Source organism: Bubalus kerabau, chromosome 21 (genome assembly GCF_029407905.1).
Source record: "Bubalus kerabau isolate K-KA32 ecotype Philippines breed swamp buffalo chromosome 21, PCC_UOA_SB_1v2, whole genome shotgun sequence".
NCBI classification, from domain to species: domain Eukaryota; kingdom Metazoa; phylum Chordata; class Mammalia; order Artiodactyla; family Bovidae; genus Bubalus; species Bubalus kerabau.
This window is the reverse complement of record NC_073644.1, coordinates 3,274,163-3,346,251: the sequence shown is the minus strand read 5'-3', so window position 1 is coordinate 3,346,251 and position 72,089 is coordinate 3,274,163. Positions and strand designations below refer to the sequence as shown.

The following is a 72,089-nucleotide window of genomic DNA, read 5'->3' as shown; positions in this document are numbered from 1 at the left end:
TCCATCACCAACTCCTGGAGTTCACTGACACCCATGTCCGTCGAGTCAGTGATGCCATGCAGGCATCTCACCCTCTGTCTTCCCCTTCTCCTATTGCTCCCAATCCCTCCTAGCATCGGAGTTTTTTCCAATGAGTCAACTCTTCACATGAGGTGGCCAAAGTACTGGAGTTTCAGCTTTAGCATCATTCCTTCAAAAGAAATCCCAGGGCTAATCTGTTTCAGAATGGACTGGTTGGATCTCCTTGCAGTCCAAGGGACTCTCAAGAGTCTTCTCCAACACCACAGTTCAAAAGCATCAATTCTTCGGCACTCAGCCTTCTTCAAAGTCCAACTCTCACATCCATACATGACCACAGGAAAAACCATAGCCTTGACTAGATGGACCTTTGTTGGCAAAATAATGTCTCTGCTATTGAATATGCTATCTAGGTTGGTCATAACTTTCCTTCCAGGGAGTAAGCGTCTTTTAATTTCATGGCTGTAGTCACCATCTGCAGTGATTTTGGAGCCCAGAAAAATAAAGTCTGACACTGTTTCCACTGTTTCCCCATCTATTTCCCATGAAGTGATGGGACCGGATGCCATGATCTTGGTTTTCTGAATGTTGAGCTTTAAGCCAACTTTTTCAGTCTCCACTTTCACTTTCATCAAGAGGCTTTTGAGTTCCTCTTCACTTTCTGCCATAAGGGTGGTGTCATCTGCATATCTGAGGTTATTGATATTTCTCCCAGCAAGCTTGATGCCAGCTTGTGTTTCTTCCAGTCCAGCATTTCTCATGATGTACTCTGCAAAGAAGTTAAATAAACAGGGTGACAATATACAGCCTTGACGTACTCCTTTTCCTGTTTGGAAGTAGTCTGTTGTTCCATGTCCAGTTCTAACTGTTGCTTCCTGACCTGCATACACATTTCTCAAGAGGCAGATCAGGTGGTCTGGTATTCCCATCTTTTTCAGAATTTTCCACAGTTTATTGTGACCCACACAGTCAAAGGCTTTGGCATAGTCAATAAAGCAGAAATAGATGCTTTACTGGAATTCTCTTGCTTTTTCCATGATCCAGCGGATGTTGGCAATTTGATCTCTGGTTCCTCTGCTTTTTCTAAAACCAGCTTGAACATCAGGAAGTTCACGGTTTACATATTGCTGAAGCCTGGCTTGGAGAATTTTGAGCGTTATTTTACTTGCGTGTGAGATGAGTGCAATTGTGCGGTAGTTTGAGCATTCTTTGGCATTGCCTTTCTTTGGGATTGGAATGAAAACTGACCTTTTCCAGTCCTGTGGTCACTGCTGAGTTTTCCAAATTTGCTGGCATATTGAGTGCAGCACTTTCACAGCATTATCTTTCAGGATTTGAAAGAGCTCAACTGGAATTCCATCACCTCCACTAGCTTTGTTCGTAGTGATGATTTCTAAGGCCCACTTGACTTCGCATTCCAGGATGTCTAGCTCTAGGTCAGTGATCACATCATCGTGATTATCTGGGTCGTGAAGATCTTATTTGTACAGTTCTTCTGTGTATTCTTGCCATCTATTCTTAATATCTTCTGCTTCTGTTAGGTCCATACCATTTCTGTCCTTTATTGAGCCCATCTTTGCATGAAATGTTCCTTTGGTATCTCTAATTTTCTTGAAGAGATGTCTAGTCTTTCCCATTCTGTTGTTTTCCTCTATTTCTTTGCATTGATCGCTGAGGAAGGCTTTCTTATCTCTTCTTGCTATTCTTTGGAACTCTGAATTCTGATGCTTATATCTTTCCTTTTCTCCTTTGCTTTTTGTTTCTCTTCTTTTCACAGCTATTTGTAAGGCCTCCCCAGACAGCCATTTTGCTTTTTTGCATTTCTTTTCCATGGGGATGGTCTTGATCCCTGTCTCATGTACAATGTCATGAACCTTTGTCCATAGTTCATCAGGCACTCTATCTATCAGATCTAGGCCCTTAAATGTATTTCTCACTTCCACTGTATAATCATAAGGGATTTGATTTAGGTCATACCTGAATGGTCTAGTGGTTTTCCCTACTTTCTTCAATTTAAGTCTGAATTTGGCAATAAGGAGCTCATGGTCTGAGCCTCAGTCAGCTCCTGGTCTTGTTTTTGTTGACTGTATAGAGCTTCTCCATCTCTGGCTGCAAAGAATATAATCAATCTGATTTCGATGTTGACCATCTGGTGATGTCCATGTATAGAGTCTTCTCTTGTGTTGTTGGAAGAGGGTGTTTGTTATGACCAGTGCATTTTCTTGGCAAAACTCTATTAGTCTTTGCCCTGCTTCGTTCCATATTCCAAGGCCAAACTTGCCTGTTATTCCAGGTGTTTCTTGACTTCCTACTTTTGCATTCCAGTCCCCTATAATGAAAAGGACATCTTTTTTCGGTGTTAGTTCTAAAAGGTCTTGTAGGTCTTCATAGAACCGTTCAGCTTCAGCTTCTTCAGCATTACTGGTTGGGGCATAGACTTGGATTACTGTGACATTGAATGGTTTGCATTGGAAATGAACAGAGATCATTTTGTCATTTTTGAGATTGCATCCAAGTACTGCATTTCAGACTCTCTTGTTGACCATGATGGCCACTCCATTTCTTCTGAGGGATTCCTGCCTGCAGTAGTAGATATAATGGTCATCTGAGTTAAATTCACCCATTCCAGTCCATTTTAGTTCGCTGATTCCTAGAATGTCGATGTTCACTCTTGCCATCTCTTGTTTGACCACTTTCAATTTGCCTTGATTCATGGAACTGACATTCCAGGTTTCCTATGCAATATTGCTCTTTACAGCATCGGACCTTGCTTCTATCACCAGTCACATCCACAGCTGGGTATTCTTTTTGCTTTGGCTCCATCCCTTCATTCTTTCTGGAGTTATTTCTCCACTGATCTCCAGTAGCATATTGGGCACCTATTGACCTGGGGAGTTTCTCTTTCAGTATCCTATCATTTTGCCTTTTCATACTGTTCATGGGGTTCTCAAGGCAAGAATACTGACGTGGTTTGCCATTCCCTTCTCCAGTGGACCACATTCTGTCAGATCTCTCCACCATAACCCGCCTGTCTTGGGTTGCCCCATGGGCATGGCTTAGTTTCAATGAGTTAGACAAGGCTGTGGTCCTAGTAGGATTAGATTGACTAGTTTTCTGTGAGTATGGTTTCAGTGTGTCTGCCCTCTGATGCCCTCTTGCAACACCTACCGTCTTACTTGGGTTTCTCTTACCTTGGGCATGGGGTATCTCTTCACGGCTGCTCCAGCAAAGCGCAGCCATTGCTCCTTACCTTGGACGAGGGGTATCTCCTCACCACCGCCCTGCCTGACTTTCAACGTGGGATAGCTCCTCTAGGCCCTCCTGAGCCTGCACAGCCACAGCTCCTTGGATGTGGGGTTGGACCTTCCGGCCACTGCCCTTGCCCTCGGGCATGGGGTTGCTCCTCCCGGCCGCCGCCCCTGGCCTTGGGCTTAGGGGCATGGGGTATCTCCTCTCGTCGCCGCCCCTGATCTCGGACTCTGGGTATCTCCTCTTGGCCGCACTCCCTGACCTCGGATGCAGGGTAGCTCTTCTCGGCCGTTCCTGCGCCGTTGCAGTCTAGCACTCTTGGCCGCTGCCCCTGACCTCAGACGTGGGGTAACTCCTCTTGGCCCCCACCCTTCTGGCATGGGTTCTCCCAGCTTCTGCCCCTGACCTCGGACGTGGGGTAGCTCCTCTCAGCTGCGCTTAGTGCAGGCGGCTGCGACTGGTGCGCTAAGCGCAGTGCTGGGTCATAAGGCAGTTCTATTTCCAGTTTTTTAAGAAATCTCCACACTGTTCTCCATAGTGGCTGTACTAGTTTGCATTCCCACCAACAGTGTAAGAGGGTTCCCTTTTCTCCATACCCTCTCCATCATTTATTGCTTGTAGACTTTTGGATTGCAGCCATTCTGACTGGCATGCAATGGTACCTCATTGTGGTTTTGATTTGCATTTCTCTGATAATGAGTGATGTTGAGCATCTTTTCATGTGTTTGTTAGCCATCTGTATGTCTTCTTTGGAGAAATGTCTATTTAGTTCTTTGGCCCATTTTTTGATTGGGTCGTTTATTTTTCTAGAATTGAGCTGCAGGAGTTGCTTGTATATTTTTGAGCATAGTTGCTTGTCAGTTGCTTCATTTTCTATATTTTCTCCCATTCTGAAGGCTATCTTTTCACCTTGCTTATAGTTTCCTTTGTTGTGCAGAAGCTTTTAATTTTTTTAAGTATAATCTAAACATGCTGCTTCTGCTGCTGCTAAGTCGCTTCAGTCGTGTCCAACTCTGTGCGACCCCATAGACGGCAGCCCACCAGGTCCCCTCGTCCCTGGGATTCTCCAGGCAAGAACACTTGAGTGGGTTGTCATTTCCTTCTCCAATGCATGAAAGTGAAAAGTGAAAGAGAAGTCTCTCACTCGTGTCCAACTCTTAGCGACCCCATGGACTTCACCCTACCAGGCTCCTCCGTCCATGGGATTTTCCAGGCAAGAGTACTGGAGTGGGGTGCCATTGCCTTCTCCGTAATCTAAACATAGAAATAATCTAATCTATATGGTTGTGTATATCAGGCAGGATTACATTTTCCTCTAAGCAATGTAATATTTAGGGGCTTCCCTGATAGCTCAGTTGGTAAAGAATCCACCTGGAAAGCAGGAAATCCAGGTTCAATTCCTGGGTCAGGAAGATCCACTGGAGAAGGGAAAGACTACCCACTCTAGTATTCTGGCCTGGAGAAGTCCATGACCTGTGTTCTATGGGGTCGCAAAGAGTTGGACACACATGACTGAGCAACTTTCATTTTCACCCTCATAGGTACATGTATCTAATTTGAAATTAGCAATCATATTTATATTTTCTTTCATCTGTTGCCTCATCAGTTTTGCTAGAATTACTTACACATCTGTTTTCTGTTCTATAATCTTTGTGTCTGAATGAAATTCCAAATCTTTTGAGAAAAATATTAAGAGAAATAATTCTATTTTCATGAGGATGAAGTAAAAACTTGAAAAGAGTTCAATGAGGTAATTTCAAATGCTTATATGATTTCAAACTTACAAGGATGAATTATGTAAATCACTTTTTTCTGGTTAACATTTTGATATGTAGTGATAATCAACATTATTTTATATATTCATAAATAAAATATATTCCTCTACAAATCATTGTTTACTTGATATTTACATTAACTAGAGAGTCAGTGGAAAGTAGCAGAAATGTTATATTAACCTTGACTCAAATCAGTAATAAATTATCCATTTTCAGGGCATAAATTTTCATGTTACTTCTCTATCTTGACAAAGGATGACTAATTTTTTTGATTAATTCAGAGACACAATTCCTGTATTCTTATTCTGGAAAAATGGAAATACATATTACTTAATTACTTAAGTCCTCTGATCGTGATTTAAAAATCAGTGTGTGGCATAATCAAGAGGATTATTTAATATGGCAACACTACAGGTATTGACGCTCTTCAATAAATACTGATGTAAAATTCCATATTCTTCTTCTATTATTTACCTTTAGATTGCAATTCATTTTTGGTAACTCCTATAGCTGCTGTAGAGTATAATTTACATTGATGTTACTCATTTTTTAAACTCATGTGCCTCTAGAATGAGTGACTTAAACTGCTTTCTAAAGAAATCTCAATTATGAAGATGTATTGAGTTAAATATACAATGGCAGAAAGCATCTCATGCATGAATATATTGATAGAAAACAAAGTAGAAAGTAGACTTTAGAACAAGAAATATTACTAAGAATAAAGAGGGCATAAAATGATGAAGCTATGGGTTTATCATGGATTAACTTCATATTATTAGTCTAAAACTTAAGGAAGGAAATTTTCCAAGTTGATTTTTCTGTTTTAACTCTGAAGTAGGCAAATCACTCAATTTTTGTTGCTACTGTTGCTACAATTTTTTGTTTTGTTTTGTTTTGCTTTGATTTGTTGTTTGGTCAGGCAATAAAAAAGAGTATGACTTCAGGAAAGTGATATGTTTTCAATTTAAAGAATTGGAGAAATTTCAATTTTAAGGAAATTAGTTCAAAGTATGGAGAATATGCACTTCCCAGGTGGCACTAGTGGTAAAGAACCCACCTGCCAGTGCCAGAAAAGTGAAAGACTTGGGTTCAATCTCAGGGTCTGGAAGATCCCCTGGAGGAAGGCATGGCAACCCTCTCCAGTATTCTTGCCTGGAGAATCCCATGGACAGAGGAGCCTGACGGGCCACAGTCCATGGGGTTTCAAAGAGTTGGACACGACTGAATGACTTGGCATGCATGCATGGAGAATATACCAGGTATACTGAATACCAAGATTTCCAGTACTTGACTCAATCTCATTACTGTATATAGGAAAGCATGTATAATTTTCCTGCTGCTAGGAAGGAGGGCAGAGAATAAAATTGCTTGATTTTCATTTGTTTTTTTCCCTCAGGAAAATGTCCGAATGGTAGATCTTACTCATATAGAGACTGCCCTGTAGTACTTGAGAGATGTTGGGGAAGTCTTTACTTGCCTTTCTTAATATGGATAAAGGAGTTATCTTTTTAGGGTTGTAGCCAAATGAGAGTGATAACATATGATATCTTTGTGCATTCATACCTCTACATATACATCTTCACTTACACCTGCATATATACACTACATGTGCAATTTGATATCTTTATTTTTGTAATTAACTATATTTTTAAAAATGCAAAACCATAATTTTAAATAACATGATAATTTTCTACCCAAGATATGATGCCTCATAGTTTTTAAAAAAGTTCTATTTTTTACTGTTAACTTTCCCAATAGTTAGAATTCTAAACAATGTTACATTGTAGCTTTGGGGATAGTTTTTTCTCAATTTTATCAAAATGTAATTAAATGATTTCTTTTAATAACTAACAAAGAATAAGTCCACCTGCAATGTGGGAGACCTGAGTTCAATCCCTGGGTTGGGACGATCTCCTGGAGAAAGGAATGGCTACCCACTCCTATATTCCTGCCTGGAGAATTCCATGTACAGAGGAGGCTGGCAGGCTATAGCCCATGGGGTCACAAAGAGTTGGACATGATGAGGAGACCCACTTTCACTGTCAAGAAAAAAAAAATCTCATTAAAAAATCATATAGCTTTTATGGTTTTCAAGGCTAAGACTTGGGAAATATGTTACCAGTGGCTTTCCAGAAAAATGTATACCAGAGTTACAGCTTTCTCAGTCCTTATCGACACTGACCACTACTATTGTAATTAATTAAATCCCTTTGTTAATTTGATAGGTAAAAATGATGATGATCTTCAGCATATATTGAAATTCTCTTTTGTATATTCTGCACAATTCCAAATGTAACTGTCCTTATAAGCCACTAATTTCAAAGAGATGGGTCATACTCCCCAACAAAAGGAATTGTACAAATCTTCACCTACTGCAAATTTATGTGACTGATGACAGAATAAAACAATTAGCTTGGATTATATAAGATCATAAAAGCGGTCACCCTACTTTGGCAGACTTATGACATTTCCCAAAGAAAGAGTCAATCTCCACAGGCTCTAAATTAGATCACTGATTATGTTTCAAGGTCCAACAAAATATCGAATTGAATTCATCGGCTCAATTTATTTTGATAAATTAAAGTTTGGAATTACATTGATTTTTGCTCATACTTGAATTTTAATCTTTTAGTGGGATCCACTGGAACATTGAAACATTTTGAATTATTTGATGATTGCGTTTTAAAGAGTGTTCAATAAAAACAAAAAATAAAGCCAAAAAAAAAAAAAAGACAGTGTTTGATGCCTATAATTTTCTGAAGTTAATATAAACATGTTTTCTCCCTTATTCTTTTTTTTTTTTTTTTAGAAGAAACACAAAATTTGTCATTTGGTTTCCCAGACCTGACATATGGTAGAAAGCACTGCTGTGGGAGAGTCCATTGTCACTGAATCATCAGAAGCTCCTGAACTCAGAGTCTTTCTCTTCCTGCTCTTCCTCCTCAAAGATGCTGTCACAGCTTTGGCCTGAGCATCACTGCACCAATTTAAGGCTATACCAGTTTATTCCAGAATCCTAAGATAGCCTGTTAATTGTTTGATAAATTGCTTTGAGCAGGTTAAATAAAATCAGATAGCAAATATATAATACAATTTTACATATAATAACATACCATTTTGTGAGCCACAATATAATAATATATTTCCCTGAGACATTCTTAACGTGTAGAAAAACATATGACATCACTTAATTTTGTGTTTAAACAATTTCTCAGTAGAACTGTAATTACACAGGCAAATATTCCCACTGGGAATGGGGTATCAGTGTGTGTTCCTGGGATCTGATGTGAAATCAGAAAACTAGTCTCAAAAGCCTCAGAGAAATATAAAAGGTCTTGAATTATCCTAGGGAACAGCAGTCTTCCTGAGGGAAGCATAAATTTCTTCTATGAACACAGAAGGCCATTCAAATCAGATTATAAAAAAATATTGCAGTAGGTCAATTTTTCTCTTTAAGTATCAAAATTGACTTTTCCTGTGAAAAATGAACCACTGCTGACACAGTATAGAGAGAAGGTGAATGAAAAAGATACTGATCTGGTAAGTATTCTTACCTTAATCCCAGGGTATTAGAACTTGATGGGATTTTAAGTTCTTTTAAGTTCATAGTCACTTATCCTACATGTAGAAACTGATAATTTGAGAATAAATATTCCTAGAGTAAGACAAATTTTAAATGATCAAGATATGTCTAACAAAAACAATAGCAGCAAAAAAGCCCAAACATTTGACACATTATATTAAAACAATTCTCACTATATTGGATTCTGATTAAGAATCTAAATGTTAACACTGTTCTAATCACTTATTATTTCTTTTTAAAGCATGTACATATCCATTAAGGCTGATTCAATCTGCTTATTATATTATCTATCTTCTCTTAATATTGCATTGATATTAATACTATTAATATTGCATTCATGCCATTAATTATCAGCACCCAAGTAACAGTAATGGAAGAAGCACAAGCTGGAATCAAGATTGCTGGGAGAAATATCAATAACCTCAGATATGCAGATGACATCACCCTTATGGCAGAAAGTGAAGAGGAACTAAAAAGCCTCCTGATGAAAGTGAAAGTGGAGAGTGAAAAAGTTGGCTTAAAGCTCAACATTCAGAAAACGAAGATCATGGCATCTGGTCCCATCACTTCATGGGAAATAGATGGGGAAACAGTGGAAACAGTGTCAGACTTTATTTTTCTGGGCTCCAAAATCACTGTGGATGGTGACTGCAGCCATGAAATTAAGAGACACTTACTCCTTGGAAGAAAAGTTATGAACAACCTAGATAGCATATTCAAAAGCAGAGACATTACTTTGCCAACAAAGGTCCATCTAGTCAAGGCTATGGTTTTTCCTGTGCTCATGTATAGATGTGAGAGTTGGACTGTGAAGAAGGCTGAGTGCCGAAGAATTGATGCTTTTGAACTGTGGTGTTGGAGAAGACTCTTGAGAGTCCCTTGGACTGCAAGGAGATCCAACCGGTCCATTCTGAAGGAGATCAGCCCTGGGATTTCTTTGGAAGGAATGATGCTAAAGCTGAAACTCCAGTACTTTGGCCACCTCATGCGAAGAGTTGACTCATTGGAAAAGACTCTGATGCTGGGAGGGATTGGGGACAGAAGGAGAAGGGGACGACAGAGGATGAGATGGCCAGATGGCATCACAGACTCGATGGATGTGAGTCTGAGTGAACTCTGGGAGTTGGTGATGGACAGGGAGGCCTGGCGTGCTGCGATTCATGGGGTCACAAAGAGTCAGACACGACTGAGTGACTGAACTGAGATGAACTGAACAGTACTGGGATGGGGTTAGAAGAATGTTTTTAAGTGAGTAGAAAAAAATTAAGTAGTGACTAGTATCAATAAAGAGAAATTCCTGCAGGAATAGATGATTTTGCTAAACTCTTCCAAAAATCCCGTTTTCATGCTCACCTGCCAAATACAGAGAAAGATAGTAGTTGGCTCCTAAATGGAGTCTGTTTTTTGTTTCCTGTATTCTTTTCCCTTTCCATTTGTTCTATTTAGCTTTTATATTTCTTTTTTGAAACTTGAAATTTTCTTTCAGACTTGGTGTGTAATAAATTTGAAATATTATTATGCTTAATGTTCCCTATAAAAATTGTTCTCTTCAGGTCCTGTAAATCTGTGAATAGAAATACAAGGTTTGGTAGAAAAACAACCTCAGCAAAGAAGTGTTTGTTTCTCATGGCCAAGACCTCAAGCTTATTTAAACATTGTCCCTAAAGATGAGTGTCTTTAATTGATGTCTCTGCCTACAATGCAGGAGACCCTGGGTTGATCCCTGGTTCGGGAAGATCCCCTGGAGAAGGAAATGGCAACCCACTCCAGTACTCTTGCCTGCAGAATCCTATGGATGGAGGAGCCTGGTAGGCTACAGTCCATAGGGTCTCAAACAGTCAGACACATATATATTTATAATTGTTATATCTTCTTCTTGGATTGAGCCTTTGATCATTATGTAGTGACCATCTTTGTCTCTTTTCACAGCCTTTGTTTTAAAGTCTATTTATAAATATATATGCACCCAACACAGGAGCACCACAATATGTAAGACAAATGCTAACAACTATGAAAGGAGAAATTAACAACAACACAATAATAGTGGGAGACTTTAATACCCCACTCACACCTATGGATAGATCAACTAAACAGAAAATTAACAAGGAAACACAAACTTTAAACGATACAATAGACCAGTTAGACCTAATTGATATTTATAGGACATTTCATCCCCAAACAATGAATTTCACCTGTTTCTCAAGTGCACATGGAACCTTCTCCAGGATAGATCACATCCTGGGCCATAAATCTAGCCTTGGTAAATTCAAAAAAATAAAAATCATTCCAAGCATCTTTTCTGACCACAATGCAGTAAGATTAGATCTCAATTACAAGAGAAAAACTATTAAAAATTCCAACATATGGAGGCTGAACAACACGCTGCTGAATAACCAACAAATCACAGAAGAAATCAAAAAAGAAGTCAAAATTTGCATAGAAATGAATGAAAATGAAAACACAACAACCCAAAACCTGTGGGACACTGTAAAAGCAGTCCTAAGGGGAAAGTTCATAGCAATACAGGCATACCTCAAGAAACAAGAAAAAAGTCAAATAAATAACCTAACTCTACACCTAAAGCAACTAGAAAAGGAAGAAATGAAGAACCCCAGGGTTAGTAGAAGGAAAGAAATCTTAAAAATTAGGGCAGAAGTAAATGCAAAAGAAACAAAAGAGACCATAGCAAAAATCAACAAAGCCAAAAGCTGGTTCTTTGAAAGGATAAATAAAATTGACAAACCATTAGCCAGACTCATCAAGAAACAAAGGGAGAAAAATCAAATCAATAAAATTAGAAATGAAAATGGAGGGATCACAACAGACAACACAGAAATACAAAGGATCATAAGAGACTACTATCAATAATTATATGCCAACAAGATGGACAACGTGGAAGAAATGGACAAATTCTTAGAAAAGTACAACTTTCCAAAACTGGACCAGGAAGAAATACAAAATCTTAACAGACCCATCACAAGCACGGAAATTGAAACTGTAATCAAAAATCTTCCAGCAAACAAAAGCCCAGGTCCAGACGGCTTCACAGCTGAATTCTACCAAAAATTTAGAGAAGAGCTAACACCTATCCTGCTCAAACTCTTCCAGAAAATTGCAGAGGAAGGTAAACTTCCAAACTCATTCTATGAGGCCACCATCACCCTAATACCAAAACCTGACAAAGATGCCACAAAAAAAGAAAACTACAGGCCAATATCACTGATGAACATAGATGCAAAAATCCTTAACAAAATTCTAGCAATCAGAATCCAACAACACATTAAAAAGATCATATACCATGACCAAGTGGGCTTTATCCCAGGGATGCAAGGATTCTTCAATATCCGCAAATCAATCAATGTAATACACCACATTAACAAATTGAAAAATAAAAACCATATGATTATCTCAATAGATGTAGAGAAAGCCTTCGACAAAATTCAACATCCATATATGACAAAAACTCTCCAGAAAGCAGGAACAGAAGGAACATACCTCAACATAATAAAAGCTATATATGACAAACCCATAGCAAACATTATCCTCAATGGTGAAAAATTGAAAGCATTTCCTCTAAAGTCAGGAACAAGACAAGGGTGCCCACTTTCACCATTACTATTCAACATAGTTTTGGCCACAGCAATCAGAGCAGAAAAAGAAATAAAAGGAATCCAAATTGGAAAAGAAGAAGTAAAACTCTCACTGTTTGCAGATGACATGATCCTCTACATAGAAAACCCTAAAGACTCCACCAGAAAATTACTAGAACCAATCAATGATTATAGTAAAGTTGCAGGATATAAAATCAACACAAAGAAATCACTTGCATTCCTATACACTAATAATGAGAAAACAGAAAGAGAAATTAAGGAAACAATTCCATTCACCATTGCAACAGATAGAATAAAATACTTAGGAATATATCTACCTAAAGAAACTAAAGACCTATATATAGAAAACTATAAAACACTGGTGAAAGAAATCAAAGAGGACACTAATAGATGGAGAAATATACCATGTTCATGGATTGGAAGAATCAATATAGTGAAAATGAGTATACTACCCAAAGCAATTTATAGATTCAATGCAATCCCTATCAAGCTACCAATGGTATTCTTCACAGAGCTAGAACAAATAATTTCCCACTTTGTATGGAAATACAAAAAACCTCGAATAGCCAAAGCGATCTTGAGAAAGAAGAATGGAACTGGAGGAATCAACCTACCTGACTTCAGGCTCTACTACAAAGCCATAGTTATCAAGACAGTATGGTACTGCCACAAAGACAGAAATATAGATCAATGGAACAAAATAGAAAGCCCAGAGATAAATCCACGCGCATATGGACACCTTATCTTTGACAAAGGAGGCAAGAATATACAATGGATTAAAGACAATCTCTTTAACAAGTGGTGCTGGGAAAACTGGTCAACCACTTGTAAAAGAATGAAACCAGAACACTTTCTAACACAATACACAAAAATAAACTCAAAATGGATTAAAGATCTAAACGTAAGACCAGAAACTATAAAACTCTTAGAGGAGAATGTAGGCAAAACACTCTCCGACATACATCACAGCAGGATCCTCTATGACCCACCTCCCAGAATATTGGAAATAAAAGCAAAAATAAACAAATGGGACCTAATTAACCTTAAAAGCTTCTGCACATCAAAGGAAACTATTAGCAAGGTGAAAAGGCAGCCTTCAGAATGGGAGAAAATAACAGCAAATGAAGCAACTGACAAACAACTAATCTCAAAAATATACAAGCAACTCCTACAGCTCAACTCCAGAAAAATAAATGACCCAATCAAAAAATGGGCCAAAGAACTAAAGAGACATTTCTCCAAAGAAGACATCCAGATGGCTAACAAACACATGAAAAGATGCTCAACATCACTCATTATCAGAGAAATGCAAATCAAAACCACTATGAGGTACCATTTCACACCAGTCAGAATAGCTGCAATCCAAAAGTCTACAAGCAATAAATGCTGGAGAGGGTGTGGAGAAAAGGGAACCCTCTTACACTGTTGGTGGGAATGCAAACTAGTACAGCCACTATGGAGAACAGTGTGGAGATTCCTTAAAAAACTGGAAATAGAACTGCCTTATGATCCAGCAATCCCACTGCTGGGCATACACACTGAGGAAACCAGAAGGGAAAGAGACATGTGTACCCCAATGTTTATCACAGCACTGTTTATAACAGCCAGGACATGGAAGCAACCTAGATGTCCATCAGCAGATGAATGGATAAGACCGCTGTGGTACATATACACAATGGAGTACTACTCAGCCATTAAAAAGAACACATTTGGATCAGTTCTAATGAGGTGGATGAAACTGGAGCCTATTATACAGAGTGAAGTAAGCCAGAAAGAAAAACACCAATACAGTATACTAACGCATATATATGGAATTTAGAAAGATGGTAACAATAACCCTGTGTACGAGACAGCAAAAGAGATACTGATGTATAGAACAGTCTTATGGACTCTGTTGGAGAGGGAGAGGGTGGGAAGATTTGGGAGAATGGCATTGAAACATGTGTAATATCATGTATGAAACGAGTTGCCAGTCCAGGTTCAATGCATGATACTGGATGCTTGGGGCTGGTGCACTGGGAAGACCCAGAGGGATGGTGTGGGGAGGGAGGAGGGAGGAGGGTTCAGGATGGGGAGCGTATGTGTACCTGTGGCGGATTCGTTTTGATGTTTGGCAAAACTAATACAGTGTTTCAGGTTTAAAAATAAAATAAAATTAAATAAAAAAAAAGAGTCAGACACGACTTCACTTTCACTTTCACCTTTGAATAGTCATTTTTCATTATTACAAAAGAAAGAATAGCTCAGAAAAGATATAATTGTACCTTTTTCTTGCCTTCAGTTCAGTTCAGTTCAGTTCAGTCGCTCAGTCATGTCAGACTCTTTGTGACCCCATGAATCGCAGCACGCCAGGCCTCCCTGTCCATCACTAATTCCTGGAGTTCACCAAGACTCACGTCCATCGAGTCAGTGATGCCATCCAGCCATCTTATCCTCTGTTATCCCCTTCTCCTCCTGACCCCAATCCCTCCCAGCATCAGACTCTTTTCCAATGAGTCAACTCTTTGCATGAGGTGGCCAAAGTACTGGAGTTTCAGCTTTAGCATCATTCCTTCCAAAGAAATCCCAGGGCTGATCTCCTTCAGAATGGACCGGTTGGATCTCCTTGCAGTCCAAGGGACTCTCAAGAGTCTTCTCCAACACCACAGTTCAAAAGCATCAATTCTTCGGCACTCAGCCTTCTTCACAGTCCAACTCTCACATCCATACATGACCACTGGAAAAACCATAGCCTTGCCTAGACGGACCTTTGCTGGCAAAGTAATGTCTCTGCTTTTGAATATGCTATCTAGGTTGTTCATAACTTTTCTTCCAAGGAGTAAGTGTCTCTTAATTTCATGGCTGCAGTCACCATCCACAGTGATTTTGGAGCCCAGAAAAATAAAGTCTGACACTGTTTCCACTGTTTCCCCATCTATTTCCCATGAAGTGATGGGACTGGATGCCATGATCTTGGTTTTCTGAATGTCAAGCTTTAAGCCAACTTTTTCACTCTCCACTTTCACTTTCATCAAGGGGCTTTTTAGTTCCTCTTCACTTTCTGCCATAAGGGTGTTGTCATCTGCATATCTGAGGTTATTGATATTTCTCCCAGCAATTTTGATTCCAGCTTGTGTTTCTTCCAGTCCAGAGTTTCTCATGATGTACTCTGCATATAAATTAAATAAACAAGGTGACAATATACAGCCTTGACGAACTCCTTTTCCTATTTGGAACCAGTCTGTTGTTCCATGTCCAGTTCTAACTGTTACTTCCTGAACTGCATACAAATTTCTCAAGAGGCAGATCAGGTGGTCTGGTATTCGCAACTCTTTTAGAATTTTCCACAGTTTATTGTGATGCACACAGTCAAAGGCTTTGGCATTGTCAAAAAAGCAGAAATAGATGTTTTTCTGGAACTCTCTTGCTTTTTCCATGATCCAGCAGATGTTGGCAATTTGATCTCTGGTTCCTCTGCCTTTCCTAATCCAACTTGAACATCAGTAGGTGACCCTTTTTAAACATCTGTTACAATTTAGCATTAAACATTGAAATATTCCTGAATACTATCACTATATTGCCTAGATGAATTCAGTAACTGTCCAAGCATGAAAATTTCTCTAGTCAGATTCCATAGCTTGGCTTATAATCTAAAAAATAAAAAATGGATGTACTAACTACTATTGATATGTTGCCAACTTTAGAACAGTGAATCAATGAGATGCTAAAGATATTTAACTGTAGAAGAAAACTCATTTAACACATAATTTGATGAGACAGGCACTGTCATTCTCATACTAATGATGATGAAACTTAAACTTAGTGATTACTTGGCCTGCCTAAAGAATTGCAGCTGCTGAGCAGTAGAGTTAGGATTCAGTTGCTAATTCTGTTACTGATTCAGTAACTAATTCTGCATATTTTCTCTTTATATTTTACAAGTAACTCTTAGAAGTTCCTTTGTTCCTCAGAGGTAAAGTTGCTTCCAATGTATAAGAGATAAAGTACTTTGACTCATCTAGCTAGGCAAGGCTTCTACTGAAATAGAAATACTTTAATTTGCCGTGCAAGTAAAAAAATACTGCAAAGTGGAACAGAAGTGAGTTACTCAGATTTTGCTATATGCAATGTGATTAACCATGATCATTCACATTGGTGAAAGATGAGAGAGTAAATGAAAGTAAGAGGTTCAGAGGTTAGAATTCACCCACTGGTTTGATGCTGTGTCATTTAACGTGGAAAATGATAGCTTTAAGGAATAGAAGCAGTAAGTTATCAGTTCATCTGGAAATGCATACATTTTCTGTGCTTACTGTTCATATGCCTAAGGATTACCAGGATGCCCAAGTGGATTTAGAATTAATGTTCTAATTACTTTAGCCGTTTTCATATTTATTTTTTATGACTCTTCAGGTTATTATAAACATCAGTACCCTGTCAAAATTCCAACCTCCAGGAACCCTGCAGAGAATGGAGGTGGAGAACAGCACTGTGAAGACACAGTTCTTGCTCTTGGGATTCAGTGACCACCCGGAACTGCAGAGTGCTCATTTTGCTGTTTTTCTGTCATCTACTCGGTTACCCTGATGGGAAACCTTGGGACGATTTTATTAATCACAGCCAATCCCCTTTTGCACACCCCTATGTACTTTTTTCTCCGCATCTTGTCTTTCGTAGATGTCTGCTGCTCTTCAGTCACTGCCCCCAAATTACTTGTGGACTTAGTTTCTGATAAGAAGACCATTTCTTACAATGGCTGTGCTGCACAGTTATATTTCTTCTGCTGTTTGGTGGACACAGAGTCTTTTCTCTTGACTGTCATGGCTTATGACCAGTACATAGCCATCTGCAACCCCCTGCTTTACACTGTTATTATGTCCAAGAGGATTTGCTGCCAGCTTGCAACTGGAGCATTTCTGGGAGGCACCATGAGCTCAATCGTCCACACCACTAATACATTTCACCTTTCTGTTCCAATGAAATTAACCATTTCTTTTGTGACACCTCCCCTCTCTTCTCTCTGTCCTGCACTGACACCTACATCCATGACGTTGTACTGGTGGTCTTTGCTAGTTTAGTGGAAGCCCTCTGCCTTCTCACAGTTCTCCTCTCCTATATCCTCATCATAGCAGCCATTCTTAAAACAGGTTCTGCCAAGGGAAGAAGAAAAGGATTCTCCACTTGTGCGTCCCATCTGACCGTGGTCTCTATCTACCCATGGTACCCTGATCTTCATTTATTTGTGCCCTGGCACTGGCCATGCAATGGCTATGGATAAAGTGACCTCTGTGTTCTATACATTGATTATACCTATGTTAAATCCCTTAATTTACAGCCTTAGGAACAAATATGTAAAAAATGCCTTCAGGAAAATGATTAGCAGAAAATTTCTTTCTTAAGAAATGATGAAACTGAGGCTGACAGCTTTTCTACCCTGTTTCTTGCCCTTTGTTCTTTAAATCTCTCAAGATTCTGAGAGCTGAAGCTCTAGTACTTTGACATAAGTTCCTATAACCCACCAGTACAACCTTCTGAATGTTTCCCATTATTTTCAGTTGTGCCTAAATTGAGTGTAGGGAGCAGGCCTTGATGATCTTAATCTTCTCTCCAAACTAAGGAAGAGTAGCAATAGGGTCTCTTTGCTGTTTTGCACAAAAGGTCTTTTTCACATCTCTTTTCTCTGTTCCTGAGAGGCCCTAATGAGGTATCATGAGAAGAGCAACTGCTCTATCCATGTCAGTCAAACTTACTTCCCTAAAGACTCCATTTTTTTTTTAAACAGTAGGCTTAATAGACATGCTCAGTCAGGAGAGAGTGTTACTGTATCAAATTAGTTTTGTTTATACTCTTTTTATGTACTTGCATCACCCTGTAAATATTCCATCATAACACATAGAAGTAAGTAGTAAATAAATAAATAAGAATAAATAGGAAACCTCCCTCCATGTCTAAATATTCCATAAAAGCATGACACTTACTATCCTGTTCACCATTTTTTCTACTATGCCACTTACAGTGTTTGACCTGAGAATTCAATTCAAAAATACTTATAGAACAACAAATGAATAAGTGTAGCCAGAACAATTAATATAAAATTGAATCTTTGTAAATTGATCAAAAAATTTCTCTTTTTTTGATTTTATCCTACCATGTTCACTTTAGGTGAAATCTATTTGCATATGTTTTATTTTGCCCTATACAGAAATGAGAGTCAGAGACAGGAATTATTTGTTGTAAAGCTCTTCATTCTGCCTTAATTATGTCAGCATATCCCCTGATCCTCCGAAGGACACCAAAGAGGACTCTGTCTCCTCACTGGGTTCATAGCATTACACTAGTTAATAATGAAAATAAGTAAACAAATAAACTGAAAGGTCCCATAATATAGTTTAAATCATAAACCATATATGTTAAATCATAATATTAACACAAACATAGTTCCCTTTGTAGGGGAGGAACAAAGTATTAGTTATATTAACAGGCTATATATAGTGATTATGTTATCTATGAAAGCATGAAATAAATTGGAATAATATTCTAAACAAAATTTTGACAGTGGCTATCACAATTGTGTAATGCTAAATTATTGTATGCTAGTTAATCCCTGAAATATTTTCCAAAAGCTTAATTAATTGTCTATTCTGTTCTGCCTGTATTCAATTAGCAATTAATCCAGTTGTGAAAACAACACAATTTAAAGTTCTCAGAAGCATTCATTTTATCTTAGGTTGTGGCCATGAAAGGAACATGGAGGCACTCTTTATAATTTTAGGAGGCAAGAGCAATTGCTTATACACGTTTTTATTTAAGTTAGGTCCTGTTCACTTATGTTCAATATGACTTTGGTGCTGATGATTTTATAATCAAGATATCATTTGAAGGAAACAACATATTAAAAAACTTGGAACTTTCAGCAGATTATTTGAATTAGAATTCTAATACAAATTGGAATTTTAGACAAATTTATTTTATTGTTTCTTCAATATTTTCTCTCATGATTTCAAATTATTTATAGTTCATAGAATATAACACATATCAGGAACTCTCAATCACTGTCTAAAGCTCTTCACAACCTAATGAAATTTATTAAGAATATGTGAAAGTATTTATATATGCAAACATTAGGCTTCTCAGGTGGTGCTGAGCCAGAAATTTCTAGACAGTGTAAGACTTTGAAAACTCAATTCCTGTTTTTTTTTTTCTTCAGTTTTTTCTTCTCAAGTAAGCATCTCACTCCTTTTTCCAATTTCCAGGCATTCAGAGGAATGCCTCCCTGGTCTGGTAACATAAAACATCCAAACCCAGGACAATACAATCATGAACTACTGTTTAATCTATCAAGGAGAAAAGTTCCAGATAGACAATTAGCTCCTAAACATTTATATCTAGCCCCTAAATAATGGCATGGGGTCTTAAGAAAGTGTCAAGGAACAATGTCACAATGTTTGGAGAAACTGAGAAAATTGGGGATCCAAGAAAGCCATAAAAATGACAAACTGGATGTTGTGAAGTTTAAACTAATTGGTCAAAAATGATGCATATTAAAGTTACAAGTCAACCAAAAATGTACAGATCAATACTAACAAATATATAAAGCTGTTGTAATCCCCAACTTTTTGGGGGCTCTTCTCCCCCTCTCAGAGTCTATGCTAAGGGCTTTGCATCTCTATCTTTTAAAATAAACTTTGCCTGTATGAGTGTTTGGAAGTTTGTGGAATTCATTCCTCAGCTCCTGGTTTCCTGTTTCAGCACCAGTGATAAGGAATCAGCCTGCCAGTGCAGGAGACACAAGAGGTGTGAGTTCAATCCCTGGGTTGGGAAGGTTCCCTGGAATGCTGAATGGCACCCCACCCCAGTATTCTTGCCTAGAAAATTCCATGGACAGAAGAGCCTATGGCTCATGGGGTTGCAAAGAGTTGGACATGTCTGATCATTATAATAATGAAGCCCATTCATATCATGTAAAATTAGCTTCACTGACCATTTTTCAAATATATATTTAATGAGAAAAATCCCTTTTCTGTATCTTTTCAAAGTTTTGATTTAATAGTGTTTACAGAGGATATGCAGAGTACATCATGAGAAACACTGGGCTGGAAGAGGCACAAGTTGGAATCAACAGTGCTGGGAGAAATATCAATAACCTCAGATATGCAGATGATACCACCCTTATGGCAGAAAGTGAAGAAGAACTAAAGAGTCTCTTGATGAAAGAGAGTGAAAAAGTTGGCTTAAAACTCAACATTCAGAAAACTAAGATCATGGCATCCGGTCCCATCACTTCATGGCAAATAGATGGAAAACCAGTGGAAACAGTGGCTGACTTTATTTGGGGGGGGGGCCTCCAAAATCACTGCAGATGATGACTGCAGCCATGAAGTTAAAAGATACTTGTTCCTTGGAAGAAAAGCTATGACCAACCTAGACAGCATATTAAAAAGCAGAGAAATTACTTTGTCAACAAAGCTATGGTTTTTCCAGTAGTCAGGTATGGATGTGAGAGTTGGACAGTAAAGAAAACTGAGCTCCGAAGATTTGATGCTTTTGAACTGTAGTGTTGGAGAAGACTCTTGAGAGTCCCTTGGACTGCAAGGAGACCCAACCAGTCAATCCTAAAGGAAATCAGTCCTGAATATTCTTTGAAAGGACTGATGCTAAAGCTGAAACTTCAATACTTTGGACACCTGACATGAAGAAATGACTCATTGGAAAAGACCCTGATGCTGGGAAAGATTAAAGGCAGGAGGAGGTGGGGACGACAGAGGATGAGATGGTTGGATGGCATCACCTACGTGATGGTCATGAGTTTGAGCAAGCTCTGGGAGTTGGTGATGGACAGGGAGGCCTGGTGTGCTGCAGTCCATGGGGTAGCAAAGAGTCGGACAGGACTGAGCGACTGAACTGAAGTGAAATTCAATACAGGGGTATAACTACAGATACAAATGACATTATTATAGAATTTAGTGAGGTTTAGAATATGAGTTACTATCATAATTGAAATGGATGGCAGGAAAAAAAAAAGTCATGTAGGACTTAATATTTGAGGGAGGCTTCTTTCTTTCTTTTTTTTTTGAAAAAGCCTTTTCAGTGTGAATACAATTTGGACAGTTAAGCTTCAATCTGCATGTGGTTGCTATTGTTTAGTCACTAAGTCTTCTCTGACTCTTCTGTGGCCTCATAGGCTGTAGCCATGCTCTTCTGTCCATGCAATTTCACAGGTAAGAATACTGGAATAGGTTGCCATTTCCCCCTCCAAGGGATCTTTCTGACTCGGAGATCAAACCTGTGTCTCCTGCCATTTGGCAAGCAGGTTCTTTATCACTGAGCCTCGGAGAAGCCTCTACCATCTACATATACTGCCATGGAAATCAAATTAATTAACAAAGAATCTCAGTGAATTTCATTTATAAAATTTCACAAAAGAGTGCTGCAATATATATCAAAAGCTTAACCAATATTGAGTAAAACAGTAATAACAAAATGAGAAACAAATAGTAAGAATATGAAATATAGAATATTATATGAAGGGTAAATCTACTCCTGAGAAAAAAATATAAAAGTTCAGGGAGGAGGAGCCAAGATGGCAGAGGAGTAGGATGGGGAGAACACTTTCTCCCCCACAAATTCATCAAAAGAGCATTTAAACGTCGAGTAAATTCCACAAAACAACTTCTGAATGCCGGCAGAGGACATCAGGCACCCAGAAAAGCAACCCAACTCTTCGAAAGGAGGTAGGAAAAAATATAAAAGACAAAAAAAGAGACAAAAGAGGGAGGGACGGAGTTCCGTCCCGGGAAGGGAGTCTTAAAATGAGAGAAGTTTCCAAACACCAGGAAACCTTCTCACTGCCGAATGTGTGCCGAGCTTTGAAAGCACAGAGGGCAACATAAAAGGGAGAAAAAAAATAAATAAACAATTAAAAATCCCAGATTGTGAGCCCTACGGTAACTCCCCCAGCGGAGAAGCAGCGCAGACGCCTGCACACGGCATTAGCAAGCGGGGGCTGGGCAGGGAAGCGCGGCGCGGGCTGTGTCCCTTAGAGTAAGAATCGGCCGGAATGTCCTGAGCGCTATCTGAGCGAAATAATTTGGGCTAGCAAACCAGACTGTGGGATATCTACCATGCGAAAAGCCAGCCCTAACCTAAGACACCGCCAGGCCCGAGCACAGAACAAAGGACTGAACAGAGATAGCCGGTTGCAGACCTTCCCCCTCCGGTGACAGGCAGCCAGAGCCGTAAGGGGGCAATCGCAGCCCAAGAGAGACACTATCTATAAAACTGTAAGCAGGCTTCTTTGCTAACTAAAACTTCTTGGGGGTCTGGATGGTCAACATCTGCCTGAGAAGGTGCGCCGGTTTTACACCCAGATAACCGAGTGGCAGGGAGGCGATAAGTCGCAGCATTGGCGCCCGCCAAACACATCACCTGAGCTGCTCGGATCTGGGAAGAGCACAAAACGCAGGCCCACCCGAGTCTGTGCCTCTGAGGACTACCCGAGTGCCTGAACCTGAGCGGCTTGGACCTGGGAGCTCAGCCCAGGGCCGGCCTCTGATTGTTCCCGGCGGAACAACCTAGAGCCCGAGCAGTGTGGGCAGGGAGGCTACACGCGCCGTGAGCGGGGGCAGACCCAGTGTGGCTGAGGCACTGCGAGCGCACGCCAATGTTATCTGTTTGCAGCATCCCTCCCTCCCTCCCCACAGCGCGGCTGAACAAGTGAGCCTAAATAAAATAAAAAAAAAATAGTGTCCTCCACCGTCCCCTTTGTGTCAGGGCAGGAACCAGACACTGAAGAGACCAGCAAACAGAAGAAGCTATAACAGAGGGAAACGCCTTGGAAGCAACAGGCCATAGATCAAAACCCTGTGGTTACTACGGACTGCATAGGAAGGGGCCTATAGATCTTGAGAAATGTAAGTCAGACCAAGGAACTAGCCAAAAATGAACTGAACCCACAATACTCACAACAAAACCAGAGAAAGACCTAGATATATTTTTACTATTTTTACGATCTGTCTTTCTTTCTTTTTTTTTAATTTTTTTTTTAAATTTAAGTCCTCTATTGTCCTTTAATTTTCACTTTTATAACTATTACTTTGCAAAAAAAAAAAAGACCCTTTTTTTTCTTCTTCAGCAAACTTCATATATATATTTTATAATTTTTTGACCGTGTTTTGTTTTGTTTTTTTGTTTTTTCTTTTTCTTCTTTTCTTTAACATTGTATTTTTGAAATTCCAAACTCTACTCTAGATGTTTAATTTTAGCCTTTTGGTATATGTTATCAATTTTGTACCTATAGTTTTTTTTCATAATTTCTGTGACTTTTTTCCCCTCTGTTTCTTTCTCTTCTTCTTTTGTATAACATCATATATCTGCAATTCCAAACTCTACTCAAGATTTTTAATTTATGCTTTTTGGTATTTGATATCAATTTTGTACCTGTATTTTCTTTATAATTTTTGCGACATTGTTTTTGTTGGTTTGTTTGTTTTCTCTCTTTATTTTTCTTCTTCTTTTTTTTTTTTAACATTGTATTTTTGAAATTCCAAACGCACTCTAGATTTTTAATTTTTGCTTTTTGGTATTAGTTATCAATTTTGTACCTGTAGTTTCTTTATAATTTTCGCAACCTTGTTTGTTTTTCTTTGTTCATTTTTTCTCTCTTTCTTTTCCTTCTTCTTTTCATTAACATCGCATTTTTGAAATTCCAAACTCTACTCTAGATTTTTAATTTTTGCTTTTATGTATTTGTTACCAATTTTGTACCTTTAAAAACCCAATCTTCAGGACCCATTTTTCACTAGGGAACGAGATTACTGGCTTGACTGCTCTCTCTCCCTTTGGACTCTCCGTTTTCTCCACCAGGTCGCCTGTGTCTCCTCCCTAACCCCTCTCTACTCTACCCAACTCTGTGAATTTCTGTGTATTCCAGACGGTGGAGAACACTTAGGGAACTGATTACTGGCTGGATCTGTCTCCCTCCTTTTCATTTCCCCCTTTTATCCTTCTGGCCACCTCTGTCTCCTGCCTCCTTCTTCTCTTCCCTGTATAACTCCGTGAACATCTCTGAGTGGTCCAGTTGTGGAGTGCACATAAGGAAGTGACTACTGGCTAGCCCACTCTCTCCACTATTGATTCCACCTCATCTCATTTGGGTCACCTCTAACTCCCTCCTCCCAATTCTCTTCTCCATGTAACGCTGTGAACCTCTCTGAGTGACCCTCACAGTAGAGAAACTTCTCATCTTTAACGTAGATGTTTTATCAATGGTGCTGTATAGAAGGAGAGGTTTTGAAACTACTGTAAAAATAAGACCGATAACTGGAAGTAGGAGGCTTAAGTCCAAACCCTGACTCCAGGGAACTCCTGACTCCAAGGAACATTAATTGACAGGAGCTCATCAAACTCCTCCATACCGACACAGAAACCAAGCACCACACAAGGGCCAACAAGTTCCAGGGCAAGACATACCAAGCAAATTCTCCAGCAACAAAGGAACACAGCCCTGAGCTTCAAGATACAGGCTGCCCAAAGTCACCCCAAAACCATAGACATCTCATAACTCATTACTGGACATTTCATTACACTCCATAGAGAAGAAATACAGCTCCATCCACCAGAACATCGACACAAGCTTCCCTAACCAGGAAACCTTGACAAGCCACCTGTACAAACCCACACACAGTGAGGAAATGCCACAATAAAGAGAACTCCACAAACTGCCAGAATACAGAAAGGACACGCCAAACTCAGCAATTTAAACAAGATGAAGAGACAGAGGAATAGCCAGCAGATAAAGGAACAGGATAAATGCCCACCAAACCAAACAAAAGAGGAAGAGATAGGGAATCTACCTGATAAAGAATTCTGAATAATGATAGTGAAATTGATCCAAAATCTTGAAATTAAAATGGAATCACAGATAAATAGCCTGGAGGCAAGGATTGAGAAGATGCAAGAAAGGTTTAACAAGGACTTAGAAGAAATAAAAAAGAGTCAATATATAATGAATAATGCAATAAGTGAAATTAAAAACACTCTGGAGGCAACAAATAGTAGAATAACAGAGGCAGAAGATAGGATTAGTGAATTAGAAGATAGAATGGTAGAAATAAATGAATCAGAGAGGATAAAAGAAAAATGAATTAAAAGAAATGAGGACAATCTCAGAGACCTCCAGGACAATATTAAACACTACAACATTCGAATCATAGGGGTCCCAGAAGAAGAAGACAAAAAGAAAGACCATGAGAAAATACTTGAGGAGATAATAGTTGAAAACTTCCCTAAAATGGGGAAGGAAATAATCACCCAAGTCCAAGAAACCCAGAGAGTCTCTAACAGGATAAACCCAAGGCGAAACACCCCAAGACATATATTAATCAAATTAACAAAGATATTGAGGAGGAACTGATTATTTCGGCCCAATGAATAGTCCAGGACTGCATAGTTTGCAATCAAAGAACAGGTCCAGAGTTTGGACATTATATACAGTGGACATTCTTCAATAAACGCTACCTTCCCAGAAATGGAAATGTTAGAAATGGTGGAGCTTAGAAGATGACTGTAAATAATATAGTTATTTCTCCAAAACTCAATGTGTTCACCTGCCAGGGAAGTCCTTAGTCACTTTTTCATTTTTCCTTTTATTTTAATTTCTTTAAGCTTTTTATTTTGTATTGAGGTATATCTGATTAACAAACAATGTTGTGGTAGTTTTAGGTGAACAGAGAAGGACTCAGCCATACACATGCACGTGTCCATTCCCCCTCAAACTTTCATCCATCCAGGCAGCCACATAACATTGCACAGAGTTCCCTGTGCTATACAGTAGGTCCTTGCTGATTGTCCATTTTCACTACAGCAGTGTGTACATGCTAACCCCCAGGTCCCATTCTCCTCCCGCTACTCTTTTCCACTGGTAACTATAAGGTTGTTCTCTGAGTCTGTAAGTCTCTGTTTTTATATGTTCATTGTATCAACTCTTCTTAGGTTCCACATATAAAGGATGTCATATGATATTTCTCCTTCTCTGTCTGAATTACTTCACTCAGTATGACACTCTCTAGGTCCATCCATGCTGCTGCAAATGGCACTATTTCATTATTTTTAATGGCCGAGTAATATCATTATTTTTTAAAACATTTTTTTCCGTCTCCCTTAAAGTCAGCCCTCTTATCTGCCTGAATCCTTTTGCTTGTGTATTGACAGTTGTTGGTATCAATGCATTACCATAAGATAGGACAAATAATCTAATATAAAAATCAGTTCAGCTGTAACTGATATATAGCTCCATCCATTCTTAAAAATAAATAATGTATAATGAGCACAGTGTTTAATTCTGATTCCTAGTCAGAGTCCAGTAATGGTGAGGTTTGTTTTAAGGTTTGCTCTTGTTGTTGTTTAGTTGCAAAGTTTGTCCTGCTCTTTTGCGACCCCGTGGACTGTAGCCCACCAGGCTTCTCTGTCCTTGCAGTTTCCCAGGCAAGAATCCTGGAGTGGGTTGCCATTTCCTTCTCCAGGGGATCTTCCTGATGCAGAGATCAAACCCATGTCTCCTGCATTGGCAGGCAGATTCTTTAACACTATGATGTGTCAAACATTAGGTTTTTGTTTCTGCTGTTGTTTTTGTTAGATATATTTTCAGAATTTAAAACCTATATTACCCTAAGTATGTTTATTCTCAAAACATCAGTTTCTATGTGTAAAATAAGTGAGCTTCCCTAGTGCCTCAGAGAAGAAAAGTCTGCCTGCAATACAGCAGACCTGGGTTTGATCTCTAGGTTGGGAAGATCCCCTGGAGAAGGAAATAGGAACCCACTCCAGTATTCTTGCCTGGCCAAACCCATCAATGAAAGCCTGGCAGGTTACAGTCCATGGGGTCTTAAAGAGTTGGACATGACTGAGCTGTTAGTTTAAAAAAAAAAAGTAAGATAAGCACTTAAAACCCCATCAAGTTCTAATAGCCTAGGATTAAGGTAAGAACACTTACCAGATTATTATCTTTTTCATTCACCTTCTTACTACACTGTTGTCAGTATCAGTTCATTTTTCACTGGAAAAATCAATTTTAGGACTTAAAGATTTAAAAAGAAAAACTGATCCATTGTCTACTTTTTGCAACCTGATTTGGGCGGGTCTTCTGTGTTCATAGAAGAAATCTGTGCCTTCCTTAGGAAGGCTGCAGTTCCTTAGGGTAATGCAAGATCTTTTATATATTGCTTTGAAGCTTTTGAGATTAGCTTTCTAATCTCAGATCTCAGGATTACACACTCTCATATCCAAATCCCAATAGGAAAACTTACCTGAGCAATTAGAGTTCTACTGAGGAGTCGAGTACACACAAAGGAAATGATGCAATGTGTTTTTCTATATCTTAAGAACATCTCAAGAAAAAATATATTATGACTTTCAGAATGGTAGATTGTTATACATAAAATTGGAGGATGATAGTTGCTATCTGATTTGGCCTGTTCAAAGCAATTTATCAATTAATAGAAGTTCTACGTGACAGGACAGTGGTGAACTGAAATGAAGCCAAATATACCCATACACGAATTGAGAATTAGAAGGTCTTTAAGTAGACATTGTCAAGTAAAAAATAATATAGTCACAACCTAAAAGTAGAGATTTTACTTGATGGGAATGTTAAGGCCTCTGAGGCCAGGAGGCAGCATCTCAGTAGTCATGAGAAAACCACTCAAGGAGGCAGCAGGGGGAGTCAGGCTATACCCAAGTTTGCAACAAAGGGGAGAGGGAATCGGAACATCAGAGATTATTGTGAGGTAGAGAAAATCAGATATCAAGTTAAGGAGTTTATTTTTCTTCTACATATGGAAAGATGCAAGCCTCTGGGCTCACTGAATTCACTCCTTTCATATGCACTTCAGCTCAGTTCAGTTCAGTCACTCAGTCCTGTCCAGACCCCATGGACTGCAGCACGCCAGGCTTCCCTGTCCATCACCAGCTCCCGGAGCTTGCTATCTGGGGCCAAATTCTGTCTCCTGATTGTTTGCATCCTTAATTCCTCACTCACCTTAAGGCGTGGCCGATGTGGCAGATGGCTGCTGCGTGCATTCCCTGAGCTCTCAGCAAACACCTGTGTGGGTGGCAACGTCTGCTGGCTCTCAGTTTTGGGAGCCCTCATTCACATTTGGAGGCAAGAAACCATGGATGGCTGTGACATTTCTTGTTTATGGATATGACAGCAGACATTTAATTTCACTTCATGAGAAAGTCAATGATGAATGAAATTGACTCCAATATGTGTTATCTGTGCATCACGTTCAAGTGGAATTTTGGCCATCCAAGGTCAGAATTTGGAGAAGGCAATGGCACCCCACTCCAGTACTCTTGCCTGGAAAATCTCATGGATGGAGGAGCCTGGTAGGCTGCAGTCCATGGGGTCGCTAAGAGTCGGACACGACTGAGAGACTTCACTTTCCCTTTTCACTTTCATGCATTGGGGAAGGAAATGGCAGCTCACTCCAGTTTTCTTGCCTGGAGAACCCCAGGGACGGGGGAGCCTGGTGGGCCGCCATCTATGGGGTAGCACAGAGTTGGACACGACTGAAGCGACTTAGCAGCAGCAAGGTCAGAATTGACCTGATAATCTTAACTCAACACAAACATTTACTCTAGGTATGTTTGCCAGCTGGTGTGCTGGATACAAAACAGAGAAAGGGAGGATAAATGGAACTCCATATGAAGAATTTGGCAAACAGAGAATACTGAATGAGAGACAAAACAGGAAAAAAAAAAATAAGAAATTGATTGGAGATTGAAAATTTCATTGTGTGATCGAAGTATTGAAATGAGATTTAGAGCAATGTTGCCTGTGTGTGTGTGTGTGTGTGTGTGTGTGTGTGTGTGTATGGGCTTCCTTGGTAACTCAGTGATAAAGAGTCTGCTTGCCAATACAGGAGCCACAGGAGACAAGGGTTCTATCTTTGGGTTGGGAAGATCCTCTGGAGGAGGAAATGGCAACCCACTCCAGGATCCTTGCTTGGATAATCCAATGGACAGGGGAGCCTTGTGGGTTACAGTCTGTGGGATCACAAAGAATCGGACACAACTGAGTAGCACACCACACAGTAAAATGAAGCACAATGAAATTATAAACGAATGAGAAATTCACACGAATTCCTACAATTTGCAGGTAAGAGAGTGGCCAGATTATTTATGTGAAGCCACGTAAAGAAATAGAGAAGAACCTTTCTGTGTTTGCTTTACAGACAAGTCGGAGGAGCAGTCACTGTGCCCCCTTTACTCCAGATGGGGCAGAGGGGAGCCTCGCACAGTGGACGGTGCACTGTCTATAAAGCCAGCCCTCAGCTCACCCATGGCAGTGGAAACTACACGACAGAGAGGGTTCTGCCTATGCAGATCAGTGGTGACATAGGCCTTGGCAGATGCGGGCTTCCAATGGGGAAGAAGGAAATGACAGCCTGAGGGTGATGAGAACCAAATGCTTTGTCTTAAACAGCAGAAAATGGTGTTGGGAATGCAAGTGTGTGCTAAATTAATTGTTTTTTCCTGCATTGGCAGGCAGATTCTTTACCTTCTTAGTCACCAGTATATATAAATATATATATAAATATGGGCTTAGCAGGAGACACTGGTTTAATCCCTGGGTCAGAAAGATCCCCTAAAGAAGGAAATGGCAGCCCACTCCAGTATACTTGCCTGGGAAATCCCATGGACAAAGAAGCATGGCTATGGTCCATGGGGTAACAAAAGAGTCACATGTGACTTAGTGATTAAATAACAACAAACATATGCAAAAAAAAATTATATGAATCACTTTGCTGTACACCTGTAACTAATACAACTTTGTCAATCAACTATATTTTAATAAAAAAATAGATTTCCAAGAACCTGAAATTGTGTTTCATTTTTACAGCTGGATTAATTGCTAATTGGATACCAGGAGAACAGAACTTTATAATTTTGTTTCGAATATTATTCCAATTTATTACATAGTTATGTAGAGAGATGGCATGAATCATTACACATGGTATGCTAACATAACTACTGCTTCTTTCTCCCCAGCCCACCCCCCCACAAGGGGAATATATTTTTATTAATAGCTCTTCTTTTACAACTTAAATTATATCAACAGGGCATTCAGTTTCTTTTTTCTTTTTCAATTTTAACTAGTGTAATGCTATGAACCCCCTGGGGAGCTGAAATTGTCCACTGGAAAAAAAATGCACAAACTAAAAGTTGAGAGTTATATTTTATTGGGCAGACATTCTGAGGACTTCAAGCCTGGGACACAGCATCTCAGATAGTGCTAAGAAACTGTTCTGTAGACGTGAGTTCTGAAGAGGCAAAGGGGAGCCAGGAGAGATAGAAGATTTTGCAACAAAAGATCAGATAATCAGAACACCAAAAGATTATTGTTGATAAAAGAAAACCAGATAAAGTAAAGAATTTAGCACTTTTTCTGTGTATGAGAAGATGCAACAGTTTGGTCTCTCTGACACTGTTCCTTTGATATGCACCTTCGCTATCTTGAGAGTCCCTTGGATAACAAGGAGATCCAACCAGTCCATCCTAAAGGAAATCAAGCCTGAATATCCATTGGAAAGACTGATGCTGAAGCTGCAGCTCCAATATTTCGGCCACCTGATGGAAAGAACTGACTCACTGGAAAAGACCCTGATGTTGAGAAAGATTCAAGGAAGGAGGAGAAGGAGTCGACAGAGGATGAGATGGTTGGAATGGCATCACTGACTCAAGGGACATGACCTTGAGTAATCTCCGGGAGTTGGTGATGGACAGGGAGGCCTGGTGTCCTGCAGTCCATGAGGTTGCAAAGAGTTGGACATGACTAAGCGACTGAACGGAACTGAACTGAACTTAGCTATCTGGGGCCAGCCTACCTTAAGAAAGCCTATTCTGTACTTTCTCATCCTGAGTTCCCTCAGGGCTCACTGACCAGGCACCTGTATTATTATGACAGCTTCAGGACTACAACCTCCTTTGTTTACTGATGTGGCAGGCAACAGTTTTCATTAACAAAGTCCTCAATCAGGGAATGTTTGGTGCTAATAAATGAAGCAGAATGAAGAGAAACTGAGCGGATTTTTACATCAAATAATTCTTGTCCCAGATTCTTATTTTTGCCTAAGGCAAAAGATAACAGTGCAGATGGATTTCACCTAAAGTGAACAGACTAGAATGAAATTAAGGAAATGATTATTATTTTTTTTGATAAATTTACAAAGGTTCAATTTTTTAATTAGTTTTTCAGGCTAATTTTTTCATCTATTCAATAAATATTTTTGAATTGCAACCTGAGGCTAAGCATTGTACACGGTAGACAACAGTGAACTAGACAGGAAGGACCAAACTTTTATGGAATATTTAGTCTAGAGAGAGAAATTTCTCATTCAGTCTTACTTACAAATTATTTGCTTCTAAATGTTATGATGGAGCTTTGTTAGGGTGAAACAAATACATGAAAAGGATATAAACAAACCTAATTTGACCCACTAACACTCCCATCCGACTCAGCAAGTTTATTAAGCCTATTATTAAAAATAAATAAATAAATAGGCGCCTTTAGGAAGGTAAGTCAAATTAACATGGGTCGGGGGTTGCTCTGTGTGTGACATCTCACTGAGACTTCTCCAACAAAAGAAAAAAGAGGTGTAAAAAACCCTCTCTGCAAAACGGAAGAGTGACTCTATTACTACTCTTTCTTAGTTTGGAGAGTTTAGTGTAATGACTGTTTCCTAAACTGATTTAGGTGAAAGTGTAAGTAGTGGAAAATATTCAGAAACTGTACTAGTAAGACTACAAGAATCTATGTCAAAGTTCCTGCACTGCTTCTCTTAGAATCTTTAAATACTTTAGGATGAAAGTACTGTATCACCCAGAACATAATCTAGTGCTGGTTGCTTTTTTTAGGGCACCTTTTACATCCTTATTCCTTAAGCTATAGATCAGTGGGTTTAACATGGGGATGACAACTGTGTAAAGGACAGAGGCCGTTTTGTCTGTGTCCATGGAGTAACTGGAGCTGGGTCCGAAATACATGAACAGGAGTGTGCCATGTGTTGGGGGCCAGCGTGAGGCACTCCACCTGTGGCAAAGGTCATGAGGAAGGAAGCTAGACATACGCAAAGGCAGGATCGAGCCTCAGGAGTCCCCCTGGAAATTCTCGAGCATCTACCCCCATAACCAGAGCCTGCCTACTTTACTACTTTGTGCTCTCACCTACACCTCTGACTTTACGGGGGCTGTCCCCCACCACCTCTTTCAGAGAAGGAGTTAACTTAGAGCTCCAGTTAATAATAATTCCTGCACGTGATAGGAGTGTTTCAACCTACAAACTCCTCTGAAGGTTCTCTAGCCTGCCTGACAGGCTTGTCCGGCCACATGTGATTGCTCACAGCCTCCCAACCATGAGAGGCACGAGATGCTTTAAACCTTCTAAAAACAGGTTCTTTAGAGAAGTTAGAAAATTATTAGTATAAGTATAGTGGGCTGATTAGAAATTGTATTGGTGAAGGGTTTTTCATTTGTTGAGCCAATGTTTGTTGCTGAGTCTCCACATCCCCTGCCCTTACACACATTAATGAATATATAGAAGAAATAAGTATGAATCTTTGACATTAATCACGCTAGACCTTAGGCTAAGTAAATTCTTTCCTTAATGAAAACCCACTACACCCTCACCCTATAGGAATGTAACTTTATTTGGGTGGCGTCTGTTTTAAGAATAATCACCCCTGGAGAAATCAGTGTCCTGGTTGACTGACCGCTGTCACAAGGAGAGGGTCATAAATTGTCAGCAGGCCCCCCTGGCCAGAAGATGATGTAACACCCCTAAGACCACTGTATACATTTGTATGAAGCACCTGACTTTGATAAAAGTCAGGACTGCTGACCCCGCGTGACTTTTGCATAACATCTCAGTGTATAAGAGTAGACCATGGAAAATAAAGAATTGGGATCAGTTTCTTGAAATACTGGTCTCCCCATGTCGCTCTCTCTCTCAAACTCTGGCTGAGTCTCCATCTGGAGTGCAGAACCCGCCATGCTTAATAGTTATGCCTGGGCTTCTAAGATCCGACCGGGGAGGCCTCAGTGTCTCCTCTCCTTCGGGAGAACGGAAGAGCGCCTGCAGCCTATGTAAGTGGTGCAAACTTCTTTTCTTGAAGTTTTATTGGTCTCCCGTGTAAACCAAGCTACTCAGCCTCTTTTCTCCACTGAATTTTCCTGCTGAGCTATCCTCATTCTATTACTGTTTATATCTCTAATTAATATTTAAATAAGCCGCGGACGCCGTCCCCGCTTCAAATACCCTGGATCAGCTAGGGCTGGACCCCGGCAGCCATGAAATATAGCCACAGCGGTTAAGTGGGAAGCACATGTAGAGAAAGCTTTGCGTCTCCCCTCGGCTGAGTTCATCCTAAAGATGGTTGTTATGATGTAGCTGTAGGAGAGGAGGACAGTGATAATGCTGGTCCCCGCAACACAGCCAGTAAAAGTGAACATCACAATCTCATTGATGGATGTATCTGAGTAGGAGAGGGCTAATAAGGGTGGGATGTCACAGAAAAAGTGATTGATGATATTGGAATTGCAGAATGACAACTGAAATGTACAACAGGTATGGATTGCTGAGTCAACCAAGCCTATGATGTAGGCAATAACCACAAGCTGGGTACAGATTCCCCTGGACATGGCAATTGTATAAAGAAGTGGATTGCAAATGGCCACATAACAGTCATTAAGCCATGACAGCCAACATGAGACATTCCACATCTCCAAAGGCTCCAAAAAAGTACATCTGGATGGCACATACATCATATGGAATCCTTTTTTGCTCAGATAAGAAATCAGCCAGCATCTTGGGAGAGATAGTAGAAGAACGGCAAATGTTGCAGAAGGACAGATTGCTCAGGAAATAATACATGGATGTGTGCAGGCTGGGGTCCCTCTTGGTCAGCAGGACCATCCCGACATTGGCAACCACAGTTATGCCATAAACCAGCAGGAAGAGCACGAAGAGCCCCTGCTGCACATCTTGTCTACCAGAAAGGCCTAAGAATATGAAGTCAGCAAACACAGTGCAGTTCTCAGCAGTCATCCCTCACACGTGAAAATTCCTAGTTATGAAAAAGGAAATGGAAGTGGAGGGTTAATATCATCTTACTGTCTTAATTGCCAAACTGCTATTTGTTTCTATATTTCAGTAATTAGAAGAAGAGATAAATAATGCTAAGATGCCTTGAAGTTAAATTGACCCTTTGGGAAATATTTCCAACTTGATATAACTGATAAAATGATAATAATAATGATACATTTGTAAACCACTGTAGTGTTTGCAGCACAAATTCATCTAAGCTAAATGAGGCTATTTCCACATAAATTTGTAAAGCATTTATGACCATTTTTGCTACTTCAATCTAATACTAAGGAATTTATGTCCCCAGATTGAAGGCAAGATTCTTACAATTAGTTGGTCCAGATAACCCTAGTCTTCTGACAAGATCTCTGCTTTGTTTTGTTTCAATGATGTACAAATAGTATTGTATCCTGTAATAGAGAAATATAGTTAATGAGTGGTGTAGATAATGAATATATTGCTTTGCAATTTCTTCATCTTCCATGAGTGTGGAGCAGGAAGAGCTATGGCAAGTTTCTGAACATAACAAGAACTCTTTTTCCCCATTAAACTCTCAGGTCTGTTCAACTTTAGTATATGAGAGATAGACAGTTTGTGAAGATCAACTGGAGCAGAAAGGTGATAGCTTTTGAGTAAGAGGGTGGAAGGGTGCCTATGTATGAAATGTTAGAGTGGAGAGGCAGTCATATTCCAGGGCTGATATTCTCACCTCTAAGAGCTGCTGCTACATAGGGGGGATGATGAAGAATGTCTGGGACCCAGTTGTAGAGATGCTGATAGCACAGATGACAGAGAGGCAAGAAGGGCAGTGTGGTTTACTGTGTGGATCCTTCTGACCAAGTCTACCTTCTTAACATGATATATTTAACACAATTTCAGTTATGTAAGACAGATGATACAAATACTCATATGTTCACAGTCCCAGAATCTCAGAGACAATCATGCATGAACTGTGTCCCCATCCCAGTCTCTAAAAATTTTAATAGTTTCATTCTTTAATTTGATCCATATTTCTCTTGAATATCTCTGAGACTGGTCATCCTTGATTTGGGAGTCACTTGTCTTGGGGGGGGGCAATTGAATTTTATGTCCCCTTGTTATACTTTGCCCTAACCAGCTGTGTGATATACAATGTCATACCCATCCTCTTACATTCTGTGAGAATGTAAGAAAAGTGGAGCTAAGCATAGGGCTTCCCCGGTGGCTCAGTGATATAGAATTTGCCTGCCAGTGCAGGAGATGCAGAAGACATGAGTTTGCTCCCTGGATCAGGCAGATCCCCTGGAGGAGGAAATGGCAACTCGCTCCAGTATTCTTGCCTGGGAAATCCCATGGACAGAGGAGCCTGGCAGGCTAGAGTCCATGGGATCACAAAAGAGTTGGACTACGTATATTTATCTGTGTATATCTGAAGAATTGATACTTTCAAATTGTGGTGCTGAAGAGGGCTCTTGAGAGTCCTTTGGACTGCAATGAGGTCAAACCAGTTAATCCTAAAGGAAATCAACCTTCAATATTTGCTGGAAGGGCTGAAGCTGAAGCTCCAATATTTTGGCCACCTGATGCAAAGAGCCAACTCATTGGGAAAAAAACCTGACTCATTGGAAAAGACCCTGATGCTGGGAAAGATTTAGGAAAAAAGAGAAAGGTGCAACAGAGGATGAGATGGTTAGATAGCATCACCAACACAATTTGGTGCAAATGAATTTGAGCAAAATCAGGGAGAGAATGAAGGACTGGGAAGCCTGGTGTGCTACAGTCCGCAGGGTTGCAGAGTCAGACATGACTTAGCAACTGAGCAACAATAACAAATATATTGATTTAAAATAAAGACTGGAAAAAGTAAGTAAAATGAAATTTTGTGTATATTTCATATCTTCCTTTGTTTATATAACATGCTTTCTTTCAAAAAAGGATTAAAAACCTAAGGAAATCTCAAATATATATCAGAGAAATACGAAAGATATCAGTACCTGTCCCAGAACTCCTGACTTGTTTGTTGCATGCAGTTCTATCTGCTGGAGGATTCAGCATTGTCTCCTGCCTGACCTCGATTATATAACCATCTCTGTGTCTGGTCCCTGGGTGGTGAACCCTTGGTCTCTCAGGAATAATTAACAGACATCATGGTGTAGTGTATCATCTGGCATTTCATACAAGTAAGTTCATTGTGAATGGAATACAGACACAGTTAAATGATACCAATCACCAAGCATTCTTTATATCCAGTTCACAAATCCCTATACAGGCACTTTATTTTCATTTGGTAAATTACAAAACAAATGCACAACCATTCACCCTTAGATAATTACACAGACACACAGGCATCCCATTAAACACATCCACAAAGCAAAGATTTTGTAAAAACAGCAAATATCTGAACATAAATATACTATCTACGGATAACTAGATTTTGTTTTCTACACCACTTGGCTTTTAATTTTTAAATAAAAATGATGTTACAATGAATTATGTAATGAATTATACATATACATATATACATATAACACCACTTAGTGTATATTCAATTATTAATACCATAAAGCCTGTGACGTGAGAAAATTAAAAATATATAATTTATCATCTTTCTGCATTTTCATGTGTGGATCACAGCAAACTGTGGAAAATTCTCAGAGATGGGAATACCAGACTGCATTACCTGCCTCCAGGGAAATCTGTATGCATCTCAGCTAGAACCAAACATGAAGCAACAGACTAGCTCAAAATTGGGAAAGGAGTTACCTTAAGGCTATATATTATCACTCTGCTTATTAAACTTATATGCAGAGTACATCATGTGAAATGCTGCTCTGGATGAAGCACAAGCTGGAATCAAGATTGCTGGGAGAAATATAAACAACCTCAGATATGCAGATGACACCACTCTTATGGCAGAAAGTGAAGAGGAACTAAAGAACCTTTTGATGAAGGTGAAAGAGCAAAGGGAAAAAGCTGGTTTACAACTCAGCATTCAAAACACTAAGATCATGGCATACAGTCCCATAATTTCATGGCAAATACATGAGGAAACAACGGAAACAGTGACAGACTTTATTATCTTAGGCTCCAAAACCACTGCAGATGGTGCCTGCAGCCATGAAATTAAAAGATGCTTTCTCCTTGGGAGAAAAGATATGACCAACCTAGGCAGAATATATATATTTTTAATTTTTATCTTTACTTATTTTTAATTTAAATTTATTTATTTTAATTGGAGGCTAGTTACTTTACAATATTGTATTGGTTCTGCCACACATCAACATAAATCTGCCACAGTTATACACATGTTCCCCATCCTGAACCCCGCTCCCACCTCCCTCCCCATACCATTCCTCTGGGTCATCCCAGCGCACCGGCCCCAAGCATCCTGTATCCTGCATCGAACCTGGACTGGCGATGCATTTCTTACATGATATTATACATGTTTCAATGCCATTCTCCCAAATCATCCCACCCTCTCCCTCTCCCACAGAGTCCAAAAGACTGTTCTATACATCTGTGTCTCTTTTGCTGTCTCGCATACAGGGTTATCATTACCATCTTTCTAAATTCCGTATATATGCGTTAGTATACTGTATTGGTGTTTTTCTTTCTGACATACTTCACTCTGTATAATAGGCTCCAGTTTCATCCACCTCATTAGAACTGACTCAAATGTATTCTTTTTAATGACTGTGTAATACTTCATTGTGTATATGTACCACCGATTTCTTATCCATTCATCTGCTGATGGACATCTAGGTTGTTTCCATGTCCTGGCTATTATAAACAGTGCTGCAATAAACATTGGGGTACACGTGTGTCTTTCCATTCTGGTTTCCTCGGTGTGTATGTCCAGCAGTGGGATTGCTGGGTCATAAGGCAGTTCTATTTCCAGTTTTTTAAGGAATCTCCATACTGTTCTCCATAGTGGCTGTTCTAGTTTGCATTCCCACCAATGGTGTAAGAGGGTTCCCTTTTCTCCACACCCTCTCCAGCATTTATTGCTTGTAGACTTTTGGATCACAGCCATTCTGGCAGAATATTAAAAAGCAGAGACATCACTTTGCTGACAAAGGTCAGTATAGACAAAGCTATCGTTTTTCCAATAGTTACGTATGGATGTGAGAGTTGGACCTTAAAGAAAGCTGAGCATTAAAGAATTGATGCTTTTGAACTGTGGTGTTGGAGAAGACTCTTGAGAGTCCTTTGGACAGCAGTGAAATCAACCAGTCCATCCTAAAGGAAATCAGTCCTAAATATTCATTGGAAGGACTAATGCTGAGGCTGAAACTCCAATACTTTGGCCACCTGATGGGAAGAGATGATTCATTGGAAATAACCCTGATGCTGGGAAAAATTGAAGGCAGGAGGAGAAGTGGATGACAGAGGATGAGATGATTGGATGGCATCACCGATTCAATGGACAGGAGTTTGAGCAAACCCCAGGAAATGGTGAAGGACAGGGAAGCCTGGCATGCTGCAGTCCATGGGGTTGCAAAGAGTTGGACATGACTTAGCAACTGCACAACAACAACAGAGTTTATCAAAGTCAGATATTTCTTAAAATAAATTCTATGTGGGAACTTCCCTGGGGGTCCAGTGGTTAAGACTCTGCACTTCCACCACAGAGGGTGAGGGTTCCAGTTGGCGCCCTTGGCGTGGGTTAAGATCCCACATACCACATGGCAGGCCAATAAATAAATAAATAGAATTCAAATCACAAAAATAAATAAATAAATTCTATAAATGATGTTCAGGAGCAAACAGTATTAAAATGACTTAAAACTTGCAATTTTTGCTTTTTCACCTGTACTCACTTTATATTATCTAATTTTCACTGCATGTTATAGATTTGACATATTATCACATATAACCTGACGTAATAGCTTCATAATATGAAACAGAAATTGAAGCCCAGAGGGAATAATATTCTGCAACTCTGTGGGACATTGTTTCTTTACTTCCATAGAAATACCTCAAAAATAGATTCCTGAATACAGCACAATGAAACAAATTTGTCTTAAAATATAACTCTAAGTAGTTTCTCAGATGTTATGGCTTGTTTATGTTAAAGTGACACTTGAAAACTCACAAAACCATGACATATGGCTGTTAGATTTCTGGGAGGACTGATGGATCATACAAGTCCCATTTCTAAACCAAGGAGGAATCCAGCAGTGACGGAGAGCAGAGGGGCAACTAGGAAGCGCTGTCACACTGGGAGGGCATCTGTTTTAGTTACATTACACAGACTCGAAAATAATCAGTGTCGGGGTGAAGAGAAAGTGATGTGGGGGACCACTTCGTTGCAGTTTCAGGAAGGAATAGGAAGTAAAGTGGTGTCCCTTGCCATTGTACAACCTGACAGTTTTGAGGAGGTGATCTCTGCGTTATCCATCTATTGTAGTGTTTTATCACACGTGGGTCATTGCTGTATACTTCTGAGCACAGGTTGCTACTTGTTCTTTAGACACCTATAGGTGATAAATATTCTTCCCAAATGTACTATAGTCATGTATATTACCTCTACAACTTCAGTCTTAATGCAGTTGATTTAATTGTCACAGATGTGTAAATGCAAAATGTGAGCAAACAAGAAAAGATGTGCAAGGCATGTACCAGGTTATGCATTCCAGTAATTCAGTAAGTTTTATATTTCTTCTGAGCTCTAACTTGGAATAAATACAAAACAAATGATTTTCAGTTATTTTTGTTTATGTCTTCATATTGCTTACTGTTATAGTATTTCCCCTTGCTGTCTATAAAGCTAGAATATCCTTCAGACAAAATTCAATTAAACTAATAATTTTCATAAAAGAGATTTCTGTTACAATTATTAATGCTTTTCCTTAGTGTATTCTCTTCTTTATGTGATGACCTCAATATGAAAATACCAAATGTACTTCTGTGGCAGATATTGACAAGAAAAATCTCAAAACCCCCATGTAATTGTTAAAAGTATTTCAGCATGTATGTATAAAACGATGATATATTTGTGGTCATTAAGAATTTATTTCCATTCTCTATTTCTCTGGTGTGTATTTGGAGGGAGTGAAGTCAATCATCGTCACCATAACCTGATTTCTTTCCAGATGTATTTTTCTCAGATGCTTCTCATTCTCTAAGAATACCATGCTTTCTCAGGCTACACTCTGTTTAGACAGAACCCCATCTTATCTTCACAAACCTGACTGCCCATCCAGGCCACGAGGGCTAGTTCTCCCTAAATCTGTAACATATAGCAGTACGCTACTGACAATTGAATAACATGAATTGCTTCCCCAAAGGTTTGGGCACTAATAGGGAATACCTTTTAGAATCGTGAGGACATGGAGGGAGAGACTGAGGGTTGAATTTAAAATGCAAGACTTTAGAGACAAACAATTGAGATGAAAAATCTGTATCTAAACAAACTTCCTTGATGCCAATGATGTCCCTAAACACAATACTGTATAGGTAACTATCTATTTAAAATTAAAAAATAAAATTTAGATTTAGTAAATATTCATACAGTTTTCTATAAAATATGTCAATTCACACCTCCACTATGACTTTTCAGTGTGAATCGTCTGGGTTTTCCACAACTCTTTTCAATTCTATGGATTGTAGCCCACCAGGATCCTCTGTCCATGGAATTCTCCAGTCAAGGATACTGGAGTGGGGTGCCATTCCCTTCTCCAGAGCATCTTCCTGACCCAGGGAATGAACCCAGGTCTGTTGCAGGCAGATTCTTTACCATCTCAGTCACCAGGGAAGCCCTTCCACATCTTAAACAACACTGTTGTTGTCTGCCTTTTCAATCCTCGTCCATTGTGTAGAATATCTGATTCCCTGATGACACAAAAAGCTGGAAATCAACTTATATGAATATCCTTTTTAACGAAATGTCTCTTAATGTCAAAATTCTGTATAGGTCAGTTAATTGGGCTTGATTGATGGGATTGGGCCTCCTGTAACCCACTGGACTGGAGATGTAATTTTTTCCATCCATTGCTATATGTGTATGTATGTATGTATATATATATATATATATATATATATATATATATATATAGAGAGAGAGAGAGAGAGAGAGAGAGAACCACATCCCTCTGTTATACCTTTTAAATCATCCCAAATAGAAATTATTGATAGAGGTATATTGACATAGATACAGCAAGTGGTAGCTGGAATGTTCAATAGTGATTATTGCATTCATAACTCTCTTTTGACCAGTGGAAATGAGGCCCATGGAGGAAGTGATTTGTTGAAGGTGACAGTTACTGCAAGTTGAGTGTTTATACAGACACAATGCTGGTGAAATTGCTTCTCCAGTTCATACCTTATTTCTAGAGAGGTTTTCAAGCTAAGTTAAATTTGCTGCCTCTGAAGAAAGAGCCACATACTTATCAAATCAATGAGAGCTGTTACAATTTTGATTCAACAAACTCTGCTAACTAACTTTCCACCAGTATGATCTCATGGCTCCTATCATTCTGTATATGACCTAACCACCAACCCTGGTTATGCTTATTTGTGGGGATACCAATTGCAGAGTAGAAGGAAAGAACTGTGAGAAAAGAATTGACCTAAGTTACAATCTCATTACACACAGTTACTGAAGGAGGCCGTGCAATGGGAGTCACAGACAGTAAATTAAGCCTAAAATTGTTGGGATGATACCTTAATGAGAGGCTGACAAATGACTCAGAGAGGAAATAGGACTGGACAATATAAAGTATTAAACTCAAAGTTGAGGTTGAGTAGTCAGGGAGAGGGTGAACTAGCAAGAGAGAAGAAAGCCTTCAGTATTGAAAATGTATGCTGTGTTATAAATTACATCAGAGTTGCATTTATTGCAGTGGAAACTAACAGTAATTTTTTCAGAGGAAGGGATAAGTTAGAAGGTTGGAATCAACATAAACACACTACTAGGTATAAAGTAGATAATCAACAAGATCTTACTCTATAGTTTAGGGAACTCAATACTCTGCAATAACCTATATGGGATAATAATCTGAAAAAGAATAGATACACGGATTTGTATGACAAATCACTTTTCTGTATGACTGAAACTAAGACAAAATTGTTTATCAACTCTAACCCAATATAAAATAGAAATTAAAAGTAGAATTTTGCCAATACGGATCACTGTGAAGGTGAGGTGTGGGCAATGCTGGCTTTCGGTGGGGAAGAATGGAATGGTAGCCATAAGGTGATGAGAATCAAGTGTCTTGTCCTAAATATGGAACAGGAAATGTCCTAAGTGCGTGAGTTCATCACAAAAGATAGACATTGTTTCCTTTGCAGCTAAATGTGCCATTTCAACCATGGCCCTTGGGGCAGGACCAGAGAATTACATAAGAAAAGTACTCTGGGATTTATTAGCCAAATTGCTTCTTGGCAAGGTGCAACCAGGGAATTGCATCGTTAGGGTTGTTTCAGGCATTTGGACTGACTTGGGAATGGTGTGTCCAACGTAGATCACTGTGAAGTAACCTCTGCTCAGCTGGGACAATGAGTGAATGCAGGGTCCTGAAAAACCAGTTCTAAGGGCAAAGAACTCCAAACATGATATGATGATGGGATGTGTAGTGAGATCTAAAACCCTGGATGACTTGCCTCTGAAGTGGATAAAGATGGGTCCTGAAGACGCCACTCATGACCTGGTGCTGTGAATGATGCCATCTCTTTTCAGGGCTCGTCCCTGAGGGAGTTATGAAGCTTTATATGCTGTGCAACCTTATGTAAAAAGATAGCGAGTGGGAGCCTGCTGTACAGCACAGGGAGTTCAATGTGATGCCCTGTGGTGACCTAGAGGGGTGTGGTGTCAGAGCGGAGGGTTGGGGCGGGGGGGATATATGTACACACATAGGTGATTTGATTAATGCACAGCAGAACTAGCACAACATTGTAAAGCAACTGTACCCCACCTTAAAAAAAAAATCCAGATTGAATACTCACCTCTCTCACATCTTAATCATTACGTTAAAACAAAAATAAACAGAAACAAATGCAAAAAATCCTGGTTTCCTTATCATATGTAAAGGCATTAATACAGTGTCATTAGATAAAAAGTTAAAGGAACAAAGTAAAGTCTATCTTTTTTCCCTTAAACATACAGTGGGTAGATGGTAAAGAATCCATCTGCAATGAAGGAGACTAGGGTTCATTCCCTGGTTGGAAAGATCTCCTAAAGAAGGAAATCCAGTATTTTTGCCTGGAGAATTACATGGACAGAAGAACCTCATGGGCTATAGTCCATGGGCTCAGCAAAAGTCAGACACTACTGACTGACTAAGCACCTCAGCACCTTAAATGTAAATGATGGCCAGAGAATACAATTTTACATAACACAAATAAGCTTATTTTTAATAGACATGACTATCTTTAATAGGTTTTTAACAAAGTACATTGAATGTGGAAGGGGTTTGGACAATAATTAAGAGGTACTGATATATAAAATATACTGAGAAAAAAAATCCATTATTTGAAGTTATAAAAGAAAATAGGTGGGTCATGGAGAAAGCAAGGGAATTTCCAAAAAAAAATCTGCTTCTGCTTCACTGGCTGTGCTACAGTCTTTGACTATGGATCACAAAAATCTGTGGAAAAATCTTAGAACGGATGGTGTTTTGCCAAAAGTTTTCACTTCCTTCTCAGATTCAAAGGATTTGTTAACAAAGTAACCCACCCGTTATATACAAATATATAATGCAGATATTTATTAGACAATTATTTAGCTTATTTTCAAGATACTAACATTAATAGAGCAGAGGATACATCAGCAAATTGGGTTTTGACCAACCTCCAGACTCAAACAGCGCTGGGAAGTCCCATGTCATGGACATCTGGAGTCCCAACTGGGAAAAGGTCCCAGGCAGTACCTCCGCTCTGCTCTGTGGGTGAGACTTCAAAGACTGTCCTGATTTCGACTTATAATCCCAGGACAGACTCAAACGGATACATTCATCAATCTGGGACCAAACTGCAAGCCTGGTTTCAAGATAATGCTGTTGGCTTTGCCATGGAAAACTTGGAATGTGGCAAAGCCTGGGGCTTGGTTGGCCAGGCCCCCTCCAGGGTCTCAACTATCTCAGGATTCCTCCCCCATCTTATCTATGGGGCTGCAAGTCTTGCACCCATAGTGGTCACTCCCAGTCAGGGCAGTGCCCAGGTAGGTTAGAAGCAAGGTCACAGGCCTGCTCTGCTTTGTCCCTGAAGCATAAACAAGACTATTTATTTACTTTCTTTAACAGATGGGAGTACCAGATCACTTTACCTGTCTCCTGAGAAAATTGCATATGAGTCAAGAAGCAACAGTTAGAACCGGACATAGAACAAATGACTGGTTAAAAATTGGGAAAGGGGTATGACAAGGCTGTATATTGTCATCTTGTTTATTTAACTTATATGCAGAATACACCATAAGAAATGCTGGGCTGGATGTATCACAAGCTGGAATCAAAATTGCCAGGAGAAATATCAACAACCTTAGATGTGCAGATGATACCACTCTGATGGCAGAAAGTGAAGAGGAACTAAAGAGCTTCTTGATGAAGGTAAAAGAGGAGAGTGAGAAAGCTGGCTTACAACTCAACATTCAAAACACTAAGATCATGGCATCTGGTCCCAACGTTTCACGGCATATTTTGTTGTTCATTCACTAAGTCGTGTCTAACTCTTTTCAGCCCCACAGACTGCAGCACACCAGGCTCCCCTGTCTTTCATCATCTCCCAGAGTTTTCTCAAACTCATGTCTATTGAGTCTGCAATGCCACCCAGCCATCTCATTCTCTGTTGTACCCTTTTCTTCCTGCTTTCAGTCATTCCCAAATTCAAGGTCCTTCCCAAACATTTGGCTCTTTGGATCAGGTAACCAACATATTGGAGCTTCAGCTTCAGCATCAATCTTTCCAATGAATATTCAGGGTTGATTTCTTTTAGGATTGACTGGTTTGATCTTGCTGTTCAAGGAACTCTCAAGAGTCTTCTCCAGCACCACAGTTCAAAAACATCGATTCTTTGGACTCAGCCTTCTTTATGGTACAATTCTTACCTCTGTACATGATGACTGGAAAAGCCATATTTTGATGACTACTACTAAAATTCTGTTTAGAATAAGTCCCAGTACATGTCGCAGATACACAGAGAGCCAATATCAATCATTGCAATATAATCAATTCTAAACATTACCTTGTGTTTGTTTCTTATTTTCCTGTATACCAATACTTAAGATGATAACTTTCTCTTTCATTTAAAAGATAGCAATTGGGCTTTTTATCTTTTTTTTTTTAATATTAACTGAGGTAATGGCTCACTGGTAAAGAATCAGCCTAATAATGCAAAGGACGCGGGTTTAATCCCTCGGTTGGGAAGATCCCCTGGAGAAGGAAATGGCAACCCACTCCAATATTCTTGCCTGGGAAATCCCATGGACAGAGGAGCCTGGCGGGCAACAATAGAGTCAGACACAACTTTGTGACTAAAAACAACGACAACAAAAGGCTAATGCTAGGAACACCTCAAGAGGTGGAGTTGTCTTTTCCAGTGACCTTTAAAGAAGACCAGGTTCTTCATCCTCCAACTTCTAATCATGAGTTTCTGTGCATCTGTGAAGAGCACCGTATCTGTTCTCTGCAACATTGACAAGATAGAACATCCACAGGATGATGACCAGTCTCTGAAGTGTAATAGCAATCTAGTGCACATGATTCTAAGGTTACTTAGTGATATTATTGGGGCAGAATTATAAGGAATAGAGTATTCATGAAGTTCTGTCAATCCCTGTGATCCCTGTGTCTGTTACTCATTCAACTGAGTCTGGAGGCTTGAAACAGAGACGTATTTCTTTTACACTGAATACACATGTGTGCTAAGTCACTTCAGTTGTGCCTGACTCTTAATGTCCCCATAGACTAAAGCCCACTAGGCTTGACTGTCCATGGGACTCTCCAGGCAAGAAAACTAGAGTGGGTTACCAGGCCCTCCTCCAGGGAATCTTCCCCATTAAGGGATCAAGCCCACATCTCATTTCTCCTGCACTGGCAGGTAGGTTCTTTACCATCTGGAAGGCACAGTAAATGTACTAGAATAAAGTGAAATAAAGGGAGGGGTTCTTGCTAGTGTATTTAGTAAATTTACAAGGACTCCTTTGCTTAATAATGCAAGGGGTCCTCATTCATTTATTCAATAAGTGTTTTTGAATGGCATTCTGAAGCCCAGCAATATAAATATCAAAATAGATAATGGATGAACAAGAAAGGAAAGGAACTTGCATCTATCGAAGTTTTAATTACAACACATGGTTTTATGTTTACTCTTATTTATTTATGAATTTATTTTGTATATAAAAGTATTTATTCACTGCCTCTACAATTTTACATGCTATGATGACACAGTTATAGAGTGATACAAGTACATAAAAAGTGTACAAAAAAACTATTCTACTCACTAATTTTTTTTTATTGCTGAGCAAATTTATTAAACATATTGTTTAAAAAATATACTGGAATCATAGGATGGTAAGTTGAATTGACATAGGTGGAGGGATAGCTTGATGAATGCTATCTCACAGGAGGCTTACCCAAGGAAAGAGATATAAAAAAGACCCTCTCTTAAAAACAGCACATTGCTCCCCTTTCTTAGTCTGGAGACAAATTAAGATGACCAATGACTACTTTCAACACTCAATTTAGGCACAAAGGTAACTCATGAGTAATATCCAGAAGACTGTAATGGTGAGACTACAAGAATCTATCAGTACCTGAACTTCAGCTCTCAGAATCTTTACATATATAGTTTTGGTTGAAAACACTGTATCACTCAGAACACAATTTAGTACTGATTACTTTTTTAATGGCAACTTTCACATCCTTATTCCTTAAGCTGTAGATGAGTGGGTTTAACGTGGGGATGACAACTGTGTAGAAGGCAGAGATTATTTTGTCTGTGTCCATGGAGTAACTGGAGCTGGGTCTGAAATGCCACAGGAGCGTGCCATGAAATATAGCCACAGCGGTTAAATGGGAGGCACATGTAGAGAAAGCTTTGCGTCTCCCCCCGGTTGAGTTCATCCTAAGGATGGTTGCTTTGATGTAGCTGTAGGAGAGGAGGACAGTGATAATGCTAGTCCCCACAACACAACTACTGGATAAGGCTAGCAAGGCCAGGAAGTCACAGAAAAAGTGATTGATGACATTAGAACTGCAAAATTATAATTAAAATGTAAAACAGGTGTGGATTGCTGAATCTACCAAACCTTCCACGTAGACAACAGATATTAGCTGGGTACAGAGTCTTCTGGACATGGAAACTGTATAAAGAAGTGGATTGCAAATGACTACATAAAGGTCATAAGCCATGACAGCCAACATGAGACTTTCCATATCTGCAAAGATCCCCCAGAAATACATCTGCATAGCACACAAGCCAAATGGAATCCTTTTATGCTCAGATAGGAAATGAGCCAGCATCTTGGGAGAGACAGCAGAGGAGTAGCAGACATCACAGGAGGAAAGATTGCTCAGGAAATGATACATGGGTGTGTGCAGTCTTGGGTCCACCTTGATCAGCAGGATCATCCCGACACTGGCAACCACAGTTACGCCATAAACCGGCAGGAAGAGCACGAAGAGCCCCTGCTGCACGTGCCTTCTGTCTGAACGCCCTGGAAATGTGAAGTTAGTAGCCACACTGCAGTTCTCAGCAGTCATCACTCAGATCTGTTGGGAAATCCCTGGTTGTGAAAGAGGAAATGGAAATGGAGGGTAAATATGTCAACTTACTATCATTATAGTTAAACCCCTGGTCCTTTTGTAGATGTAAGTAATCAAGAAAAGAGACAGACCTTCCTAGGACTGCATGAGGCCAACAGACTCAGAAATATTCTCCAATTTTGTTTAAATGAAAAAAAAAATTGACAACAATCCATTTGCAAAGCACTGTATAGTTTTGCAGTGCCCTTTCATCCAACCTAAATCAGACTGTTTCCAATCCAACTTGTGTAGTATTTATGACCATGTTTGTGGCTTTCCTGATGGCTGAGATGGTAAAGAATTTGTCTGCAATGCAGGACACCTGGGTTTGATCCCTGGGTCAGGAAGATACCCTGGAGAAAGGAATGGCTATCCACTCCAATATTCTTGCCTGGAGAACTCCATGAACAGAGGATCCTGGTGGTCTCTACAGTCCATGGAGTCACAGAGTCAGGCACAACTGAGTGACTAACACTTTGCTACTTCTGTCTGATACTAACAAAATGATGTGCTCTGAGTGAAGCAAGGATCTGATAATTGGGTGGTTTGCATAACTTGTCTTTTGACAAGATTGCTGGGTTTTTTGGTTTGTTTTATTTTTCAATGATGTAGAAATGTTGTTATACCCTGTGTTAGAGAAGAGTAGTAAGTAAGAAGCACAAGTGATGAATATATTGCTTTCTTATTCCCCCTGTGGAGAGGGCAGAACTATAGCCAGTTCTGAATATAAGAAGTCCTCACTTCCCCATTAACCTCTCAAGTCCCTCCAACCTCATTATAGGACAGATAGATGGTTCATGATTCAGGAACCGCTGGGACAGAGAGGGTGGTGATTTTTGTATAAGAGGGTGGAAGGGGCTCTATGAACTAAGTGCTGAGATGCACATAGAGTAACATGCCAGCGCTGACCATTCTTCTGCTTGGAAGTTGCAGTTATATTGGGGAGATGATGAAGAGCATTTGAGATCCAGTTGCAGAGATGCTGGTAGCAAGGGTCATAGAGGCAAGGCAGAAGGCTTGGCTTGCTGCGTGAGTCCTTTCTGCCCTAACCTACTCTCTTCCACACTTTGTATTCTGCCATAATGGTTTCATAAGACACATAACATAAATATTCTCATGGTCACACTTCTGTAACCTCAAAGACATTCACATCTGAGCTGTGCCCTACTGCAATTTCATTTTGATATTTGGCAAAACTAATACAGTTATGTAAAGTTTAAAAATAAAATAAAATTTAAAAAAATACACCATTAAGAAAATGCACACACACACACACAAAAATTTTAATACTGTTTGATTATTTTATTTGAGCCAGATTTCTCTTCAGTATCTCAGTTCTGCCTTTCTTTGGTTTAAGAACTACGTGTCTTTGGAAGGACAATGGAATTCTATGTCCCACTGTTATATTTTACCCAAACCAATTATGTGATATATAATGTCATCAGTTAGTCACTTGAGTCACTCAGTTGGGTCTGACTCTTTGTGACTTCATGGACTGCAGCATGCCAGGCTTCCCTGTCCATCACCAAATCCAACCATCTCATCCTCTGCCATTCCCTTCTCCTCCACTTGTCCTCTTATGTTCTAGGAGAATTTAAAAAACAGGAATTGCATGTAGATGAGGGATAGAGAAGCACATTGGAACAGTGGTCTAGTGATCACTGTGCAGGTTTTCAACCCTAGGACTTAACTCATATATCTGCTTAGAAAGACATAATTAAGCAAAAATACTTTCCTTTAAAACTTAAAGCATTTATAGAAATATAATATGTATGTTATACATAATGTATAGTATAACAGATAAATTTGTAAAATAGTAAAAGACATCTGACCATTTCCATAATTCATGTTTGCTCCTTTTATATTCCCTATTTATATGCATTTAAAATAAACAAGATGTACAACTAACTAAAATAAAAATGTGTGTACTATTTCATATATTCCTTTGTTTATATAAAATACTTTCTTTCAAAAAAGCATTAAAAAATAAGGAACTCTCAAATATAAATCAAAGAAACAGCAAAGATATCAGTGCATGTCCCAGAACTCCTGATTTGTTCATTGCATGCCGTTCTGTCTGTGGGAGGGCTCAGCATTGCCTCCTGCCTGACCCAGATTATATAATCATCTCTGTGTCTGGTCCCTGGGTGGTGAACCCTTAGTCTCTCGGGAATAAGTACCAGATATGATGTAATTTACCATCTGATATTTCATACAAGTAAGCTGATTGCACATGGAATATAGACCTTTAGGATAGTTTGCCTTTGGCCCCCCTCTACCTTAATGCCCAATATTATACTTATTCACGAGACAGCAAAAGAGACACTGATGTATAGAACAGTCTTATGGACTCTGTGGGAGAGGGAGAGGGTGGGAAGATTTGGGAGAATGGCATTGAAACATGTGTAATATCATGTATGAAATGAGTTGCCAGTCCAGGTTCGATGCACGATACTGGATGCTTGGGGCTGGTGCACTGGGACGACCCAGAAGGATGGAATGGGGAGGGAGGAGGGAGGAGGGTTCAGGATGGGGAACACATGTATACCTGTGGCGGATTCATTTTGATATTTGGCAAAACTAATACAGTTATGTAAAGTTTAAAAAAAAAAAAAAAAAGAAACAGTGAATGCTTCTGATCTGCAAGCATTCCTAATTCCCAGTTCACCAATCCTTATGTAGACGTTTGTTTTCATTCAATACATTAGAAAACAAATGCATACCCATTCCCCCTCACACACTTACACAGACACACAAACACTCTCCATTAAACACATTCAGGAAACAAAGATTTTGTAAAAACAGCAAAAATCTCAACATATTTACATTCCATAGGGATAACTGGATGTTTTCTACACTATTTGGCTTTTAGTTTTTAAATAAAAATGATGTTAGGATTATGTGTGTGTACAGGGAAGCCTGACATGCTTAAATTCATGGGGTTGCAAAGAGTTGGACACAGTGACTGACCAGCAGCAAGGCTTTTTATATTATGTTGTAATTACAGTCTGTTAGAAATAATTTTAATAATTATTTGACATTGGTCACTTTCGTTATATGGCAAAATTCATTAGTAGAAAAGCAGATGGAGTCACGATGAAATAAAGCCCACATAGAGTGCAACAGCAACTTAGAAAATACTTTCAGAAAATTAAAAAAAAAACACATATAAAGACTGAAGAAAAACAAATTTGACAAATAAAGAGTCTGAAAATTTTCCACAAATAAGGAGTATTAAACAGAGGTTTAAGATATAAAATGAAACCTGTGGCATTTCGGAAATCATACATATTGCTAGGATTGGAAGATAGTATAAATACAAACGGAATCATACAACATTAGTCAAACCAATTTTGATCTTCATAAATTATTGTGTAACATTGGGAGGAAGATGTATACGAGCAAATTTTCAATGGGACCGTTTTTTATTTTTACATTTCATCAGAGCCTCTTTCACATCTTTGTTCTGTAGGCTGTAAATCAGAGGATTTAACACAGGAATCACAAGGGTCTAAAACAAGGAGGTCATTTTGTCTTCGTCTAGAGAGTATGAAGTACTTGGCCTGAAATACATGAAGAGCAGAGTTCCCTGGAAAATTACCAAAGCAGTTAGGTGGGAGGTGCAGGTGGAGAAAGCCTTGAACCTCCCCTCAGCAGAGTGGATCTTTATCACTGCTAGGATGATGTAACAGTAAGACACAAAAAGACCTGAGAGGGTGATCAGTTCAATGAAGCCAAAAATGATAAATATCACTAATTCATTGACCTGTGTATCTGAGCAAGATAGCAAGAGGAGAGGAGGGACATCACAGGAGAAATGGTTAATTTCATTTGACCCACAGAAACATAAGTGGAAGGTTAATATTGTATTTATCAAAGCATCCATAACTCTCACCATATAAACCCCAGCCATCAGCAGGGAGCACACCTTGCCAGACATCTTGACTGTATAAAGCAAGGGGTTGCTAATAGCCATGTACCGATTGTAGGCCATGACCGCCAACAGTAGACACTCAGACTCTGCAAAGGTACAGAAGATCAGGAATTGCAGAGCACAGCCATAGAAGGGGATTGATTTGTTCTTGATGAGGAAGCCTGCCAGCATCCTGAGTCCAATGGCTGTGGAATAGCAGAGGTCACTGAAGGAGAGGTGGCTGAGGAAAAAGTACATGGATGTGTGCAGCTGGGGGTCTGTTCTAACTAAAACGATCATCCTGAGATTTGCAACAAGAATAATAAGATAAACAACCAGAAATGTGGTAAATAGAGTCACTTTGATTACAGATCAGATCAGATCAGATCAGTCACTCAGTCGTGTCCGACTCTTTGTGACCCCATGAATCACAGCACGCCAGGCCTCCCTGTCCATCACCAACTCCCAGAGTTTACTGAGACTCACGTCCATTGAGTCAGCGATGCCATCCAGCCATCTCATCTTCTGTCTTCCCCTTCTCCTCCTGACCCCAATCCCTCCCAGCATCAGACTCTTTTCCAATGAGTCAACTCTTTGCATGAGGTGGCCAAAGTACTGGAGTTTCAGCTTTAGCATCATTCCTTCCAAGAAATCCCAGGGCTGATCTCCTTCAGAATGGACTGGTTGGATCTCCTTGCAGTCCAAGGGACTCTCAAGAGTCTTCTCCAACACCACAGTTCAAAAGCATCAATTCTTTGGCACTCAGCCTTCTTCACAGTCCAACTCTCACATCCATACATGACCACAGGAAAAACTATAGCCTTGAATAGACGAACCTTTGTTGGCAAAGTAATGTCTCTGCTTTTCAATATGCTATCTAGGTTGGTCATAACTTTCCTTCCAAGGAGTAAGCGTCTTTTAATTTCATGGCTGCAGTCACCATATGCAGTGATTTTGGAGCCCAGAAAAATAAAATCTGACACTGTTTCCACTGTTTCCCCATCTATTTCCCATGAAGTGATGGGACCGGATGCCATGATCTTCGTTTTCTGAATGTTGAGCTTTAAGCCAACTTTTTCACTCTCCACTTTCACTTTCATCAAGAGGCTTTTGAGTTCCTCTTCACTTTCTGCCATAAGGGTGGTGTCATCTGCATATCTGAGGTTATTGATATTTCTCCCAGCAATCTTGATTCCAGCTTGTGTTTCTTCCAGTCCAGCGTTTCTCATGATGTACTCTGCATATAAGTTAAATAAACAAGGTGACAATATACAGCCTTGACGAACTCCTTTTCCTATTTGGAACCAGTCTGTTGTTCCGTCTACAATTCTAACTGTTGCTTCCTGATGTGCATACAAATTTCTCAAGAGGCAGATCAGGTGGTCTGGTATTCCCATCTCTTGAAGAATTTTCCACAGTTTATTGTGATCCACACAGTCAAAGGCTTTGGCATAGTCAATAAAGCAGAAATAGATGTTTTTCTGGAGCTCTCTTGCTTTTTCTATGATCCAGCGGATGTTGGCAATTTGATCAGGGCTACTACTAATTCCCAAGAGAAGGAATTCTTTCAAGGAAGTGCAATTTTCCCCATCCATTCTTCTTTATTCTTCTTGTTAAAATGCTCCAGAAATGACTGAGACAATGACAGATCAATGTTTTCACTCTTTTTGAGACAAAATATTATCTGTAAATCAGATAAAATTAATTCCAGTTCATTTTATTCTGAGAAAATAGCCCATACAAATTTCCCCAGTATTTGATTTTAAAAGGTTAACTGTGGGATAGGGGTTTTGAGAAAGTCTGACTCTAAATTTGGATGTCATCTATGATGTATGTGATTAGTTGGAACCTTCACTGCTTTATCTCAGCAATCAGTTCTTTACTGAAAGCTCATTGCATGTCAAACATAATATGAAAGTAACACTTTAATTAAAGATAAGGTTGGAGTATTCAACCTTATATTTTAAAGATACCTATCCAACTAAGAACACAAGTGATTACACTTCTTGAGTACTTAAGAATCATAATGTGTTTATTTGTTCGTTTGCTTGTTCAATTGCTAAGACGTGTCTGGCTCTTTCAACTCAATGTTGAAGCCTACCAGCCTCCTCTGTCCATGGGATTTACCAGGCAAGGACACAGGAGTGGGTTGCCATTTCCTTCTCCAGGGCGTCTTCCCGAATCAGGGATAGAACCCCAATCTCCTGAACTGCAGGCGGATTCCTTAGCACTGAGCTACCTGGGGAGCCCAATTTGCTTATTATTGTGTATTAAATAATGACAGAATGAACTTATCTCTGATTTTGAAAGAATGAACAATATGGTATTATTGTCTCTGCTCTACTTTTTAATGTAGATATTGAGCATTAGATATATTTTAGTAAAATTATCTCTAGAAATATTTTACTGCTTTGCCACATTATTATTACTTACATGCAGGAGCAGTCTGGTGCCAAAGGACATGTCTCTTGACCAGATAAAGAAAAATTCTAGAAACAAGCAGAAACAAAAAGCTTTAGCTAATGCATTTTCATCCCTTTAGATTTTAACCTGGCTTGTTCATTAAAAATAGATGGGACAAAGTAACAAACATATATTTGATATAAGCTTCTATTTGTGTTTAGGTTTATGCGTATGTGCACGTGAGTGCTTGTGTGTGCATGCACTCTGTTGATATATGAGATTTGGAGTATGAATGATGAACTGATTTTGCTTTAGACTTGAGTAAATATGGTATGTGGTTTTTATGGATTGAATTTTCACAAGTTATTAATAATATTAGTATTGTAATAAGTCATTATGCACAGCGGCAAAGACTTTGCCTGCAATGCAGGAGACACGGGTTCAATCTGGGGCTCAGGAAGATCCCCTGGAGAAGGAGATAGCAACCCGCTCTAGCATTCTTGCCGGGAAAACCCCATGGACAGAGGAGACTGTTGGGCTGCAGTCCTTGCAGTCACAGAGTCAGCATGACTGAGTAATTGAGCACACACAACACGAACAAGATGACACTTTTTACTGTTAAAATAGTAAAAAAAAACTTAAATCTTTGTTGTACCTTTTCACAGTGCTTAGAAAAAAATCCAACTTTCCCCTTAATTTTGTTTAAGATATACATATATAAAATTGCTAATCAAAATAAATCTGATTTGTCCTGCTTTAATAAGAAATACAATGGGGGACAGATGTACACCCATGGCTGATTCATGTCAGTGTAAGGCAAAACCACCACAATATTGTAAAATAATTAGCCTCCAATTAAAATAAATAAATTAATTTTTAAAAATACAATTTTTTTCCATTAGATTACAGATTATTAACCAAAGGAAACAAGTGAATACAGTGTTCATTTACAAGTCTCTAAATATTTGATTCCTTAGTTTTTGAAATTTAAGGTTCTTATTCTTCATTCTTCAAATTTGGCAACTCAGAAACCTACCTGCGATGAGCAAGTTCTCCTGTGCTTGCCTCTGCAGGTGAACAGTATAGACAGATCACACTTAATTTTTACTTAGTGACAGTTGGGAGTTAAATCTCTAAGGCATTTGCCCTCACTCTTCTGTGTTATGCAAGCATGAGATTAATTAGATTTCTAGTTTTGTATTTTCCCCCATGAATGCTGTTACAACTTTAGAAAAGGCCGAACTTTAATTCTTCACACTTGAAGCAAATTGATCGTATCAGGATGGTTAAATGAGTTTTTAGTATGATTTATTGTGACCCCGAGTCTACATCATCTTCCTCCTGTCAAATCAGACATATAATGAAACTAAATGGACTCTCCACTTAATTATTTTATCTGTTATTATTTCTCTTGCTAAATTTATGAAATTAACAGATTTATTAAATATACTGATTATTTATTAATTTGTTTACCCTTAATTATTTTTAATGTTTCTTTACTGCTGAAACAATCTCCTTCACCTTCCTACTTTGGAATATAACAGTTTTTCAATGGTATGTTACTAACCAACACCTTTTTTTCCTCGTTAACTGTCTGTGATTTCATTTCTGAAGTCACATATTATGCAACAAGATTTTAATTATTTGTATAATTTCACACATATAAAATCATTTATTTTTTTCTCTAAATGAATTCTGCAGGAAGAAAAACAGTGAATTTCTAGGTCCAGTTCTAAACTAATTTGATTCATCAGGACACCATTGAAATCCTCAGTTACTTAATTTCTTTGATGATCTTACACCAGAGGTTTATATTCAGTTTATAATTATAATGGTATTAAAGAGTTATCATATTTCATCTTATGGTTTCCACTATGTTTAGCGAAGCAAAACCAAACTATTTTTATAAATAAAAATATTGATGAAGTGACGTGCATTTAAGTTCCCTTATGGACTTCCCTGGTGGCTCAGACGGTAAAGCATCTGTCTACAATGTGGTAGACCTGGGTTCAATCCCTGGGTCAGGAAGATCCCCTGGAGAAGGAAATGGCAATCCACTCTAGTACTATTGCCTGGAAAATCCCATGGACAGAGAAGCCTGGTAGGCTACAGTCCATGGGGTCGCAAAGAGTCGGACACGACTGAGCGACTTCACTTTCCTTTCCTTTAACAATCATTTTATTAACCTCTACATCAAAGGGTGATACAAAAATAGCTATTCAGAGACATATATGGTACTCAAGTGGTAAACTAATAGCTGAATTTAGGGCAGATTTCTGTATATGACTTTTATTCTGCAACTCTGTTGAATTTATTGATGGGTCCTAATAGTTTTCTTTTTTGCTGATGTCTTTAGGATTTTCTACATGTTTATCATGAATCTTCAAGTAATGATTGTGTGTGTGTGTGTGTGTGTGTGTGTGTGTGTGTGTTTGTGCTCAGTTGTGTCTGACTCTTTGCAAACCCATGGACTGAAGCCTGCCAGGTTCCTCTGTCCATGGGATTCTCCAGGCAAGAAAACTGGAGTGGGCTCCCGTTTCCTTCTCCAGGTCAGGTAGTGATCAGATCAGTCATGTCCAACTCTTTGTGACACCATGAATCGCAGCATGCCAGGCCTCCTTGTCCATCACCAACTCCTGGAGTTCACCCAAACTCATGTCCATTGAGTTGGTGATACCATCCAGCCATCTCATCCTCTGTCATCCCCTCTTCCTCCTGCCCCCAATCCCTCCCAGCATCAGAGTCTCTTCTAATGAGTCAACTCTTTGCATGAGTTGGCCAAAGTACTGGAGTTTCAGCTTTAGCATCATTCCCTCCAAAGAATCCCAGGACTTATCTCCTTTAGACCGGACTGGTTGGATCTCCTTGCAGTCCAAGGGACTCTCAAGAGTCTTCTCCAACACCATAGTTCAAAAGCATCAATTCTTCGGCACTCAGCTTTCTTCACAGTCCAACTCTCACATCCATACATGACCACCGGAAAAACCATAGCATTGACTAGACGGACCTTTGTTGGCAAAGTAATGTCTCTGCTTTTCAATATGCTATCTAGGTTGGTCATAACTTTCCTTCCAAGGAGTAAGCGTCTTTTAATTTCATGGCTGCAATCACCATCTGCAGTGATTTTGGAGCCCCCCAAAATAAAGTCTGACACTGTTTCCACTGTTTCTCCATCTATTTGACATGAAGTGATGGGACCAGATGTCACGATCTTCATTTTCTGAATGTTGAGCTTTAAACCAACTTTTTCACTCTCCTCTTTCACTTTCATCAAGAGGCTTTTGAGTTCCTCTTCACTTTCTGCCATAAGGCTGGTGTCATCTGCATATCTGAGGTTATTGATATTTCTCCAGGCAATCTTAATTCCAGCTTGTGCTTCCAGCCCAGCGTTTCTCATGATGTACTCTGCATAGAAGTTAAATAAGCAGGGTGACAATATACAGCCTTGACGTACTCCTTTTCCTATTTGGAAAAGTGAAAGTGAAGTAGCTCAGTCGTGTCCGACTCTTAGCGACCCCATGGACTGAAGCCTACCAGGCTCCTCTGCCCATGGGATTTTCCAGGCAAGAATACTGTAATGGGTTGCCATTGCCTTCTCCAAGATTACCTATAAATTCTATCTAAAGAAAAATTTAAAGTGGCTTTCCTCTACCTTCAGGTGCTCAAAAGTTGCATTTTAAAATTTATTTTTTAATCTAAATCTTCAAACTGTTGTTAGCAGAAAATCTTCAGAGATATCTTATTTGGGAGGCCAATATATAAAACTGATTAAAGTGAAGCTGTTTTGGTGGTAAGGGACCTAGAGCCCTGAAGCCTCCTTGAGAAACCCTTAAGGCAGTGGTAGGGGTCACACAGGCAAAATGAATGAAGGGAGGTATGTAAGACAGTAGGAAGCTGTATTTGGAACCAGTCTGTTATTCCATGTCCAGTTACCCATTTTAAGAAAATGCAGAATGAAATAATGATTTAATGGGTCCAGCTTGATGGCATTAGGACCCCTGAAACACATGCTGACTATCTTATGATTGCCACTTTCATCCAAGGTCTAACTGGCCTAGAGAAATCACATATTCTATTATTATGATAATGCTTAAAGAGAAAAAAACACGCCCACCAATATAATTGGCTATTGCCTTGACAGGTTCATACCAATGTAGCTACAGAATGTGGTAGCAGGAATAGAGAAGAAAGATTATTCTGTCTAAGCCCATCTTTTAGCAGAGTAGACACTATGTCCCAAAGAGAAAAAGTGATTTGTTGGAAGTCACATTGCTAGTGAGCTGAAATACAATTTCAGACCCAATTCCATTATTGTTTCTTCAGTTCATAGAATGCTGAAGAAGATGACTTCAAACTAGGTTAAATTTGCTGCCAGTTAAGATCAAGCCACACACTTATTTTTGTAGTGAGTATTAATACATACAGCAGAATTGTCACATATACACAGGCACAGATATACACACTATATTTTCATACTTTAAAAAGTCATCCAAATAGTCTTTAGAAAATTACATTATACTTGATCAGACAGAACATTGAGTGCTTACTGCTTGATAATTTTCTTAAAATTAAACACAAACAGAACCAGCAAATCCTATTAAAGCAGTCTTTAAAGAAAAGAGTTTAAAAAAAAAAAAACAAGGGTAAAGAGATTAAGGGATGTCTCTTTATCTTTTTTTTTTTTTTAATTTTATTTTATTTTTAAACTTTACATAATTGTATTAGTTTTGCCAAATATCAAAATGAATCCACCACAGGTATACATGTGTTCCCCATCCTGAACCCTCCTCCCTCCTCCCTCCCCATTCCATCCTTCTGGGTCGTCCCAGTGCACCAGCCCCAAGCATCCAGTATCGTGCATCGAACCTGGACTGGCAACTCGTTTCATACATGATATTTTACATGTTTCAATGCCATTCTCCCAAATCTTCCCACTCTCTCCCTCTCTCACAGAGTCCATAAGACTGTTCTATACATCAGTGTCTCTTTTGCTGTCTCGTACACAAGGTTATTGTTACCATCTTTCTAAATTCCATATATATGCGTTAGTATTCTGTATTGGTGTTTTTCTTTCTGGCTTACTTCACTCTGTATAATAGGCTCCAGTTTCATCCACCTCATTAGAACTGCTTCAAATGTATTCTTTTTAATGGCTGAGTAATACTCCATTGTGTATATGTACCACAGCTTTCTTATCCATTCATCTGCTGATGGACATCTAGATTGCTTCCATGTCCTGGCTATTATAAACAGTGCTGCGATGAACATTAAACATATATGTGAAAGATAGTCATTGAATCTAATTTTATGCAACACAAAAAGTTTTAATTTTTATAGACATGAATATGTTTAGTATGTTTTTATTAAAGTAAATTGAATGTGGAAGGAGTTGGACTGTAATTAATTTCCTGATATGTGAAATATTCTATGAACAGCAAATATATTATCTGGAATATAAAATAAAATATTTTAGAGTAATGTATACTTTTGTGTTAAAACTCAATTCAATCAGTAATTGGAAGCAAATAACCTGCTGATAATTATGTTTTAATGTGTTGCTTTATTCTTATGATATTTTAAAGTACATAATATTCAGCAGTTTTATGACTAATAAGATGTATAGAATTAGAAAAGAAATTAAATTGAAAACCTTGTATAACTCATTATCCCATCCTCCTGGAATCAGAAAAGAGTGACTCCATGTTCATTTTTGATGATATAAAATAAAGTGAGAGGTCATGACAACTTAATATAATGTTATGTTTTTCATAAATGGATTAACTGCTAATTTATTACTGTGAGAACAGCCTAAGTGCTTAATTTAGTGTTACAAAGTGAGGATTACTTAATATCCACCTACTTGGCAATCACCACTATTTAAACTGTTAAGAATACAGTTCCTGTTTATTTCACAAATACACAGAGAGCAAATATAAGTACTTAAAATGGAATACTAATGCAAATGCTACTTTTTCCCCATTGAACACAATTTTTTTTAATAACCATTCCTTTACAACTGCAACTGTATTAACCAGGTTTTTTTTTCTAATTTTAAGAAGAATAATGCTATGAGCACATGAAAAGAGATGGAGTCTTCTTTTCTAGTGAGCTTTAGAGAGGGTCCTGGTACATTGCCCCCAGCTCCCATTCATGTAGTTACTATCAAGTTGTTCCCGCTGATGTAATCAGGGCAGAATGATGAAGAATAGAAGATTGAGAAATTCTCTACATCCGATGACCCCTGCCTCTGATACATATTTAACCTATGCCAAAAGATAGACGCATAAATGAATTTTGTCTAAAATAGATATTCTGGAATAAACTATTAAAAATAGAATTTTTTTTTTAAATTTCAAAAATAGGCAAAATTCATTTCTGCATCGGTTTTTCAAGGGACACTCATTTATTTATTAAATGTTTCTGAATGGCATCATGAAACCAAGTATTTTAAATAGCAAAGAAGCTTTGGAACAAGACAGGCTAGGGTCTTGTATTTATGAAACTTTGAGTTAAGGTAGGAGGTGTTTCTTTTCTTTCTTTCTTTTTTTTTATTACTTAAGTACTACTAAGTGTCATGATGGAACATGTGTTACTATTACAAAAGAAAGGCAAAAACAAACATTTTAACCCACTAACTTTCACTTTTGAGGGAGAAAGTTTATTAATCCCATTGTTTTTAAAAAAATTACTGGAATATTTGGACCACAAGTTGAATTGGTGTGGGAAGAAGGATTGCTCTGCCCATGATATCTCTCTGAAGCATACACATGAACAGAGAAGAGATATAATACATCTTTTCTAAAAAATAGCAAAGTGAACCCATTACTATTCTTCCTTAGTTTAGAGAAGCAATGAAGATAAGTAATTTCTGACCCCCACATTCACTTTAGGCATAAAGATAAGCGATAGAAAATATCTAGAAGTTATATTGGTGAGATTACCAGACTCAGTCAAAGTACCTGAACATTAGCTATCAAAATCTTTAAATAAATCATTTTGGGTAAAAACGTAATTTAGTGACAATTGCTCTTTTCAGTGCAGTTTTCACATCCTTGTTTCTTAAACTGTAGATCAGTGGATTTACAGTCAAATCAGTGGATTTGACTGCATCCTCCAGACCAGAACCTGGGTCACACATCCACCGTCTTCATCGTGAACCCACTCCCTACACCCTGCAACTGGGATCACATGTCCACAGTCTCCATGGTGACCCCACACTCAAGACCCTGTTTGTGGGTTCACACATCCACAGCCTCCAGGGTGACCCCACCAGCCAGATCTTGCACCCAGGGTCTCATGTCCACTGTCTCCAGGGTGACGCCCCTCCCAGACTCTGAACCTGGAGTCACATGTCCTCAGTCTCTGGGGTGACAACACCTCACAGTGCCTCCATCTGAGGTCAAATTTCCACAGTCTCCAGGGTTACCCCCTCCCAGACCCTGTACCTGCAGACACATATCCACAGTCTCAAGGGTGATCCTACACTCCAGAACCTTTTCCTGGGGTCACACATCCAGTCTCCATGGTGAGACCCTTCCCCAGGCCCTGTACCTGGGGTCACACATGCACAGTCTCAAAGGTGACACCCCTCCCCACATCCTGCACCAGTGATCACATGTTCAGTCTCCAGGGTAATCCCACCCTCAAGACCCTGTACCTGGCTTCACAAGTCCATACTCCCGGTGATCCCACCTCCAAGAATCCACACCTAGGCTCACACGTCCACAGTCTCCAGGTTGACTCCACCTCTCAGTACTGTACCTGGGCTCACATGTCCACAGTCTCAAGGGTGACCCCACCTCCTAGACCCTCTATTGGAGTCACACGTACACAGTCTCCAGGATGAACCCACCTCCCAGACCCTGCACCTGGGTAGAGGTTACAACAGACAATGCAGAAATACAAAGGATTATAATAGACTATTATGAACAACTATATGGCAATAAAATTGATAAATGGAAGAAATGGACAGATTCTTAGAAAAGTTCGATTATTCAAGACTGTATCCACAGTATCCAAATTTGGTGAAAACTGAAACACACACCTGGCCAAAGAAGATAAAAAGATTGTAAATAAGCATACAAGCGTATCCTCAAGATGCTGGTGGAATGTATGTACAGTCAACTTTGGAAGACAGCTTGGCACTTTTCTCCAAATCTAAAGAGTCTCACCTTAGGAATCAAGAAGTGCACCTCTTGTATTTAGACAACTGATTTGGAAAGCTGAAATAAAAACTAGCATCAAGTAATGTACAAGAGTGCTATTCATAATTCATAATAATTAAAAACTTTAACATATCAGGATATCCTTCCATAGATGTGCATTCACAGGTAAATTAAGGCACAGACATTTCAAGGGGAGCACAAAACAGCACATCCAAAATATGCCCATTTGACAAAAAGATTATTTTAGACTGATTAATTAAAAAAAAAAAGCAGCCCCCAGAGAATTTTTGAAAACCAAGTAGAAATGCCATTTTATGAAGTAGATTTACATTTATTAAGGATATCTCCACCTGTAGGATATGTCCCTCTCTGGACAAGGAAATGGAGGATGACTAAATATCAAGAATGATTTGACTAAATGACTTGACTAAATATCAAGAAGATCTATGGAATGGACCTGGATGTTCATCTGCATAACCACCATACCTTTGTTCACTGTGCTTCACTTAATAATCTCCCTTAAATGGCTTCTTCCATCCCCTAACCTCCTTCTTTCATTCTTAGCTGATGATAGCATTTAAGGTAAAGTCTTGGACCATTTCAGGAAGTGACTTAGTTTTCCCATGTATCTTTCAACTATACAAGAGGTATGGATGGCATATATTAGACTTCTGATTGTTTTTCTCCAATCCATCTCCCTTCCTAATGGAGCATCTCAATGAAGAACATTGAGGGTAGAGGGAAAATTATTTTTCTTCTCATATAATGCAATACAATAGTATTCAGAGAAATAAAGAAATGAACAACCAACCCAACCCATTTATTAAAAAAAAATAAAAAGAAAAGCATGAATCTAACACTTATATTACTAAGTGAAGGAATCCAGCCTCAAGTGCTACACACTGTATGACCTTATAAGACATTTTAGAAAAGGTAAAACAGACATGATAAACAGTTTATGGAATATGTGGCTGAAATATTTCATATGGTATTTTAGTGATGAATACCCACCACTATGCATTTGTCTAAGCACATAGATTTTTGTTTTCAGAACCCAACAAGTAAATTATTACCTATTAACATTTATTTTTTTATGGTATGGGAGTGTCAAAGACTGGAATGCAGAATTTAACAAAGAGTCTAACAGATTGAGAAATATATGAAAAGCTTCAGATTTCCCTGGTGGACCAGTGGTTAAGGCTCCACGTTGCCAATGCAGGAGAGGTGGGCTCAATTCCTGGTCAGGGACCTAAAATCCCACATGCCACAACACAGCCAAGAGATTAAAAAAGAAGAAGAAGAAAAAATTTTTAAAGCCACTCTTAGTGTTAGGACAAAATTATCTGACTTAAGTTCACTGTGGAAATGAATAGAATCTGCAGGCCAAAGGCAAAATATACCAAACATAAACAATGGGCTCTGTAAGTTCTTTCCACAGGGGTTGTAGCTAACAGGACTGTATGTTACAGTATGTGTATGTACCGTTTCAGTCATCGAATGGAGCAAGCACTGAATTTGATAAATGACAAGTAGTGGAAGCCAAGTTTCTTACCACTGGAGTGGGAAGTTACAGGCAGTCAAAGGGAAAAAGTTATAATACCTGTGTCATAAGAAATCGGTTGGAGACATCATTATAAACTATCTTTAGCCTAATACAGAAACACATAGCTCCATGTGAAAATCTTCATAACCATGTGTATGTATAGTCTGGGATGCATGCATATGTATTTGCATGCATTTTCTTCTGAGATTATTAAGTACCCACATTCAAATTTTTATTAACATTCTTTAATAAAAAGGAACAAGGACTCTTTAAATATGTGGCTGATACTAGGACTGAGACAGTAAATATGTAAAGCAGCATAATCTTAAAATATGAGAAAGAAGAACCAAAAAACCCCATGAAAGCTGAATTATGTAAAATAAAAGCAGGAGAGCATGGGAAAAGCTCTCAATAGTTAAAGCAAGAATGAACTAGGCAGTCTAATTGGCTGGATTAGAGTCAAAAGAAAGTGAAAGTGAAGCCTCTCAGTCATGTCTGATTCTTTGAGACCCCATGGACCATAGCCTATGAGGCTCCTTCATCCATAAAATTTTCCAAGCAACAGTACTAGAGTGGGTTGCCATTTCCTTCTCCAGGGGATCTTCCCCACCCAGGGATTGAACCCAGGTCTCCTGCATTGCAAGCAGATGCTTTTACAGTCTGAGCCACCAGGGAAGCTCCCAAAAGTTTAAAATAATTTTCAGGTGTCCAAACAGGTTAAAAAACATAGGTTTTATGAGTAATGTTGAATAAAAATCTCTACACAGAAACATTCTAAATAATTGATACGGACACTCAGCTGTCCATCAAGTATGTGAAGCTAACTCCCCTCTCCTCAAATGTGGGTCCTGCATTATGACTTCCTCCTTAATAAGGCACTCAGGATGGACGTGGGGGATATAAACAATAAAGACAAATGACAAATGTTGTGGAAAATGTACACAAATTGGAACTCAAACTTTACTTGTGGAGATGTAAAATGGTGCAATCTATGTGTACAAACCAGCATTTTCTCAAAAACATGAAAATGTAATCATATCACTCAGCAGTGGCCACAGGACTGGAAAAGGTCAGTTTTCATTCCAATCCCAAAGAAAGGCAATGTCAAAGAATGTTCCAACTACTGCACAGTTGCACTCATCTCACACGTTAGCAAAGTAATGCTCAAAATTCTCCAAGCCAGGCTTCAACAATATATGAACCATGAACTTCCAGATGTTCAAACTGGATTTAGGAAAGGCAGAGGAACCAGAGATCAAATTGCCAACATCCGTTGGATCATTGAAAAAGCAAAAGAGAAAAACTTCCAGAAAAACATCTACTTCTACTTTATTGACAACGCCAAAGGTGGTGGGAGGGTGGTGAGGGGTGGTGGGTGGTGGGCGGGTGGTGGGCGGGTGGTGGGTGGATTGTGGGAGGGTGCTGGGAGGATGGTGGGAGGGTGGTGGGCGGATGGTGGGAGGGTGGTGGGCGGGTGGTGATAGGGTGGTGGGAGGGTGGTGGGCGGATTGTGGGTGGGAGCTGGGAGGGTGGTGGGAGGGTGGTGGGAGGGTGTTGGAAGGGTGGTGGGTGGGTGGTGGGAGGGTGGTGATAGGTTGGTGGGTGGGTGGTGGGCGAGTGGTGGGAGGGTGGTGGGCGGATTGTGGGAGGGTGTTGGGAGGGTTCTGGGAGGATGGTGGGAGGGTGGTGGGAGGGTGGATGGGAGGGTAGTAGGAGGATTGTGGGAGGAAGGTGGGAGCGTAATGGGAAGATGAATGGGAGGGTGGAATTGAGGGTGGTGGGAGGATTGTAGGAGGGTGGTGGGAGGGTGATGGGAGGGTGGTGGGAGGGTGGTGGGAAGGTGGATGCAGGATGGATATAGTGTATGCAGGTATATCTTCAGTGAGCTCCTGGTCTGGAACAAGGAGGACCCCAGAACTGCACAGTACACAATGAATTGGCCCAGGCAGCACAGCTCTGTCGTATTAGCATCTAGCTGACCACCACTGGGATTCCTGCCTGGCCGGGTGGAGGTGGGGTTTTTGGAAGAGGGAGGAGGGGATTTGAACCTGGGAGGCACCATAAACACATCCCTTTGTGGCCTGTGTCTGTTTCCCCATTCCTAGCAGCCCCTTCTCTGGAGCCGAGTTCATGGCTTGAGGGCTGAGGATGGTGGACCCACCAAGAGGCGTGCCTCCTCCTGCTTCTGCCGATTCTCCTCCTCAGCCTTGATCGCCTCTTGCCTCTTCATCTCCTGTCCCTGCTCAAACCTGCCGGTCAGGTCCCTGGGCGGTTTGATGCCGTACTTCTTAGGGGGTGCCTTTTCCTCCTCCTTGACACTCTGTCACAAGACAAGAGGAAAAGGATTGGCAGCCACCCACACTCTTGATCCTGGAGTCTGCAGGCTCTCTGAACCCAAACACAGAAAGAGCCTCAGTTCCAGACCTGTGACTGTGGGCATGTCCTCCCATTTCCCTAACCGCAGCAATTTCACCAGGCTAATCTGCCAAATGCAGACAGGCCAGTGCCTGTATGAGTTGCCCATCCAGGCCGGAGCTCAGGAAGTGTGAGCTCTGTTCTTCATCCCCCATGGCCTAGACTAGCTACGATCTGGATCTGATTTAGAAAATGGGGCAAATTGTCAGGAATCAGATTTTTCAGGTTTTACCACTGCAGGGCTTCACATGTTGACTTGAAGTGAGAGTTTCCTGAGCTTGGAAAAAGAACAAAGCGTGTGTGTGTGTGTGTGTGTGTGTGTGTGTGCATGTGTGCATGAGTGTGTGTACACAAATGTGTGCTAGGTGGCCAGAAAAAAGACCAGGAAAAGACACCATAGAAGCTGCAGAATGGGGAGAATCTCCTGGGTTTGCTTCTCCTGGGTTTGAATCTCCTGGGTTGCCTCCCACCGCAACCCGTGAACAACCACGAGATTCTCCCCTCAACGCGAGATGAGGCCCTTTTCCAGAGCAGTGTCTTGAGAGAAACCCCACGTTCCCTCTTGAAATGTGAAAGGGTACTTGACACCCTTGATGCAACTCAAGAAGGTCCCCAAGATACCCGTCCCCATTAGAGAGGAACCCCAAGTTTCACACCACCACTCAAGAAGAGCCCTGTTTTCCCCCCTCCTCTAATCGAGATGAGGGTCAGTTCCCCTGCTTTGCCGGGAAAGGAATCCTTACGTTGTCGTCGGCCCTCAGGAGGAGTCCAGTCTCCCCTTGAAACTCGAGCACATCCCCAGCAGTCGTGCCTCAATTCAAAAAGACCCCGATTTCCCCATCCACTACAGAGAAGCCTGATTCCCTTGCATGGACTTGACTGGAACCCCGAGGATCGACTCAAAACATGAAGGGAGGTGTGACAGCCGGGTGACACCTCGAGAAAAAGCCCCAGAACCCTGTGTTGCCTCGACAGGAAGCCTGACACCTCTTTGAAATCTCTAGAGGGAGGTTTCCATGTCTCCACATGAGACGAGGCCTGACTCCCCTGTTGAAACTCCATAGGAACCCCGAGATCCATGTCAGAACTGGAGAGGCACCCTGAGGTTCCAGCCTCAACTCGAGATGAGGCCCTATGCCCCGCACCGACTGGAGAGGAATCCCGAGAGGCCCCTCGCAACTCGAATGGAGACTTGACTTTCCTGAGGCAACACGAGTGGGTCCCTGAGGTCCCCGTCGCAACTCGAGAGGAATTCCAAGGGTCCTGCCGCAACTCAAGAAACCCAGATTCTCCCCCTTTCTGCTGCAGAGTCTCGAGAGAAATCCCACCTTCCCTCTTGAGCCTAGAAAGGGTACTTGACACCCTTTATGCAACTCAAGAAGTTTCCCGACATACCCGTCTCCACTCAAGAGGAACCCTGAGTTTCCCGCCACAACTCAAGAAGAGCCCCGGTTTCCCCTCCTCATCTCGAGATGAAGGTCCAATCCCCTGTTTCGTCTGCAAAGGAATCCCGACGTTCCCGTCACACATCAGGAGGAGGCCGGTCTCACCTTTAAACTCGAGATGAACTCCAGGGGTCGTGCCACTGTTCAAAAAGACCCCGATGTCCCCGTCCACTCGAGATAAGGTCTCATTCCCCTGCAACGACTCGAATGTCACCCTGAGGATCAACTCACGACATGAAGGGAGGCCTGAGAGCCCCGTGGCACCTCTAGAAATAGCCCCTGATCCCTATCTCAACTCGACAGAAGGCCTGACACCCCTTTGCCACCTCGAGAGGGAAGCGGAGTTCCATGGCCCAACACAAGACGATGTCTGACTCCCCAGTGGAATCTCCATAGGGACCCCGAGATCCAGGTCAGAGCTGGAGAGGAACCCTGAGTTTCCTGCCTCAACTCAAGATGAGGCCCTAGTCGCCTGCATCAACTAGAGAGGAATCCCGAGAGGCCCCTCACAACTCGAAAGGATTCCTGACTTCCTAGAGACAATATGAGAGGCTCCCTCAGGTCCCCGTGGCAACTTGAGGGAAACCACACTTCCTTCTGCAACTTGAGAAACACCTTGAGGTTCCCCCTTCCATGCGAATTGAGGCCTGATTCCCCTGCCATGACTCCAGAGCACTCCCGCGCAAGCCTTCGCAACTCGAATGGAGACTTGACTTCCCTGAGGCAACACAAGAGGCTCCCTGAGCTCCTGGTGGTACCTGCAGAGGAACCCCAAGCTTCCCACTGCAACTCGAGACAAACCACGAGAGTCCCCCGTCAATGCGAGATGAGGCCCTTTTCTCCTGCAGCACCTCGAGAACAATCCCAGGTTCCCTCTCAAATCTCAAGAGAAAGTTTGACTCCCTTTTAGGCAACTCAAGGGGGCCCAGAGATCACCATCACAACTCGAGATGAAAGCCGAGTTTCTCGCCACAACTTGACTAGAACCCCATGTGTCCCACCTCATCTGGAGATGAGGGCCCATTCCCTGCTTCAACTCAAGAGGAATCCCAACTTCCCCTCGCACCACAAGAGGAGGCCTGTGTCACCAATTGAATCTCGAGTGGAACCCCGCGGATTCTCCTGCAAGGAAAAAGGATGCTGAGTTTCCCCTCCGCTCCAGATAAGTCCTGATTCCCCTGCACCGGCTCCAATGGAACACCGAGTATCCCCTCACAACAGGATGGGACGCCTGTCGGCCCTGCCTATCCTCTTGAAAAAGCCCAAATTCCCACCTGAACTCGACCATAGGCTTGACAGCCCTTTGACAACTCGAGAGAAATACAGAGTTCCATGCCTCAACACCAGACGAGGCCTGACTCCCTAGTTGAAATAGGAAGCCCGAGATCCCGGTCACCGCTGGAGAGGAACACTGAATTTCCTGACTGAACTCTAGACAAGGCCCCTATTCGTGGGCAGCGACTCAAGAGGAATCCCGCCAAGCCCCTTATAATGATAATATACATATATAATTATATATTACTACTATATATTATTAATATATTTTATATTACATATATTATATATTATATAATATACATATATAAAGTATATATTATATAAGTATATATAATATATTATATATGTATATAATATGTTTATATATTATATATAATAATATAATATTATATTAATAATATAATATAATAATATATAATATATATAATATAATATAATAATGTCTTATATATATAAAATAATATATAGTATATAATATATAGTATATATTATTATAGTATATACTATAGTATTATAATTATAATACTATAATTAATTATACTATATAATACACATTATTATAATATATAATATATATTATATATAGTATTATATATACTATATAGTATATATATAGTATTAGTATACTGTCTATACTATATAGTATATATATTGTATTAATTATACTATTATAATTATAATTATAGTATAAACTATATATAGTATATATTAATAATAATAATATACATTATATATAAATATATATTATATATGATTACAATTATATATAGTATATATAATTATATATATTATATGTATATATTATATATATGTATATATGTATTTTATATATATGAATAAAACATATAAATTTATATAAATTTAAATATATATGATTAATTATATATTATATATAATACATCATAATTATATAATATATTAATATAATCAATACATATTTAAATTAAATATATTTTAATATATTAATATATATTATATTATATATAGTATACATATATAATACATATATGTATATAATATACATAATATGTATATAATGTACATATATGTTTATTATATATATAATATACATATATACTTGTATATATAATATACATATATAATACATATGTATATTGTATATATACATAGATATGTATATATACATGTATATATAATATACATATATAATATATATGTATATATTGTATATATACTTATATATATGCTGGAGTTTCATATTTATACTGTATATCCATAGTTTTTCATATATATATAATGCAGCTTTATTTTATATATTATATATATTATATTATATACTTATATATATTATATATATTATTTTATATATATTATATATTATATATATATAATGCAGCTTTTTGAAGAATTGTTGAGGACTTTATTAATGACCATGAAACGTGGCAAGTGACAAATGCTAAGCCAGATTGCACAGATAAAATATTATATCTGTACATAAATTTCATCATATATCAAATCATTACAACATCAAAAATAACTATTTTATAACAATTTTTTACAAAGAAAGAGCAATGGAGAATCTTGTTATGGGGTGCACTGGAGAAGGAAGGTGGGATTTTTTTAAATAAAAGATATGACATGTGATACATAGAAAATGCCAGCGGAGGATAAGAACAGGCTCATTTCCTCTCCCTCCTGACCATTGGTAATTGTAAATGCTTTAGCGGCATGAGTTGGTTTATCCTGGATGCAAGCGGCTCCGGACTAAAACTCAAAATGTCATTTGCACCAGGGATAAGAAACCTGCTATGGAGAGATGCCTCTGTTCCTCTCGTGTCTGCTTCAGAGGTTGGTCTCATGTTTCTGTTCTTCCATGAACAGTTCAGGGACTTCACTGGTGGCTCAGCAGTAACGAATCTGCCTGCAATGCAGGAGACATGGAGACACATGTCCAATCTCTGGGCCAGGAAAATCCCCTGGAGGAGGAAATGGCAACCCGCTTCAGTATTCTTGCCTGGGGAATCCCATGGACAAAGGGGCGTGGAGGGCTACAGTCCGTGGGGTCTCAAAGGGGTCAGACACAACTGAGCGACTAAACAACGACAAAAAACAGTCCTGAGGACCCCCTCACTGCCACTCTCTGAGTGGCTGTCCGGAGAATCTCCCTGCAGTCTTTCCCAGGTTCCCTGGAGGGAGATAATGTGACAGAGGAGGAAGTGCGAAGGTGGGAGAAATCAAGCATTCTGCCCACTTTGTTCACACTCGTTTTCCTCTTACACTAATAGCTATTACAAGATATTTGGTTTTGCGGATTAAATTGCTATCGTTTCTCTTTGAGACTGTTCCTCCAAAACTTTAAATACTTTCACAAAATAGTGTCTGCAACATTTCTTAAAACACCCTCTAAGAGAAAACTAAATACAGAAGCTTAAAAATAAATCAGTACCACTGCTCTCCAACTCCCCCCAAATCAGAGTGTCATCCTACCAGCCAACCTGAGGGATACACATTGTTTCTTTTGTTTCTGAAGATGGTATGTGGGAAAATGATACAGATTTTATATTTTTATTTGTATCTGTTTCCGGGGCCCATGTTCCTTAAGCTTCTGAAACCAATCATTGATCTCTGTAGGCCCTCAGCAGAATATCAAGAAAGCAACATCATCTTGGGACTCAAATAATTAATAAGTTTAATGAGATAAAAGAGGGGTAAAACTATCCCAAGTGGGTACATGTTATTATCAATATAATCAAACATGATTCACTCCAGAGGTCATGATGAACTGCAGACCACCGTAGGCTGCATTCAAACATTGCTCTGTTCACCAGGACCTACATTGTCATTATGAAATATAATAGGACTTCTAAACTTTGCCTGTCATATACAAAATCT

General features: G+C 39.5%; 1 protein-coding gene and 3 pseudogenes across 1 annotated transcript; 1 reads left to right on the top strand and 3 right to left on the bottom strand.

Moving 5' to 3' along the window:
• Positions 1-16,682: 16,682 nt before the first annotated feature.
• LOC129636233 (olfactory receptor 5I1-like) lies at positions 16,683-17,614 on the top strand (annotated as a pseudogene).
• A 14,476-nt stretch (positions 17,615-32,090) lies between these two features.
• On the bottom strand, positions 32,091-34,317 carry LOC129636188 (olfactory receptor 5W2-like; annotated as a pseudogene).
• Positions 34,318-47,138: 12,821 nt separating this feature from the next.
• Positions 47,139-48,032, bottom strand: LOC129636325 (olfactory receptor-like protein OLF1; annotated as a pseudogene).
• Positions 48,033-51,585: 3,553 nt separating this feature from the next.
• LOC129636008 (olfactory receptor-like protein OLF2) lies at positions 51,586-53,582 on the bottom strand. The gene is made up of 2 exons (XM_055559287.1): positions 53,517-53,582; positions 51,586-52,353 (listed from the first exon to the last, which is right to left on the bottom strand). The coding sequence occupies exons 1-2, from the start codon at positions 53,580-53,582 to the stop codon at positions 51,586-51,588; spliced, it is 834 nt and encodes a 277-aa protein (XP_055415262.1).
• Positions 53,583-72,089: the final 18,507 nt, after the last annotated feature.

Excerpts from the sequence above, each read along its gene's own strand:
- LOC129636008 (XM_055559287.1), bottom strand. The coding sequence starts at position 53,582 with ATGGATGGGGAAAATTGCACTTCCTTGAAAGAATTCCTTCTCTTGGGA. Across the intron at positions 52,354-53,516 it reads GAATTAGTAGTAGCCCTGAT|ATCAAAGTGACTCTATTTAC; the intron begins CAAATTGCCAAC and ends ATCTGATCTGTA.